The sequence below is a fragment of the Herpailurus yagouaroundi genome, unplaced genomic scaffold (genome assembly GCF_014898765.1).
Source record: "Herpailurus yagouaroundi ecotype Mexico unplaced genomic scaffold, PumYag 212, whole genome shotgun sequence".
NCBI classification, from domain to species: domain Eukaryota; kingdom Metazoa; phylum Chordata; class Mammalia; order Carnivora; family Felidae; genus Herpailurus; species Herpailurus yagouaroundi.
In genome coordinates this window covers 10,809-82,897 of record NW_024412443.1, presented here as the reverse complement: position 1 = coordinate 82,897, position 72,089 = coordinate 10,809, and the positions used below count along the sequence as shown (strand labels likewise).

The 72,089-nt window shown below is 40.2% G+C and overlaps 2 protein-coding genes across 3 annotated transcripts; one reads left to right on the top strand and one right to left on the bottom strand.

The window, feature by feature from the left end:
- The first annotated feature begins 806 nt into the window (after positions 1-806).
- Positions 807-3,977, top strand: LOC121016656 (uncharacterized). Its single transcript, XM_040454379.1, has 4 exons — positions 807-812; positions 1,020-1,442; positions 2,760-2,869; positions 3,791-3,977. Exons 1-4 carry the CDS (start codon positions 807-809, stop codon positions 3,888-3,890), a joined length of 639 nt encoding a protein of 212 aa, XP_040310313.1. The 3' UTR covers positions 3,891-3,977.
- Positions 3,978-18,542: 14,565 nt separating this feature from the next.
- Positions 18,543-45,151, bottom strand: LOC121016634 (nuclear envelope pore membrane protein POM 121-like). Of its 2 annotated transcripts, none has more exons than XM_040454333.1 (2): positions 43,785-45,151; positions 18,543-18,716 (listed from the first exon to the last, which is right to left on the bottom strand). In XM_040454333.1, exons 1-2 carry the CDS (start codon positions 44,919-44,921, stop codon positions 18,669-18,671), a joined length of 1,185 nt encoding a protein of 394 aa, XP_040310267.1. In that variant the 5' UTR covers positions 44,922-45,151; the 3' UTR covers positions 18,543-18,668. The 2 variants fall into 2 exon arrangements, with proteins under 2 accessions (XP_040310267.1, XP_040310266.1); XM_040454332.1 differs by having other exon boundaries at positions 43,705-45,144.
- Positions 45,152-72,089: the final 26,938 nt, after the last annotated feature.

Genomic DNA, 72,089 nt, shown 5'->3' with positions numbered 1-72,089 from the left:
CCTCCAGCTGCGAGTTGTTTACCCACCCACACCCACAAATAAAAAGAACAATTTGGGAAAGCAACCCTAAGCCTTGCCAGAGACCCAACCCTAGCCACTCCCAGCTATCTTCCCCTTCCCCCAGACTCACTCCCGCCACATGGCCAAAGGCGGGTGGGCCAGCACCCATCACTGCCCTGCTTGCCAAGGGACCAGGACCACAGTACCCAGAATCCTTTGAGCACAGGGATTGCCGCCGGCGCCGCGGAAAAGACAAAGCCACGCCTCCTGAACCACAGCCACTGGTGGCTCATCAGCTGTTTTCTCTAAACACGGCCGGCGTAGGCTCTCAGTGAAGCTCCGCCTCTTCTTGCCCCTTCTCGGCACAGACAACACTCCCCAGGGGCCCTTGCGGTCGCTTCCATCTGCCAGCCTTTGGGCGGACGTGTCCAGCGCGCCTGCGCAGGCGCCTTCTCCAACAAGGCGACGGATTTGGTTAAGTTTGTTCCAGGTTACCTCGGGGTGGGTCTTGAACCTCCCCATTAGCCCCATGGGCTGCCACGTTACTTCCGGAAACTGAGGTTGGAAAAGGTAAAGCTGCATCGTCGAGGTCAGCCATTACAAGGTAGACCCAAGCAGGACGAAGAGCCCACTCTTGGCGCGCGAAGTGTTTTTTCGAAGGACCCACTGTTGGTGCCATTCAACCCAGCTTCTGGGAGCGGGGACTCACTCTCCCTGAGAAGTGGACTATGCTGGTGCCCTCCGCCACCCTCCCCAATTCCGAAGCTGGAGACTGGTCCTCTCTTCAGTGCTTGGGAGGGTGATCCATGCAAGTACCCCACGTCTGCCTTCTCTCGGGGAAACCCGGATAATGGCCATAAGGGCCTCTGAGGGCCAGCTTCCCTGAAATAACTTCCTGTCGTGCCTATCTCGCAATAGGCCCTTTGCTGCCTCTTAGCCTGGAGGCAGGGTTATTGGTACTGGACAAAGAGAGCCCCTAAAGGGATAACCACCCGGAGTCGACTCAGAACGGCCTCTAGTCCCTGCAGTCTCTCAGCCAGTTATCCACTCTGATAATCCACCGGTCAGGGAATGAAGCGGGGCCTGAGCCCAGGCCCTCTGAGAGGAGACCCAACACTGCAGAATGGGGTGAGGTAGAATATGTAGGGAAGAGAGCCTGGGGACAGAGGCGAGAATGGGAGGAGTCTGGAGCCTGGAACGAGGGCAGGCAAGTCAGACCATCTGTGGTTCTAACCGTATTGCGTCCAGCATTAGCAGAATCCCAGCTATTTGATGCCCCCCATGATCTCCGCCATGCTGCCCATCTCAGAGCTCGCTGGCACCCCCCCCCCCCCCCGGCCCTTTCCAGCTCGCACACCTGGCGGCCTCGGACTCAGACCCAGGCAGGACCCCAGGGAGATTTCATTTCTTCCAGGACCAGTGCACAGCAGAGTGGAGCCGAGGTCGGGCAGCTGCGGGAAAGGGGGGATGGGGGTGTGATGGCTCCACTCAGATCCTGCTGCCCTCTTTCCATACTGAAGAGGTCCGAGTGCAGACCCCCAACCCTTTGGTTGCTCCTCATAACCTCCTGATAACAGAGCCTCATCTGCACCCTTGACTGGACCCACTTGAGGCCCTGTAGACAGAGCTCCTGGAGCGCTGCCCTGCACACGACCCCTGGGGGCGCCCCCCAGAGCTGGCGGGTGGGGTACTGGGGTTCTTTCCTGAGACTTGCCCTAGGTACTCTAGGGACTGTGAGCGGAAGGCGCGGACATGTCCCCTTTGCAGGCCCAGGGTCCCCGCCTGAGATGTAACTGACCAGAGATGTAACTGACCAGGTTGAAAAAACGACTTAAGAAACCAGAGTCTCCGCCTGTGGGTATTAATGCTGTTTACTTATTCTCTGTAAACCCTGCTTGGAACTTTTCAGTCCTGGCTCAGAAAGGCAGCTGGAGAGTGTACAACTGCAGGACATTGACAGGGGAACAGCGCCCCCTTGTGGTTAATGTTTGGTGACTTCGAAGATAATGAGAAAACCTCGCAAAATGGTGAAACTCGTAATTGTAGAATCACAGAAACAGCTGGGTTTATGAGTAGTGTAGGAACAAAATAGAACAATGGAACATTGTTTCTCCTACCAGACTGGGAAGTATTACAAAAATAGATAACACCCATCATAAATTGCCAGATGGGAGATTAAAAATGAGATGCTCTCCCTGGGAACCTTTTGGAACAAGGAATCAAAAAGCTTAGAAGTGCAACCACTTTGATCTAGCTATTCCTTTTTTAGGGATTAATCCTTAAATTTCTGACAAGCAGGAAAGGGGGTAGTAAAGGATTACACAGAATCATTGGTTATCATAGCAAAATTAAGAAAAACATGCAATTGTTTAAACGCATTAAATAAGATCCGTGTAATGGACCACTATGCAATTATTTAAAATGGTGCTGTGAGTATTTTGTCATTGAAACGGCTACAAACATTGAAATGGCTAAATTAACTGGAAACAGGGTTTAAAAGAATACATACAGTTTGTAACAGGCAAGGTCCTTCAGAGCAGATGATGGAGAGACCATGGGTAGGAGGGGAAGCAATTAGGGATAAACGTCTATGAAAGCAAGCAAGCAAAAGTGGGCTTGGGTAGAGGGAAAAGTCAAACCATAATGCAGGGCTAACAAAACCTCAGCCAGCTGACAGGGACTCCAGAACAAGCAGGATCCATCAGAGTTAGCTGGGTCAACACCAGGTGACCAGATCTTTATACCCATACCTCTCCCAGGCACAGGAAGGTGCTGCCAGGGAAGAGCCTGACCTCAGCAGGCATCTGCAGCCGAAGCCAACTGCTGAAACTCATAACCTGGGGCTGTCCACTAAACAAACTCCTCCCAGGTGAGTGACAAGTCCTCCTTGATAGGTAGTAGACATCTCTGCATGCACCACACCATATATCTTTGTATATATGATATATGTGTTTTCAGAAAATAAATGACACCTGTCTACACCCATGGGGAAAAAAATCTGAAGGAAAAAAACTGTTTTTGTAGAACAACTGCCAAAAAGTGAAGAGCCCTGGTGATGGTTAATTTCATGTGTCAATTCACCTGGCCATGGGGTGCCCAGATTAAACTTTGTTTCTGAATGTGTCTGGGAACATGTGTGTTTCTGGATTAGATTTACATTCGAATCAGCAGACTCAGTGAAGTAGATTGCCCTCCCCCATGTGGGTGGGCATCATAAAATCCCTTCAGGGCCTTGCTGGAGCAAAAAGCAGAGGAAGGAGGAATTCACCCCTTTTCTACCACATTGCTTGCGCTAAGGCATGTATCTTCTGCCCTCAGGGCTCCTGGTTCACAGACCTTCAGACCTAGACTGGAATCTGCACCATTGGCTTCCTTGGTTCTCAGGCCTTGAGAGTCCAACTAAATTACACCACCAGCTTTCCTGGGTCTCCAGTTTGCAGATGGCAGATCTTGGGATTCTGCAAACTCCATAATTAGGTAAGCATCTGACTCTTGATTTGGCTCAGGTCATAATCTCATGGTTTGTGAGTTTGAGCCCCAGGTCAGGCTCTACGCACTGACATCACGGACTCAGCTTGGGATTCTCTCTCTCTCCCTTTCTCTGCCTCTCCCCAACTCATGTTCTCTCTGTCTCTCTCAAAATAAACTAAAAAAACCCCACAAATTTGTTACCACACAATCTGGAGGTCAGCAGTCTTAGACTTGTCTTACAAAACTAAAATCAGTTGTCAGCAGGGCTGTGTTCCTTCTGAAAGATCTAAAGGAAAACCCATTCTGTTTCCTTTTCCAGCTTCAAGAGGCTATCTGAATTCCTCCACTCTTGGCTCCTTGCACCTTTGAAGCCCAACACCTGCATCACCCCAACATCTGCTTCCAGTGTCATCCAGTGACTTCTCCTTCTCTGACTCTGACCTCACTCTCCTGCCTCCCTCTTCCTCCTGTTGGGACTCTTTATATGTTTATTTATTGTTGAGAGAGAGTGTGTGCAAGCAGGGAAGGGGCAGAGGGAGAGAGGGAGACAGAGAATCCCAAGCAGACTCCACACTGTCAGCACAGAGCTGGATGCGGGACTCGAACCCACCAATGGCGAGATCATGACCTGAACCAAAATCAAGAGTCAGTCACTTAACTGACTGAGCCACCCAGGGGCCCCAGGACAAACCAAATTTTAAACACAAAAGCCATTTATTAACCATGTAATAAATTTTTAAACTCATAAAAAGCATGAGAGGCAAAAATATGATAACATGAGAAGAAAAGATAGACTGGGGAAAATGGGTATGTGTGTATGTCAGGTACGTGGATAATATCAATAATATACAGCATATGGATCTTTCAAATTGAAAACAAAAGAGAAAAGCAGTCAAAGCATCTGGGTATCCTATTCACAGAGGAGCTCAACAAAATAACAAGCACATATCTGAAAATGACTTTCCTACTAGTGGAGAAATGCAAGTTGAAATTAGGATAAAATGATGAGACATCACCTTACTTAGGCCTATCAAACTGATACAAAATGAAAAAGCATAAAGACCCATATGGCAAGTGGTGTGCAGTCAAGTGTACTCTCCCACATTGAAGGTGCAATTGTAAAATGGAAAGCAATCTGGAAATAGAAATTAACACTTAAAATATAGAAAATAACGTGCTCAACCATCACGCTCCTAGAAAGCTATTCCATAGTAGTCATAGGTAAGGAGTACACACAAGGATATTTCTTCAACACTGGCCACTGAGATGCCAAAGAATGGAAAGGGAGGGAGAGGGGAGGGAAAGAATACAGGTAGGATAGATATTATTTCTTCTTTAAATGAAACTACTTGAATCTGGAAATTTTGTGAAGATGTTTATAATTATAAATGTAATATCTTCAGTAGATTGTAGAACTATATGGACTTTTCTTTTTTCCCTTGTGTCAGTTTGGGGGGGGTTTGAAGTTGGTTGGTTTTTTTGTTTTGTTTTGTTTTGTTTTTTTTAAGAGAGCTCACAAGCATGGGAAAGGGACAGAGAGAGAAGGAGACCATCTCAAGTAGGCTCCACACCCAGATCAGAGCCCAGGGCTTGATCTCATATCCCTGAGATCATGACCTGAGCCAAAATCAAAAGTTGGATACACCCAGGCCTCCCTTGTCAGTTTTGATCTAGACAGCACCTTGGCGCATTTATTGATACATTCCAAGTAAGAGTTGTAATTTTATTGGTTTTTTTCTCTCTATCCTTCATCTCTATTTCTTTTAATTTCTACTTTAATCTTTATAATTTTGTTTCTTTTACTTGCTTGGCATTTAATTTGCCTTCTTTTGCTAACTTCCTAAGGTGGGAGCTTTGATCATTTCTTTTTTCCCAATATAAGCACTTTAAGTTATAATTTCCCTCAATGCTTTAACCACATTCCACAAATTTCAATATGTTATGTTTTCATTGGGTCTAAACTATTTTCTCATTTACCCTGTGATTTCTTCCTCAACCCATGGGTTATTTTCTAGTGAGTTTTGCAATTTCCAAATGTTCTTTGCTTTTCTTGGATTTTTTTGTAGGATTTCAATTGCTTGGAGTCTCTTAAGACTTGTTTATGGCCTGCCATATGGTCTGTATTACTGAATGACACATGTGCGCTTGAAAAAGTGTGTATTCTGCAGTCCTTGAAGATATTGTTGTAGAAGTGAATGTGAATTCAGGTAATGGATGCTGTCACTGTGACCTACCATATCCTTCATAGTTTTGTACCTTGTTCTACTGTTTAAAGTCTGCAATTATAATTGTGAATTTATTTCTCCCTTAATTTTTCAGGTTTTTATGTATTTTAAAGCTCTATGATTATATGTATATATATTTAAAACTGTTATATCTTCCTAATGAACTGACTCATTATTATGGAGAGTCCCTCTTTGTCTCTAGGAAAATTCTTGGCTATAAATCTACTTTGTTTTTTTTTTTTTTTTTTCAACGTTTATTTATTTTTGGGACAGAGAGAGACAGAGCATGAACGGGGGAGGGGCAGAGAGAGAGGGAGACACAGAATCGGAAACAGGCTCCAGGCTCCGAGCCATCAGCCCAAAGCCTGACGCGGGGCTCGAACTCACGGACCACGAGATCGTGACCTGGCTGAAGTCGGACGCTTAACCGACTGCGCCACCCAGGCGCCCCAAATCTACTTTGTTTTAACTACACCCTGACCTTTTTTCTCTCTCAGTGGGTCTCTGCCTCAGTTTCTATCTCTTTCATTCACTTTTCTTGCATTTTGTGTTTACACTTCGCAATTATAATAATTAAGAATTAATCAGAAATTAATGGGCACCTGGGTGGCTCAGTTCATTATTAAGCGTCCAGCTTTGGCTTCAGTCATGATCTCATGGTTCATGGGTTTGAGCCCCACGTTGGGCTCTCTGCTATCACCACAAAGCCGTCTTTGGATCCTCTGTCCACTTCCCTCTCTGCATCTCCTGCACTCGTGCTCGCTCTCTCTCTCTCTCTCTCTCTCTCAAAAATAATAAACATTTTCCAAAACCAGAGACTCCACTAAAAAGAACTATAGACCGATTTCCCTGATGAACATGGATGCAAAAATCCTCAACAAGATATTAGCCAACTGGATCCAACAATACATTAGAAAAATTATTCACCATGACCAAGTCTGATTTATACCTGGGATGCAGGGCTGGTTCAATATCTGAAATACAATCAATGTGATTCATCACATCAATAAAAGAAAGGACAGAACCACTTGATCCTCTCAATAGATGCAGAGAAAGCATTTAACAAAATACAGCATCCTTTCTTGATAAAAACTTTCAAGAAAGTAGGGATAGAAGGATCATACCTCAAGATCATAAAAGCGATGTATGAAAGACCCAACGCTAATATCATCCTCAATGGGGAAAAACTGAGAGCTTTCCCCTTAAGGTCAGGAACAAGACAGGGATGTCCACTCTTGCCACTGTTATTCAACATAGTATTGGAAGTCTTAGCCTCAGCAATCAGACAACACAAAAAAATAAAAGGCATCCAAATCGGCCAGAAGGAGGTCAAACTTTCACTCTTCACAGATGACATGATAATCAATATGATAAACCCAAAAGATTCCACCAAAAACTTGGGAATGCAAGCTGGTGAAGCCACTCTGGAAAACAGTATGGAGGTTCCTCAAAAAACTAAAAATAGAACTACCCTAGACCCAGCAATTGCACTACTGGGCATTTAGCTACGGGATACAGGTGTGCTGTTTCAAAGGGACACATGCACCCCAATGTTTATAGCAGCACTATCAACAATAGCCAAAGTATGGAAAGAGCCCAAATGTCCATTGATGGATGAATGGATAAAGAAAATGTGTGTGTTCTCAACAATAGCCAAATTATGGAAAGAGCCTAAATGTCCATCAACTGATGAATGGATAAAGAAATTGTGGTTTATATACACAATGGAGCACTACATGGCAATGAGAAAGAACGAAATATGGCCCTTTGTAGCAACGTGGATGGAACTGGAGAGTGTGATGCTAAGTGAAATAAGCCATACAGAGAAAGACAGATACCATATGGTTTCACTCTTAGGTGGATCCTGAGAAACTTAACAGAAACCCATGGAGGAGGGGAAGGAAAAAAAAAAAAGAGGTTAGAGTGGGAGAGAGCCAAAGCATAAGAGACTCTTAAAAACTGAGAACAGGGGCGCCTGGGTGGCGCAGTCGGTTGAGCGTCCGACTTCAGCCAGGTCACGATCTCGCGGTCCGTGAGTTCGAGCCCCGCGTCAGGCTCTGGGCGGATGGCTCAGAGCCTGGAGCCTGTTTCCGATTCTGTGTCTCCCTCTCTCTCTCTCTGCCCCTCCCCCGTTCATGCTCTGTCTCTCTCTGTCCCAAAAATAAATAAACGTTGAAAAGAAAATTAAAAAAAAAAAAACAAAAAACAGAACAAACTGAGGGTTGTTGGGGGGTGGGAGGGAGGGGAGGTTGGGTGATGGGTATTGAGGAGGACACCTTTTGGGATGAGCACTGGGTGTTGTATGGAAACCAATTTGACAATAAATTTCATATATTGAAAAATAAAATAAAATAAATTGTGTGTGTATATGTATATGCATATATATATGTATATGTGTATATGTATGTATATATGTATATGCATATATATGTATATATATGCACACCACATTTTATACACACACACACACACACACACACACACACACACACACAATGGACTATTACTTGGCAATCAAAAAGAATGAAATCTTGCCATTTACAACTACATGAATGGAACTGGAGGGTATTATGTTAAGTGAAATTAGTCAGAGAAAGACAAAAATCATATGACTTCCCTCATATGAGGACTTTAAGAGACAAAACAGATGAACATAAGGGAAGGGAAACAAAAGTAATATAAAACATAAAAACAAAAAATATATAAAAAAACAAAAAAACAAAAACAAAAAAATATAAAAACAGGGAGGGGGACAAAACAGAAGAAACTCATAAATATGGAGAACAAACTGAGGGTTACTGGAGGGATTGTGGAAGGGGGGATGGGCTAAATGGGTAAGGGGCATTAAGGAATCTACTCCTGACATCATTGTTTTACTATATGCTAACTAATTTGGATGTAAATTTTAATAAATAAAAAATGAAATTAAAAAAATAAAGTAAAATAAATGTTCACACTATAAATGCTATAAAAAAAAAAAAAGATTCCACCAAAAAACTGCTGGAACTGATCCAGGATATAAAATGCACAGAAATCGGTTGCATTCCTACACACCAACAATGAAGCAACAGAAAGAGAAATCAAGGAATCGATCCCATTGACAATTGCACCAAAAACCATAAAGTACCTAGGAATAAATCTAACCAAAGAGATGAAAACCTATATGCTGAAAAGTATAGAAAGTTTATGAAAGAAACTGAAGAAGACAAAAAAAATGGAAAAATATCCCGTGCTCCTGGATAGAAAGAACAAATACTGTTAAAATGTCGATATTACCCAAAGCAATCTACATATTCAATGCAATCCCTATCAAAATAACACCAGCATTCTTCACAGAGCTAGAACAAACAATCCTAAAATTTGTATGGAACCAGAAAAGACCCTGAATAGCCAAAGCAACCTTGAAAAAGAAAACCAAAGAAGGAGGCATCACAATCCCAGACTGCATGCTGTATTACAAAGCTGTAATTATCAAGACAGTATGGTACTGGCACAAGAACAGACACTCGGATCAATGGAAGAGAATAGAGAACCCAGAAATGGAGCCACAAATGTATGGCCAACTAATCTTTGACAAAGTGGGAAAGAATATCCAATGGAATAAAGACAGTCTCTTTAGCAACTGGTGCTGGGAAAACTGGACAGCAACCTGCAGAAAAATGAACCTGGACCACTTTCTTACACCATACACAAAAATAAACTCAAAATGGATGAAAGACCTCAATGTAAGACAGGAAGCATCAAAATCCTCGAGGAGAAAGCAGGCAAAAACCTCTTTGACCTTGGCCACAGCAACTTCTTAGTCAACACGTCTCCGGAAGCAAGGGAAACAAAAGCAAACATGAACTACTGGGACCTCATCAAAATAAGAAGCTTCTGCACAGCAAAGGAAACAATCAGCAAAACTAAAAGGCAACCAACAGAATGGGAGAAGATATTTGGAAACGACATATCAGATAAAGGGTTAGTGCCCAAAATCTATAAAGAACTTATCAAATTCAACACCCAAAAAACAAATAATCCAGTGAAGAGATGGGCAAAAGACCTGAATAGACACTTCTCCAAAGAAGACATCCAGAGGGCCAACCGACGCATGAAAAAATGCTCAACATCACTCATCATCAGGGAAATACAAATCAAAACCACAATGAGATCCCACCTCACACCTGTCAGAATGGCTAACATTAACAACACAGGCAACAACAGATGTTAGCGAGGATGCAGAGAGAAAGGATCTCTTTTGCACTGCTGGTGGGAATGCAAGCTGGTGCAGCCACTCTGGAAAACAAATGGAGGTTCCTCAAAAAATTAAATAGAACTACCCTAAATACTAGGTATTTATCCAAGGGATACAGGTATGTTGTTTCGAAGGGGCACATGCACCCCAATGTTTGTAGCAACACTATCAATGATAGCCAAAGTACGGAAAGAGCCCAGATGCCCCTCGATGGATGAACAGGTAAAGAAGATGTGGTATATATATACAATGGAGTATTACTCGGCAATCAAAAAGAATGAAATCTTGCCATTTGCAACTATGTGGATGGAGCTGGAGTGTATTATGCTAAGTGAAATTAGAGGAAGACAAATATCATATGACTTCACTCATATGAGGACTTTAAGATGCAGAACAGATGAACATAAGGGAAAGGAAGCAAAACATAAGAGACTTTTACATATGGAGAACAAACAGAGGGTTACTGGAAGAGTTGTGGGAGGAGGATGGGCTAAATGGGTAAAGGCATTAAGGAATCCACTCCTGAAATCATTGTTGTACTATATGCTAACAGATGTAAATTTAAAAAATAAAACAATAAAAATAAATAAAATTTAAAAAGTAATAAACATTAAAAAATCTAAAAATTATTTAAGAAGAGTGAGGCCCAATTGATGGGGTGTTGGGTTCTCTGGGAAAAAAAAGAATAAGAAATTAATAATCAGAGATTAACAAGCAAAACATTGTCAAGATAAAGTAGGGATTCCAAGTAAGCTCACAACCTGATCTCCCTCTTTGAGGCACAGCACAGAAAACCATTACTGACCCTTGGCTCCAGGGACATGCTGGAAGGAATAGGAAGTCAAAATGAGATCAACTGTATGTTCCAAAGCTGTGTCTTGGACAAGTCATGTACTCGTCATATAGTCTGGATTTCCCACTCTGCCATACAGGTACAACTGGGATATGCAAGGTTACCTTAAGACATGCATTTATTATTTTAGTGAGGAAATTTATCAGAAGGGAATTTATCTAAAAATCATATCCAGAGGCGCCTGGGTGGCGCAGTCGGTTAAGCGTCCGACTTCAGCCAGGTCACGATCTCACGGTCCGTGAGTTCGAGCCCCGCGTCGGGCTCTGGGCTGATGGCTCAGAGCCTGGAGCCTGTTTCCGATTCTGTGTCTCCCTCTCTCTCTGCCCCTCCCCCGTTCATGCTCTGTCTCTCTCTGTCCCAAAAATAAATAAACGTTGAAAAAAAAATTTTAAAAAAATTTTTTTAAAAATAAATAAATAAATAAAAATCATATCCATATCCATATTCATATCCATAGCAGTGTAAGATCTGGATATACCTGAGGGAATTTAGGAATATTTAGGAGACATAAATGTCAAAATTTATGATTTTGACATAAATCATAGATTCATAAGATTATTAGAATCATAAATCATTAGATTATATGTTCAAGGTGAAGAAAATGAGAGTCAAGAGGACTCCTAGATAGGGTGAAGTTGAGTGAAACAAAGAGAAAAGCAGCCAGGTACCTGATGAGGGGATGGTTGGATTTATAGCAGTATCTCAGCCAATAATTGGAGAAAGAATGATAGACTATCACTACTTTGCATTTACACATGAAAACTGAGATGTAAGCAATAATCACCAATGATCACCAACACCATAAAGAGAAAGACAACCAGATGGAAGCCACAACTCAAAAAACAAAATTGTCTTCGCAATCAAACCTCAGTCTGACCCAGCTTCTGCAGTCAGCCACATCTAAAGATGGCTTCCCTAAGGGAGCCAGTCCCTGGAGGGGTGAGGTTGGCAATGATGAGGCTGCTGCTATGATCCAGCCTCCCAAGGTGCCTGGTCCCTGTGCAAAAGCTACCTGACATGGGTGTCCCCCTAGGAACTCTGAGACTTTGGTCTCCCCTCCCCCCAGATATATAAGTTGGCCACCAGCAGAAACTGGGGGCATGCATGAGACAATGGTGCTCTAGCTCCATGCAGTCATTTCCAGGTAAGGAGGAATAGGCAGTGGCAGAAGCCTGAGCCTTCCTCTTCCCCTTGGGGCTCCCCTCATCCTGGCAATGCATGAGTCATCAGTTAGGCAGGAATCCATAGAGCAAAAATTATTACTCACCCTTTAGTGAGGCACCTGTAAGGTATCTGCCGGCATCAGTATTTTGTTCCAGGAGGTTAAATCCACTGAGAAGGTGGAGGATGGGAGGAGCCCTGGGGGGAGCAGGGTCCTCAGATACGTGAACCTTCAGGGACCAGGATAAGGCTCAAATCCCAGTCGGAGTCCTGGAACTGAATCTCCCGTTACAGGCCGGTCTGTCCCACTGAATACAGCTCCAGCAAGACTCAAGAGAGGCATTCCTTGTCTCCCAGGCAGTCCCTGGTCTGTAACCTTGAGTACCATCCCACCAGTGTGGATCCTGAATCCCTGCCCGGGGTAGAATGCTCATCTTCAGGAGGACCCTATCTCTGGACAAGGCCTTTGCTCCCTCCTTCCCCCACCCCAAGCAGAAGGTCTCTTGACTGCCCAGGATAAAGGGATCCACAGACATCTCAGGAAAGGCTGTTCAATGAGCTGGCATTCAAGCCCCCACAGAATACTACCAATAGCCATGAGCCCTCCTCCTGCTGCCTCAGTTTCCCTATTCACATAATGGGGTCCTCAATGTACTTTGGGTGTAAAAGTGAATGAGACAGAGCCCGTGTCCTCAAGGCAGTGGGAGAATGACTAGAATTCAAGTGCAATGGTAAGGATAAAGGTATAGGAGGGGACATGGCAGTTTCAGCTGGTAAGTTGAGTGGGGTCTATTGACTAGGCCCCACAGCAGATCCCAGATGGAGGTTTGGGGCCCCAAAGCCCAAGTGCAGCTGTGCAGGGCTTGGAGAGGAGCATCCATGGAAGCAAAGCAGGGTGTCAGGCTTGGGGAGAGGGCAGTGATAGCTCCTCCTGAAGTCCTGGAGACCTTGAGCCTCAGAGTCATCAGTCTGCCCCCTAAGGCTTGTGTGTCCCTGGTTTCCTCTCCTGGTAGGGTAACCAGGTAGGGGCCTTAGGGAGAGGCAGGACCAAGAGTAGGATCAGGGTCTCAGGGGAGGGAGGAGACCAGATGATCCACGTGAGAAAGTCTAGGAAGGGAAGTGTAAGAGGAAGAGTAAATAGAAGAGGTGAAAGGAGGGAGTAAGGGGAGGGGTGGGAGCTGTGTTCCTGCCCTCACTCAAGCTGGAGGTAGGAGCAAGCAGCCTGTGGGTAGGGTTGGATATGGGAGCCCCAGCTAAATATCCTCCTCCATCCAGGAAAAAAAAAAGTCATGAGTCCAGTTCTGGCTAGGAGACTGTCAACAGCATGTGTGCCTCTGTGAGACATCTCTGCCTAGCACCCTCGGCCCCCAAGTCTCTGCTTACAAAGGCTGCCTCCCACAGGCCTTGGGTTACAGAGAACCGGTCCTCTGTGAGCTAGCAGCAGTTCTGGATCTTCAGTTTCCTGGGATGGGAAAGCCCATCAAGCCTTCTGTGGTAGGCTAAATGATGTCCACATCCTGAATCCCAGAACCTGGGGATATATTCCCTTAAATGGCAAAAGGGCTTTGAAGAAGTGACCAAGTTAAAGATTTTGGAGATGGGGAGATTGTTCTGGATTATCGGGGCAGGCTGCATGCCCTAGTAAGAGGGAGGGAGGAGGAATCCATCAGAACTAAGACAGTGTGATGGTGGAAGCAGAGACTGAAGAGGTGTGATTTGGAGATGGAGAAAAGGGCCACAAGGCAAAGAATAGAATACAGACAGCTGCTAGAGGCTGGAAAGGGCAAGTAAATGGATTTTCACCTCAGACCTTCCAGAAGGAAGCAGCCCTGCAGCGCATTGACTTTAACACAGTAAAACTCCTAACCTCCAGTTAAAACTGTGAGAGAATGATGTGTGTTGTTTTAAGCCACTAAGCTTGTGGCACTTTGTTCCAGTGGCAACAGGAAACTCACACATTCAGCCCCCAACCCCAGGGGATAGTAGGCAGGCTGCTCTCAAGGTGCCTGGAGGCAGCGGCCTCTGATCTGCCCTAAACCTCCTTGTTGCTGTCAGCCAGGCTCTCATTGGGCCTGGGGAGCTCTCTTCTCTACACCCATACCCAGCAGAGCCCCAGACCTTGGCAAGTTAGCCAGGCCCTGCCTGCTGGTCTGCGGCTGCCTTGCCAGTGGGACCCCTGCTGAACTCGAAATGGTGAAGGGGACCAGAGATGAATTCAAGCTGCCCTGAAACCAGGATTCCCTGATTAATGTCTCTGTTTAAAGATGAGTAAGACAGTGTTCAGCTTCAAAACCTTAGAAACACCTTGGAATTTCCCCCTAGACAGCAGGAGGGAACATCTGTCCCACAGCACAGGACAGATCAATACATTAGAAGATTTGGCCTTCCATAGGAAAGTAAGACTGAAATGGAAGACCATGGACAGAGTGGGGGAGTGTTCCCAGGGATCTGAGCCATCCGCTCCAGGATCCCCCTCCAGGGTTGAATGTTTTCATGCTGGACAAGCAGAGCTGGATAAGAGTCTCCCTCAGGTCCACTGGAGTTTCCACTGCTCTGCTTCTCACTCTCTCTTCTGCCCTTAGAGCTAAGCCAAACCTCCTAGAACCCCCAGTGGGCACTAAATGGCCACCGTTCCCCCAAACCCCAACTCCTTCCTGTCCTTGACTTCCCTTCTCCCCAGAGAGTAGGATTCCAACCGGAAGAGGCTGGTCACTGAGACCGCCAAGCCCTCACCCAAAGACCCACCCACCGACCCACCGTTACCGACCCACCGTTACCGCAAAGAGGCACCTGTCACCCGAGCCCTTGTGTAGAGACGGGTGGCCCCGCCTTTATTTTTTCTCCTGCCCTCTTCATGCTGCCATCCTCCTTTTAGCCTCTTCTCCCCATTTTCTTCCCTAGAATTTCTCCACTTTTCTCCATTTTCACTATGCTTTTTAAATGAGTCTGCTCTGTGGTGTGTGGGTGTCTCAATCAGTTAAGTGTCTGACTTCCACTCATGATCTCAGGTCATGATCTCACGGTTTGTGAGTTCGAGCCCCCACCTCTGGGCTCTGTACTGTCAGCTCAGAGCCTGGAGCCTACTTTGGATTCTGTTGTCTCCCTCTCTTTCTGCCCCTCCCCTGCTGGAACTCTGTAATTCTCTCAAAAAAAAAAGAAAGAAAAAAAGTAAGATAAAATAAATGAGTCTGCTCTGTGCCTTAATGGAAGGAGCATTGCTGTCCGCAGACGACCCCTCTTAGGGTCCTTCTGGGAGCGCTCCCCCGGGTTGGGAACTCAGCTTTTGCCCAAGCACAGAAAGTCCCCCACTACAGTTGGGTCGGTTCGGTTAGCACAGAGGTGGCGCCCTGAGGGAGTGCCCCCAGGGGGCGGTGCATATGCAAATGATCTCGGAACCCGCTCTCCTGATTGGTCCTTCTCTGCGTCCTGCCCAGAGTCGCATTCTGCCCGGCAGCCAGCTTACTCCCGGCTGAGGCTGGGGATGCAACAGTACTTGACCCCAAGCCCCGACTCCCAACCTTCCGAGTCCTTCCAGACCCCGGAGAGGGGCGCCCTGCCAGCTCCCTTGCTTCCTTCTGCCTCTCTCCGATTCCTCTTTCCTGTATCCCTCTTTCGCCTTCTCTGAGTCCCCTTCCTTGCTTCCTTTGCCCCTGCGGGTTCTGGCCCCGGTTCTTAATTGCCAGATTCTTCCGTGTTGGGTTTTCTACCCATAATGAAACAGATATGCCCCCACTGTTTTAAGGTGCACGGAAGCTCACTCAGAGAAACGGCCGCTATCCGCAGCGCCCCCTGGCCTGATCAGGTCTGGCTCATTTAGGGACTCCAGAGGTCGGACCGCGAAGATAATAGGGTATATGTCCGTGAGCGCTGGGAATGGGCGCCCTGGCCTGAGTGGCACCAGGAGACCATCCCTCTCCCTTACTGTGTGATGAACCTACAGCCTCTCCTTGTCTGACGCTCTTCTAGGGCCTCATTCATTTCCAGGGGACGGCACACAGGGATCCTCTGAGAACTTTAGCATGGGTTGGAGTTTCCTTTGCTGATAGGGACCTCAGGAGGAGTTCCTCGGCGCCCCTAAACCTTTTTAGGTTTAGGAATGAAGGGGCGGCGACCTGTTCTCCCACCCACTTCTGGTCAATGGCTACTTCAAATGGAGAAAAGATGGAGGTGATAAATCCTATATCTGGTTGGTGATACAGGTCCTCTCACACATCACAAAAGGAAACATCTTTCAGTCAGTTTTGGAAAACAATTTGGCAATGTTCCATAGCATTAGAATATATCTACCCTTAGACACCATAATCTCATTCCTGGATATCTATTCTGAGGAAATAATCACTAAGTAAAGATCACATTCAAAGATGTTATTAAGCAAAAAATAATTTCCTGTACTCTTTAATAATGAGGAGGTAGGTTGCAGTTTATCTCCACCATGGACAAGGGCCTCAGAGTCACTCTTGGGGTTTATAGGATTAGGGCATGGGGATTAGGGTTCAGGTGAGGACCCTAATGTTAAGATTCGAGTTAGGGCCTTAAATTTAAGATCTTACGATTAGGGCTTAGGTTGGTACTTTAGGGTTAAGATGACTCTCGGGATTAGAGTCTTTATTATTATTATTATTATTATTATTATTATTGTTTTAATGTTTATTTATTTTGAGAGAGAGAGAGAGACAGAGCTCAAGCAGAGAAAGAGGGAGACACAGAATCCACAGCAGGCTCCAGGCTCCAGCTGTCAGCACAGAGCCAAATGCTGGGCTTGAATCCATGAACCATGAGATCATGACCTGAGCTGAAGTCGGACGCATGACCTGAGCTGAAGTCAGACACTTAACAAACTGACCCACCCAGGTGCCCCAGGATTAGGGTCTTAAAAGGAATGTGCTAGACCTCTATTAACTGATTCATGTAGATCTCTCAGATGTGTTCAGAAGAGGCAGAGAAGGCATACATTATAACCCCATTTTCATAAAACAAATGATGAACAACTTTTTCTGTGTGCCATTTATGTGTATACATTCATATAAGAATATTGTTAACATTGGATAAATGCAGAGAGGATGGGGGAAAAATAAGACTTTTTAAAGCTGCATTATAAAAGAAGGGTGTCTTTTTACTCCACTGACTTAACAGAGAAGTAACCATTGGTCCCCCAGCTTCCCTCTTCTTCCTGGTTCTTGTCCACATTTCCACACCCAGTCACTTGTCTGTGGACACCTTGATTTATAAGATGTGAAATACAAATGATATCCACATCCTTCAGGAAAGATCCAGGTCCTGCCACTCATGGCCACAACAGACAAAATAGAACACAACACAAAATGCAGCATCTCAGATAATAAACCTAAGGCTACTGGGAGAGGGTCTCACCTGCAGAAGCCAGATGTTGTGTTTTTTTCAGGAGACCATTCAGAAGTGGGAGCAGTGGGGACCCCTCTCTCAGGTCAGCCCTTGCCTCCTCCAGGAGTCCAGGTCTCCCAAGTTGTGATAGACGGTCCCCTTACATGTAAGCCATGTGGGATTTAGCATGTCCTCTGAATCATCCATTACATCTTGAGGCCCTGAGCTGAGGGCCTGCTTGTTGTGTATCTATTTGATCACTGCTGGAGGAAGGACCAGGAGTTCTGGCCACAGCAATTTTCCCAGTGCCCTGGTGCCACCATCCCCTGATGCTAGGCATCAGCAGTAGTCAACAAATGCCAGATTCCAACACTAACCAACAAGGGTCATATTGTACCTGTCTCATGTCTGTCATTCCACAGTGAATGACTCTAGCCCAAGATGTGCTGCTACAGGACCTCCTCCTCCTTAGTACCCTTGAAAGACACATGGGGGATATTTTCTCTACCTAACACTAGGCACTCCACTCAGCAGATCCGTCTCTGTCCCAATCTAGAAGAATCTAGCCCTCCTCTGGCACTGGCCTCACAGAACCCTCTGCTCTGGTGTTGGTAGCGCACCTTGCCTCAGCCTTCCCCTCCTCTTTTAGGACTTATTTCTGATTCAGGTCTTAGGCACCTCATTCTCTTTCATCTTGAAGTGTTGAAGCTCTTCCCTGTGGCTCTCACTATCCTAGAGCAGGAGATTAAATTGGATTCAGTAAAGCTAGCAATGGAGAAGATGAGTGACTGGTAGTGGTACAGTGGGATGGGAAGACAAGGGAAATTTGGGGGGGTTAGAGAGAGAAGGAAAAGGTTATGTGGAGGACACCAGACTGTCATCTGTCCAAAACCTGATCCCACATACTGAGCCTATGGAGAAGCCCATGGTGTTACTGAAGAGAGGTTTTATGATGCTCTGTACATAAATACAGATGCTTCCATGGCATGACACAGAGAGTAAATATGGGAGGAAGAAGTGGCGCTTTCCCCAGGCTCTACATGGAAGACAGCACCACTGTTGGAACCCTGGGGAATGAGGAGTCAAGAAGTATCTGGGCCATCACCTCAGCCAACACATGAGCATTCCCATGATAGCCAAGGGGAAATGAGAGGATTCTCTAAAAGGCTGTGGGCTCACAGATGTGGCCAGCAGAAGGGGAGGAAATCATAAGGGATAAAATGTACTGAATACAAGTATAAGTCAGATACCACAGTTAGAACTTTAGATGATTATCTTATTTAAGTATCAAAATGACACTACATGGAATGTAATATTGTACTACAAGTACAGAGTACAGTATATGTACTCAGATTTGAGGGTCAGCTCATATGCAGATGAGTCATGATGTCACTGTCCTCAAGTTTGCTCTGGATATTAGCTCCATCATCTGTAAAAGAGAAAAAAATAATAGTAACAACATAAATAATAAAAAAGGGTATTAGACACAAAGCACTTGACATAGAGGAGGACTTATATAAGCACTCTGTAACTCTCACTTATGATTATCCTTATTTTATCTGTAAGTAAACAGAGGATTAGTAACTTACCCAACACACATATGAGTCCACATTTGAATGACTGACGCTGACACAAGAACACAAAAGCTTATCCATGGGAATGTACTTGGCCAACAGACTCAAAACTTATAGTGTCTTCACATAATCATGCCCTAATATAAAGGTGGTAAGGGGATTTATGTATCAACCTAAAAACCTTATACCTATCTACATTATCTTTCAAAAGTAAGGGCTAAAAAAGTCATAGTAGATATAAAATAAGAGAACTTACTCCCATACAGCCTCACTTAAAGGAACTATTTAATAATAGTAACAGAAAGAACAAAAGTGAGCCCAGAGAACAGACTTAGAATACAGGAAAAAGGATCCCAGAAATGTATAATTATGTAATGTAATTAGTATCCTTACCCATTTAAAACACACATGTATAAAAATTGTTATTTTTTAATTAATTAGAACAGCTGATGGGTATTGGGACTGTGTTAGGATCCTTCAGAGGAGGATACAAATATGGAATAAATGAGACTTTTGTCGGCAAATTTACAGTCAAACTGATTTGGGTATGGAACTTCCACAGTGGCAGAGTGGGGTGGTCAGCAAAGCCTCTCCTCAAAAAGCAATGTTAGAGACACCAGAACCATAACAAGAGGGTATAAACTTACTACTGTTCCCTGTGTCTCCCCTCTAATGGAACACCTCAGAAATTATGCAGATAGCAATAAAAAAGACTCTGAAGACTGGCAAAATGAAAGTGGACTAACTAGGAACAGGAGGAATGACATATGACAAATTCCTTGTGTGTGGGTGTGTGTGTGTGTTAATTTCTCATATATCCAGGACTTGGTGCCAGAACCAAGAACCTAGGTTCTAGAACCTAGAACCACCAATGGGCATATACAAAACAACAACAACAACAACAACAACAACAACAAAATCCTGCTGTCTCTGGCCAAAGGACAAGAATAGAGAAGCCCAACAGAGACTGCATGGAGAGATTCAACCCTCACTCTACAACTGAGTCATCAGCAAACAGCAGCAGCAGCAGCAGCAGCAGCAGCAAAACCCTTTGTCTCTTTGCCCTTTAACAGTGGCATAAGAAGACCTCAAAGAAATGGCTACTGATACCCTATCTTCAACAGGAGGTAGCTCAGGGATACCAGGCAACCCAGTGAACACTCACTGTCCCCACAGAGAGTACTAGCAGAATTAAGAAGTCCCAGGAGCCCCAGAAGAATAAATCAGAACAGAATAACATTGCAAGTCTCTGGAATTAAACTGTCAAGCTCACAGAAATAGGTCAGAACATACAGGCTAACCTTAAACAGCAAAACTACTTGCTAAATAGAATATTGAAATAGGATAAAGAGTCTCTTAACAACATAACCAAAACATTGAGGATATAACAGAAAAATCATTCCTCATACCAAGAACCAGTGAAATCACAATTTGAATAAAAGAGTTTGCTGACACCAAAACCAGGATGAGTTAGATGATGGAATGTTAAATATTTTAAAGCAGTCATCATAAATATGCATCAATAGGGGCGCCTGGGTGGCGCAGTCGGTTAAGCGTCCGACTTCAGCCAGGTCACGATCTCGCGGTCCGGGAGTTCGAGCCCCGCGTCGGGCTCTGGGCTGATGGCTCAGAGCCTGGAGCCTGTTTCCGATTCTGTGTCTCCCTCTCTCTCTGCCCCTCGCCCGTTCATGCTCTCTCTCTGTCCCAAAAATAAATAAATGTTGAAAAAAATATTTAAACTATTAAAAAATAAATAAATAAATAAATATGCATCAATAATAAATTACAAATTCTTTCTTGAAACAAATAAAAAAAGACTAAAATTTTAAGCAACAAATTAGAAGTTATTTTTAAAAGAAAAAAATGGGGGGGGGGGAGAGAACCAAGAAGAATTTTTTAAATTTAAATTTTAGTTAACATACAGTGCAATATTGGTTTCAGGAGTAGAATTTAGTGATCCATCACTTACTTACATACAACAGACAGTGCTCATAACATGTGCACTCCTTAATACCCCTAACCCATCTAGTCCATCCCCCACCCACTTCCCTCCATCAACCCACAGTTTGGTCTGTGGTTTGTTTCTTGTGATTTGTTTCCTTCTCTTCTCTTCCTCCCTGCCACCATCTCATATGTTCATCTGTTTTGTTCCTTAAATTCTACATATGAGTGAAAACATATGGTATTTGTCTTTCTCTGATGGACTTATTTTGCTTAGCATAATACATTCTAGCTCCAACCATGTAATTACAAATGGCGAGATTTCATTCTTTTTGATAGTTGAGTAATATTCCATTGTGTGTGTACACACACACACCCCACTTCCTCTTTATTCATCAGTCAGTGGACATTAGGACTCTCTCCACAGTTTGGCTATTGTTTGTAATGCTGCCATAAACGTTGCCTGTACCCCCTTCAAATCCATATTTTTGTATCCTTTGGGTAAATTCTGACTAGTACAATTGCTGAATTGTAGGGCAGTTGTACTTTTGGTGTTTTGAGGAACCTCCATACAGTTCTCCAGAAAGGCTGCACCAGTTTGCATTCCCACCAACAGTGCCAGAGGGTTCCTGTTTCTCTGCATCCTTGCCAACAGCTGTTGTTTCTATGTTTTTTTTAATTTTTTTTCAACGTTTTTTATTTATTTTTGGGACAGAGAGAGACAGAGCATGAACGGGGGAGGGGCAGAGAGAGAGGGAGACACAGAATCGGAAACAGGCTCCAGGCTCCGAGCCATCAGCCCAGAGCCCGACGCGGGGCTCGAACTCACGGACCGCGAGATCGTGACCTGGCTGAAGTTGGACGCTTAACCGACTGCGCCACCCAGGCGCCCCTCTATGTTTTTAACTTTAGCCGTTCTTACAGGTGTGAGGTGGTATCTAATCATGGTTTTGATTTGTATTTCCCTGATAAGAAGTGATGTTGAGCATCTTTTCATGTGTCTGTTAGCCATCTGGATGCCTTCTTTTGAAAACTGTCCATGTCTTCTGCTCATTTCATAGCTGGGTTGTTTGGTTTTGAGTTTGATAAGTTCTTCATAGATTATGGATACTAACCCTTGATCAGATATGTCATTTGCAAATATCTTCTCCCATTCCATAGGCTGCCTTTTAGTTTTGTTTTTGATTTTTGTTTGCCTTTGATTTTTTCCTTCACTGTGCAGAGCTTTTTATTTTGATGAAATACCTATAGTTCATGTTTACTTTTGTTTCCCTTGCCTTTGGTGACATGTCTAGTAAGAGGTTGCTCCAGCCAAGGTCAAACATGTTGCTGCCTGTATTCTCCTTTAGGATTTTGATGGTTTCCTGTCTTACATTTAGGTCTTTCATCCATTTTGAATTTATTTTTATGTATGGTGTAAGAAAGTGGTCCAGATTCATTCTTCTGCATGTCATGGCATCCATTTTCCCAGAAACATTTGTTGAAGAGACCGTCTTTTTTCCATTGAAGAGTCTTTCCTCTTTTGTCAAAGATTAGTTGACTATATAGTTCTGGGTCCATTTCTGGGTTTTCTATTCTGTTCCATTGATTAATGTGTCTGTTTGGGGGCCAATACCATACTGTTTTCATCATTAGAGTTTTTTTAGTATAGCTTGAATTCCAGAATCATGATGCCTCCAGTTTTTTTTTTTCTTTTTCAGGATTATTTTGGCTATATGGGTCTTTTGTGGTTAAATACAAATTTTAGGATTGTTTGTTCTAGCTGTGCAAAATATGCTGTTGGTATCTTGGTAGGGATTGCATTAAATGTGTAGATTGCTTTGGGTAGTTTAGACATTTTAAAAATGTTTGTTCTTCCAATCCATGAGCATGGAATTTTTTCCATTTCTTTGTGTCTTCTTCAATTTCTTTCACAAGCATTCTATAATTTTCAGGTGTAGAGATCTTTTACATCTTTGGTTAGGTTTTTCTCTAGATGTCTTACAGTTTTGGGTGCAATTGTAAATGGGATTAATACCTTGATTTCTCTTTCTGTTGCTTCATTATTGGTATACATAAATGCACCAATTTCTGTACATTGATTTTATATCCTGCAACATTCCTGAATTCATGTATCAGTACCAGAAATTTTTTGATGGAGTCTTTCAGGTTTTCCATGTAGAGTACATGTCTGTACATGGACATAGTGAAATAGTGAAAGTTTTACTTCTTCTCTGCTGATTTGGATGCCTTTTATTTCTTTTTGTTTTCTGATTTCTGAGGCTAATAGTAATGATGAGAGTGGACGTCTTTGTCTCATTCCTCAGTATAGGGAAAAAGGCTTTCAGTTTTTCCCCATTGAGGATTATATTAGATGTGGATCTTTCATATATGGCTTTTATGATGTTGAGGTATGTTCCATCTATCCATGCTTTCTTGAGGGTTTTTATCAAGAAGGAATTCTGTATTTTGTCAAATTTTTTTTCTGTATCTATTGTCAGGACCATAGGATTCTTATCCTTTCTTTTATTAATGAGGTGTATCTTGATTGATATACAAATATTGAAGCAGCCCTGTAGCCCACTTGATCGTGGTGAATAATTCTTTTAATATACTGTTGAAATTGATTGGCCAGCATCTTGTTGAGAATTTTTACATCCGTGTTCATTAGGGATATTGGCCCATAACTCTCCACTTTAGTGGGATCTTTGTCTGGTTTTGGAATCAAGGCAATGCTGGTTTCATAGAATGAGTTTGAAAGTTTTACTTCCATTCTCTTCTTTTGGAACAGTTTGAGAACAATAGGTATTAACTCTACTTTAAATGTCTGGTGGAATGCCTCTGGGAAGCCATCTGGCCCAGGACTCTTGTTTGTTGGCAGATTTTTGATTACTGATTCAATTTATTTGCTGGTTATAGGTCTGTTCAAATTTTCTGTTTCTTCCTGTTTCAGTTTTGATAGTTTGTGAGTGTCTAGGAATCTGTACATTTCTTCCAGATTGCCCAATTTGTTAGCACATAATATTTCATAGTATTCTCTTATAATTGTTTGTATTTCTGTGGTATTGGTTGTGATCTGTCTTTTTTTACTCATTATTTTATCTATTTGTGTCCTTTTTATTTTCTTTTTTATATATCTGGCTAAGGGTTTATTAATTTTATCCTTTCAAAGAACTAGCTCTTAGTTTCATTGATATGTTCTACTCGAGGTTTTTTGTTTGTTTCTATATCATTTATTTCTGCTCTAATCTTCATTATTTCCCCTCTTCTGCTGTCTTTAGGCTTTATTTGCTTTTCCTTTTCTAGCTCCTTTAGGTGTAAGATTAGGTTGTATATTTGGGACCTTTCTTGCTTCTTGAGATAGGCCTGAATTGCAATGTACTTTCCTCTTAAGACTGTCTTTGCTTCATCCCAAAGGGTTTGGACTGTCGTGTTTTCATTTTCATTTGCTTCCATGTATTTATTTATTTCTTCTTTAATTTTCTGGTTAACCCATTCATTCTTTAGTAGGATGTTCTTTAACCTCCATGTATTTGAGGGCTTTCCAAATTTTTTCTCGTAGTTAACTTCAAGTTTCATAGTGTTGTGACCTGAAAATATGCATGGATGATCTTGATCTTTTTGTACTTGCTGAGTGCTGATTTGTGACCCAGTATATGATCTATTATGGAGAATGTTCCATTTGCACTTAAGAAGAATGTGTATTCTGCTGCTTTAGAATGAAATGTTCTGAATATATTTATTAAGTCCATCTGGTCCAGTGTGTTACTCAAAGCCATTATTTCCTTGTTGACTTTCTGCTTGGATGATCTGTCCATTGCTGTGAATGAGGTGTTGAAGTTCCCTACTATTATTGTGTTACTGTCAATAAGTTTCTTTGTGTTTGTTATTAATGATTTATATATTAGAGTGCTTTCAAGTTAGAGGCATAATTATTTATAATTCTTAAATCTTCTTGATAAATAGACCCCTTAATTATGATATATGCCCTTCTTCATCTCTTGATACAGTCTTTGTTTTAAAATCTAGTTTATCTGCTATAAATATGGCTACTCTGGCTTTTCTTTTTTTTTTTTTTTAATTTTTTTTTCAACATTTATTTATTTTTTGGGACAGAGAGAGACAGAGCATGAACGGGGGAGGGGCAGAGAGAGAGAGAGGGAGACACAGAATCGGAAACAGGCTCCAGGCTCTGAGCCATCAGCCCAGAGCCCGACGCGGGGCTCGAACTCACGGACCGCGAGATCGTGACCTGGCTGAAGTCGGACGCTCAACCGACTGCGCCACCCAGGCGCCCCTCTGGCTTTTCTTTTAATGTCCATTAGCATGATAGATGGTTCTCCATCCCCTCACTTTCCATCTGCAGGTGTCTTTAGGTCTAAAATGAGGCTCTTGTAGGCAGCATATAAATGGATCCTGTTTTTTTTTTTTTTTAACCCATTCTGATACCTTATGTCTTTTGATTGGAACATTTAGTCCATTTACACTCAGAGTGATAATTGAAAAATATGAACATTGTGTTGTCTGTAGAACTGGTGTTTCTGGTGATGTTCTCTGGTCCTTTCTAGTCATTGTTGCTTTTGGTCTTTTGTTTTGTTTTGTTTTTTCTCCACTGAAAGAGTCTCACTGTCTCACTTAAAATTTCTTGCAGGGCTGGATTACTGGTCATGAACTCCTTTAGTTTTGTTTGTCTGGGAAACTCTTTATCTCTCCTTCCATTCTGAATGACAGCCCTGCTGGATAAAGAATTCTTGGCTGCATGTTTTTCCCATTCGGCATGTTGAATATATCCTGCCATTCCCTTGTGGCCTGCCAAGTTTCTATAGACAGATCTGCTGTGAACCGATCTCTCTTGCCTTGTAGGTAAGGTTTTTTTCTTCTTGTTTTCATGATTATTTCCTTGTCTGTGTATTTGTGAATTTGACTATGATATTCCTTGGTAATCGTCAGCTTTTGTTGAACTTAAAGGGAGTTTTCTGTGCTTCTGGATTTTGATGTCTGTGTCCTCCCCAGATTAGGAAAGTTTTCAGCTATAATTTGCTCACATACACCTTCTGCCCCTTTTTGTGTCTCTTCATTTTCTGGGACTCCTATGATATAATTGTTTTCCTCTTAATAAGTCACTGAGTTCTCTCTATGTCTTGTATTGTGGGTCTTTTGCCTTGTTTCCCACTCTTTTCAGCTTCATTATTTTCCATAATTTTATCTTCTGTGTCACTGATTTATTACTCTGCTTCATCCATCCTTGCCATCATGGCATCCATTGGAGATTGAATCTCAATTATACCATTTTTAATTTCAGCATGACTAGATTTTAGTTCTTCTATCTCTGCAGAAAGGGATTCTCTAGCATCTTCTATGGTTTTTTTTCAAGCCCAGCTAGTATCCTTGTAATCATGGTTTTAAATTCTAGTTCAGAGATCTTACTTATATCTGTATTGATTAAATCCCTGGCTGTGAGTTCTACTGCCTGTTCTTTCTTTCTTTTTTTAAAATTTTTTACCATTTTATTTAATTTATTTTTTAAATTTACATCCAAGTTAGTTAGCATATAGTGCAACAATGATTTCAGAAGTGTATTCCTTGATGCCCTTTACCCATTTAGCCCATCCCCCCTCCCACAACCCCTCCAGTAACCCTCAGTTTGTTCTCTTATGCTTTGTCCCCCTCCGTTTTTATATTATTTTTGCTTCCCTTCCATTATGTTTATCTGTTCTGCATCTTAAAGTCCTCATATGAGTGAAGTCTTATGATATTTGTCTTTCTCTGAATGACTAATTTCTCTTAGAATAATACCCTCCAGTTCCATCCATGTAGTTGTAAATGGCAAGATTTCATTCTTTTTGATTGCTGAGTAATACTCCTTTGTATATATATACCACATCTTCTTTATCCATTCATCCATTGAGGGGCATTTGGGCTCTTTCCATACTTTGGCTATTGTGGATAGTGCTACTATAAACATTGGGGTGCATGTGCCCCTTCAAAACAACATACCTGTATCCCTTGGATAAATACCTAGTAGTGTAATTGCTGGGCCATAGGGTAGTTCTATTTTTAATTTTTTTGAGGAACCTCCATACTGTTTTCCAGAGTGGCTGCACCAGCTTGCATTCCCACCAGCAGTGCAAAAGAGATCCTCTCTCTCTGCATCCTCGCCAACATCTATTGTTGCCTGAGTTGTTAATGTTAGCCATTCTGACAGGTGTGAGGTGGCATCTCACTGTGGTTTTGATTTGTATTTCCCTGATGATGAGTGATGTTGAGCATTTGTTCATGCGTCGGTTGGCCCTCTGGATGTCTTCTTTGGAGAAGTGTCTATTCATGTCTTTTGCCCATCTCTTCACTGGATTATTTGTTTTTTGGGTGTTGAGTTTGATAAGTTCTTTATAGATTTTGGACACTAATCCTTTATCTGATATGTAGCTTGCAAATATCTTCTCCCATTCTGTTGGTTGCCTTTTCATTTTGCTGATTGTTTCCTTTGCTGTGCAGAAGCTTCTTATTTTGATGAGGTCCCAGTAGTTCATGTTTGCTTTTGTTTCCCTTGCTTCCGGAGACGTCTTGACTAAGAAGTTGCTATGGCCAAGGTCAAAGAGGCTTTTGCCTGCTTTCTCCTCGAGGATTTTGATGCTTCCTGTCTTACATTGAGGTCTTTCATCCATTTTGAGTTTATTTTTGTGTATGGTGTAAGAAAGTGGTCCAGGTTCATTTTTCTGCAGGTTGCTGTCCAGTTTTCCCAGCACCAGTTGCTGAAGAGACTGTCTTTATTCCATTGGATATTCTTTCCTGCTTTGTCAAGGATTAGTTGGCCGTACGTTTGTGGGTCCATTTCTGGGTTCTCTATTCTGTTCCATTGATCTTAATGTCTGTTCTTGTGCCAGTACCATACTGTGTTGATGATTACAGCTTTGTAACACAACTTGAAGTCTACTGTTCTTTATTTTGGGATGAATTTCTCCATCTTGTTATTTTGTCCAGAAAAGAAAAGAAGAAGAAAAAAAAATGAAGAAATAAAAAGAAAAACAAGCAAACAAAAAACGCCTAGATCCTGTATGTGTTTTGGTCTACTTGCTAAAGAAATTTAGATCCAAAAATAAAATAAAATATAAGAAAATAAAATAGGGGTGCCTGAGTGGTTCAGTAGGTTAAGCATCCTACTCTTGGTTTCAGCTCAGGTCATGATCTCACAGTTTTTTAGTTTGAGCCCCGCATCGAGCTCCATGCTGACAGTGCGGGGCCTGCTTGCGATTGTCACTCTCCCTCTCTTTCTCTGCCCCTCCCCTGTTCACACTCTGTCTTTGTCTCAAAATAAATAAACTTCAAAAATAAATAAACTTCAAAATATATATATATATATGCATATATATAACAAAATATAATAAAAGACAAGAAACAATAAAATTAAAAGAATATGTATATATATAAAATGTATAAATAAAAATAATAGTAAAAAAAGGAATTTAAAAAACAAGAAAATAAATGAAAAATAATAAAATAAAGAATAACGGTAAAACTGAAGTTAGATCGTATTTTCCCTAGAGCTGAAACTTTGCAACACTACGATCTGTAGACTTGGTGCAAGGGAGTTGTTTGTGCTGGTCTTTGCTGGAAGGTCCTGCATCACTGACTCTCAGGCTGACGTGTGTCATGGAAACACTTCCAGGATGCAGGGGGTGGGGCTTGATGTAAGAGACTTCAGCCTCCGCTAGATGGCGCTGTGCTTCCCTCTGAAGCCTGTTGTTGCTGGGATTGGGGAGTAGATGGAAGATGGCATCACTTCACCCTTTAATCCCATGGGAGGGGAACTCACCTCTGTTCAGGTGGCCCTTACAGAAAAGCGTCCTAGGCTTTTGTCAAATCCCTGTCCTTAACCTGTCTGTACCTGGCAGTTGGCACACCCAGCACCACAGTTCTCCTGTGTTTTATCTCTGGCTGGTGACTGTGATTCATAACCCCAAATCTTAAAGGGCCAGGCCTGGAGCAGACCTGCTCTCTTCCTCTGCCCTTCACTGGCCTGTCCCAGAAAAGTAGTCACATGGCACACTCACAGTGTCTGGAATATATTGTGGCACACAGCGTAAAGCTGTGATCAGGTTATTTGCAGTCTCTGTGTGCCTCTGTTCCAGAAAAGCAGTCACACAAGGCAAGCCAAGTGGCTGGAGTCTACTGCAGTGAACAGCAAAAAGCTGCAACCAGTATGTCTACCATCTGCAGGTGCTACCATAGCAACTCCCTGCTATTGAATGGCCACTCAATGGCTCCCAACAGGACTATTGTCCTTGAAGAGACAAAACCAAAAACAAACAAACAAAAGCCCTCTTCCAAATATACACCGGGAAAGGAAGCAATATCTCTTAGTGCGACCCAGGGGATCCACACACTATGGGGTCTTGTGTGAATCCTACAAGTCATTCCTTCCCCACCACTCTCTCCCTCTCTTCCTGACCACTCTCCATGAAAAAGTTTCCCTTCCTGCTGTGGTACTGAGGCTTTCCTCTCCCCCAATTAATAGCTCTGAACCTCACATCTGCCATGTTCTCCCACTCCAATTGTACAGATTATTTTCTTAATCCTTCGATTGATTTCCTAGTTGTTAAAAATAATTTGATGATGATCTAGCTGTGTTGGAAGGACAAGGCAAGCTCAGCATAACCCCCACTATTCTGCCATTTTAACTTCTCCAAAACCTTAAGTGGAAATTATACAACTGAAATAAAATAACTAACGTTTAAAAACTTGCTAGAGAGACTCAATAGTAAGTGAAGATGACAGAGGACAGAATCAATGAAAACAAATGAGTAGAATTTACCCAATCTGAGTAAAGAGAACACAGTACACCAAAAAAAGGAAGGAAGAGTGTGTGAAAGATCCTCGGGAACTTAAAAGACTAAAGAAAAAGGAGGTCTAGCATTCATAGAATTTATATTATCAGAGCCCCAGAAGAAGGAGAGGACAACGTGTGGAAATAAACATGTATTGGAAGAAATAACGGCTGAAAGTCCCAAATTTGGCAAAAGACATAATTCTACAGATTCAAGAAGCTGAACAATTCCCAAAAAGGATAACAAGAAAAGAAAAATCCATGCCGAGACACAGCAAAACTAAACTTCTGAAAACTAACAAGGAAACAATTTTATTTGTTCTTTTAGTGTTTATTTATTTTGAGAGAGAGTGAGCATGAGCAGGGGAGGGGCAGAGAGAGGGAGAGGGAGGAAGGTATGGAGGGAGGGAGGGAGGGGGAGAGAGAGAGAGAGAGAAAGGGAGGGGGGGGAGAGAGAGAGAGAGAGAGAGAGAGAGAGAGAGAGAGAGAGAATCCTCAGCAGGCTCCATGCTCACAGTCCAACTTGGGGCTTGATGCAGGGCTTGATTTCACCACTTCGAGATCATGACCTGAACTGAAATCTAGTCGGATGCTAAACTGGCTAAGCCCCGCAGGTGCCCCAAAAAGGGAAACAACTTTAAAACAGCCAGAAAGAAGCAAGATATTGCATTGAAGAGAGCACCAATTTGAATGACAACAGATTTCTCATCTAAAACAATGGAGGCTAAAAAGAAAAGACACATCTTTCAGGCATTGAAAGCAGAGAACTGTCAATTTTGAATCCCATGTCCTTCCTTCAAGAGTGAATAAGAAATAATGATATCCTAAAACAAGGAAAACTAAGAGACTTTATTGCTAACAGACCTAGTCTTAAATATAAATACCGGCTACAGGAAGATCTCCAAATAGAAAGAAAATGATAAAACTGGAAGTAAATATAACACACAATACTTCAGTTCATGAGTTTTTTAATCATATTTTATGGTTGAAGCAGAAGTTATAACACCATCTGATGTGGTACTTAAAGTATATAGTGGAAATAATTATATTTTTTAAAGTGGAAGGGTAAAGGTAGGTAAAGTTTCTACATTTCACGTGAAGTGATAAGACATCAACACCAGTAGGCTGTGATTACATATATGTATGATTATAACTGGAACAACTACTATGAAAACTACACAAAAAGTAATATGCTGGAGAACACTATAAATCAGTCAAAATGGAACTCTAAAAATGTTCAGCCAACTTACAGGATAGAAGGAAAAAGTAGCAGAAGAACGATAAATATAGGAAACAGACAACAAATAATAAAAGGACAGAACCATGCCCGAATATACCAATAGTTACTTTAAATGTCTGTGGTCTGAATACACAAATTGAAAGACAGAGTTTGGCAGACCTAAATGTAGTTTGCCTGCAAAAACTCACCTCAAACATAATGACATACCTATGCTGGAAAGGAAAAGGACAAAGCATGCAAACATTATTTTTTTAATCAGAAAGGGATATATTAACATCAGATAAAGTAGACTTTGGTGCAAAGAAAGTAAGTAGGGATAAATAGGGACATTACATAACAACAAAAGGACCTATCCACCAAGAAGATACAGCAATTCTAAAGGTGTATGTACCAAACAATAAAGCTTCAAAATACATGAAGCATGGGGCGCCTGGGTGGCTCAGTCGGTTAAGCATCTGACTTGGACTCAGGTTGAGTTCAAGCCCTGCATCAGACTCTGTACTGACAGCTCAGAGCCTGGAGCCTACTTCGAATTCTGTGTCTCCCTCTCGCACTCTGTCACTCTCTCAAAATAAATAAACATTTAAAATTTTTTTAAAAAAAAAACAAACTACATGAAGCAAAAAACTGAAAGAACCAAAAGAATAGACAAATTCACAAGTATAGTTGGGGGTTTCAGTCCTCATTTATCAATTGATAAAATTAAACAGAAAATCAGCAAAATAGAAGAATTCAGCAATGCTATAAAGAAAAAGAACTTGATGGACATTTGTAAAATACTCCAAAAATAGTAAAATACACATTCTTTTCTGACATCCATAGAACAATTATCAAGATAACACTTAAGGAGGACCATAAAATAAACCTTAACAAATTTAAAAGAGTAGAAATCATAGAGAAGGTTCTCTGACCATACTAGCATAAAGCTAGAAATAAATTACAGAAAGTGAACAAAAAAACCTTCAAATATTTGGAAATTAGATGATATACTTCTAAATAATTCATGAGTCAAAGAGAAAGTCCCACAGGAAAAATATATATATATAATGTATTGAATGTAAATGAAAGCACAACTTATCAAAATTTGTGGGATGTAGCCAAAGCAGTGCTGAGAGAGGTACTTATAGCGACAAATGTTTACTTTAGAAAACAGAATTCACTAAGTACCTGGGTGGCTCAGTCAGTTGGGCGTTTGACTTTGGCTCAGGTCATAATCTCACCATTCATGGGTTTGAGCCCCGCATCAGGCTCTGTGTTGACAGCTCACAGCCTGGAGCCTGCTTTGGATTCTGTGTCTCCCTCTCTCTTTGACCCTCCCCTGCTCACACTCTGTCTCTCTGTCTCTCTCTCTCTTAAAAACAAACATTAAAAAAAAACAGAACTCGGGGCGCCTGGGTGGCGCAGTCGGTTAAGCGTCCGACTTCAGCCAGGTCACGTTCTCGCGGTCCGTGAGTTCGAGCCCCGCGTCAGGCTCTGGGCTGATGGCTCAGAGCCTGCCTGTTTCCGATTCTGTGTCTCCCTCTCTCTCTGCCCCTCCCCCGTTCATGCTCTGTCTCTCTCTGTCCCAAAAATAATAAAAATAAATAAAAAAAATAAAAAAAAACAGAACTCAATAGAACTCATTAATCTAAGTTACTACCTCCAGAAATTAGAAAAAAATAAAAATAAATACCAAGAAAGCAGAAGGAAAGAATTATTAAAGACAAAAGCAGCAGCGAATGAAATTGAAACAGGAAAATAGAGAAAATTAAGCAAAACCCCACTTTTCTGAAAAAATAAAATCAACAAACTATAGAGAAGAGATGGTTAGTAGAGGGGAAGTGGGTGGGGAGATGGGTGAAATTGGTAAAGGGGATTAAGAGTATACACCTTGATGAGCACTGAGTAGTATATAGAATTGTTGAATCGCTATACTGTACACCTGAAACAAATGTAACATTGTATGTTAACTACATTAGAATTAAAACTTAAAAACATTTAAAAACCCAACAAACAAACAAATAAGCAAGCAAAAAAAAACCCTATAAATGAATTCAGAGAGATTTAACATGTTTATTATGTTGAGATTTTTGGTCCTTTCACGTGGTAGGTCTCTCCAAGAATTTAGATCATCTTTTATTTCTTCCATTTGCATTTTTTATTTTTATCTCACAGATCCTGTGCATATCTTGTTTGATTTATACCTCAGTATTTCGTTTTCTCTGAAGAAATTGTAAGTGTGTCATTGTGGCTTTGATTTTAGTTTCTACCTATTCACCATTAGTATATAGAAATGAAATTCATTTTTGTGTATTGATCTTGTATCCTGAGAGCAGGTCAAGCTCAATAATTTGCTTCAGGAGGATTTATTTTGTAGATTTTCCTGGGATTTTCTATACAGACCATCATGCCATTTGGAAATGGAGTTTTATTTTTTTCCTTTTCAGTGAATATCTCTTATATTGCAAATATCTTCTCCCATTCCGTAGGTTGTCTTTTAGTTTTGTTGTTTCCTTTGCTGTGCAGAAACTTCTTTATTTTGATGTAATACCAATATTTTATTTTTGCTTTTATTTCCTTTGCTTCAAGAGATTTATCCAGAAAGATGTCACTATGGCTGATGTCAGAGAAATTACTGCCTGTGCTCTCATCTGGGATCTTTATGATTTCCGGTCTCACATTTAAATTCTTAATCTATTCTGAGTTTATTTTTGTGTATGATGTAAAAAAAAAAAAAAGTGGTTCAATTTCATTCTTTTGGATGTAGCTGTCCAGTTTTCCAAACACCTTTTGTTAAAGAGAATGTCTTTTTCCCATTGAATAGTCTTATCTCCTTTGTTGAAGATTAATTGACCATATAATTACAGGTTTATTTCTGGGCTTAATATTCTGTTCCATTGATCTGTGTTTCTATTTTTGTGCCAGTACCATACTGTTTTGATTACTGTAGCTTTGTAATATAACTTGAAGTGTGGAATTGTGATGCTTCCTGTTTTCTTTTTTCTTTTTCTTTTTTTTCAAAGATTGCTTTAGTATTTGGGGTCTTTTGTGGTTCCATACAAGTTTTAGGATTGTTTGTTCTAGTTCTGTGAAAAATGCCATTTGTATTTTGATAGGGGTTGCATTAAATGTGTAGATTGCTTTGGGTAGTATAGACATTTTAATAATATTGGTTCTTCCAATTCATGAGCATGGAATTACTTTCCATTTCTTTGTGTCATCTTCAATTTCAATTTCACCCCTTTGGTTAAATTTATTCCTAAGTATCTTATTACTTTTAGTGCTACTGTAAATGGGATTGCTTTCTTAATTTCTCTTCTGCTGCTTCATTATTGGCATATAGAAATGCAGTGGATTTCTGTACATTAATTTTGTATCCTGTGACCTTGATTAATTCATTTATCAGTTCTAGTAGATTTTGGAGTTTTCTGTATATATAGTATCAGGTCATCTGCAAATAGTGAAAGTTTTACTTCATCTTTACCAATTTGGACACCTTTTATTCCTTTCTCTTGTCTGATTGCTGTGGTTAGGACTTCTAGTACTACGCTGGATAACTGGTGAGAGTGGATAGCCCCATCTTGTTCCTGACCATGGAGGAAAAGCTCTCAATTTTTCACCTTTGTCTATGGTGTTAGCTATGGGTTTTTCATAAAAGGCCTTTATTATGTTGAGGTATGTTCCCTCTAAATACTTTGTTGAGGGTTTTGTCATGAGTGTATCTTACACTTTTTCAAATGCTTTTTCTGCAGTTATGGAAGTGATCGTATGGTTTTTGTCCTTTCTCTTATTAATGTGATGTATTACATTGATGGATTTGAAAATATTAAAACACACTAGCATCCCAGAAATAAATCCCACTTAATCATGGTGAATTTTTAAAAATATATTGTTGGGTTCAGTTTAATATAATTTTGAGGATTTTTACATTTATGTTCATTAGAGATATTGGCCTGTGGTTCTCTTTTTGTGTGGTATCTTTATCTGGTTTTGGAATCAGGGTAATGTTGGCCTCATAGAATGAATTTGGAAGTGATCTTTCCTCTTCTATATTTTGGAAAGGATTACCTTGCTGGTAATCTGTCTAATCAGATTTTCTATTTCTTCCTGCCTCAGTTCTGGTAGTTTATATCTTTCTACAAATTTATCTATTTCTTCTATGTTGTCCAGTTTGTTGGCATATATTTTTTCATAAAATTTTCTTAAAATCCTTTGTATTTCTGTGGTGTTGGTTGTTATTTCTCCTCTTTAATTTCTGGGTTTTTTTATTTGAGTCCTCTCTCTCTCTCTCTCTCTCTGCCTCCCTCCCTCCTTCCCTTTCTCTTTTGATGAGTCTGGGTAGAAGCTATTAATTTTGTTGATCTTTTCAGAGAACAAGCTGTTGGTTTCATTGATTATTTATGCTCTAATCTTTATGACTTCCCTTTTGCTGGCTTTAGGCTTTGTTTGTTGTTCTTTTATAGTTCCATTAGGTGTAAATTTAGATTTTTTATTTGACATTTGTCTTGCTTCTTGAGGTAGGCCTGTATTGCTATTAATTTCCCTCTTAGAACCACTTTTGCTGTATCCCAAGGGTTTTGGACTACTATGTTTTCATTTTCATTTGTCTGCATGTATTTTTTGATTTCCTCTTTCATTTCTTCACTGAACTATTCATTGTTTAGTAGCATGTTATTTAAACTCCAAATATTTGTGCTCTTTCCAGAATTTTTTTTGTGGTTGATTTCTAATTTCATTGCATTGTGGTCAGAAAAGATGCATGGTATAATTTGATCTTTTTGAAATTGTTGAGACTTGTTTGGTGACTAATATGTCATCTATTCTGGAGAATGTTTTGTGTGCTGGTGAAAAGAATGTGTATTGTGCTGTTCTGGATGAAATGCTCTGAATATATCTATTAAATCCGTATGGTCTACTGTGTCATTCAAAGCCACCATTTCTTGGTTGATTTTCTGTCTGAATGATCTGTCCATCAATGTAAGTGGGGTATCCCCTATTATTATTGTGTTACTATCAGTTAGGTCCCTTATATTTGTCATTAACCATTTTATGTGTTTGGGTGCTGACATGTTGGGTGCATACATACTTACAATTGTTATGCCTTCTCTTTGGATTGTCTCCTTAATGATTATATAGTGTCCTTCTTTATCTCTTGTTACTGTCTTTGTTTTAAAGTCAATTTTTTCTCATATAAGTATTGCTACCCCTGCTTTTCTTTTCACATCCATTTGCATGATAAATGCTTCTGCATCCCTTCACTTTCAATATGCATGTGTTGTTAGGGTCTTACATGAGTCTCTTGTAGGCAACATATAGATGGCTCTTTTTTTATCCAGTCTATCACCCTATGTCTCTTGATTGGAGCATTTAGTACATTTACATTAAAAACAATTATAATAGGTATGTACTTGTTGCCATCTTGTTATTTGTTTTGTGTTTCTTTTTGTGGATTTTCTCTGTTCCTTTCTTTCCATGCTATCTTCTCTCACCGTAAGTTTGCTGTCTTTAGTGACATACCTGGATGACTTTCTCTTCATTTTTTGTATATCTACTACTGGTTTTTGATTTGTGGTTACCATTAAGTGTGTATAACATCTTCTGCATACAGCAGCCTATCTTAAGTTGATGGTCACTTAAGTTTGAATCCATTCTTTACTCTTCTCCCCATGTTTTAGGTATATGGTGTCATAGTTTATGTCCTTTTATTTTGTGAGTCCCTTGACTGATATCCTTATTTTTACTCCTTTTATACTTCTTATTTTTCTAATTCTTACTTATGGCCTTTCCTTTATACTCAGAGTCCCCTTTAACATCCCTTTGCTGAGGGTTTTATCAAGAATGGATGCTGTACTTTGTCAAATGCTTTTAACATATGTTTGCATCTATTGAGAGGATCATATGGTTCTTATCCTTTCATTTATTAATGTGGTATATCACATTGATTGATTTGTGAATATTGAACCAAACTTACAGCCAAGGAATAAGTCTCAGTTGATTGTGGTGAATGATTCCTTTAATGTACTGTTGGATTTAATGTGTAGTAACTTGTTATGAGTTTTTGCATCCGTGTTCATCATGAATATTGGCCTATAATTCTCTTTTTTAGTGGGGTCTTTGGTTTTGGAATCAAGGTAATTATGGCCTTGTAGAATGAGTTTGGAAGTTTTCCTGCCATTTCTATTTTTTAGAACAGTTTCAGAAGAATACATTTTAAGTCTTTTTTTAAATGTTTCATAGAAGTCCCTTAGGAAGCCATCCGGCTCTGTAATTTTTTTTGTTAGGAGATTTTTGATTTCTGATTCAATTTCTTTGCTGGTTATCAGTCTGTTCAAATTTTGTTTCTTTCTGTTTCAGTTTTGGTGGTTTATATGTTCATAGGAATTTATCCACTTCTTCCAGATTGCCCAATTTGATGACATAGAATTTTTCATAATATTCTCTTATAATTGTATTTCTGTTGGTTATGATTTCTCCTCTCTCATTAATGGTTTAATTATTTGGGTCCTTTCTCTTTTCTTTTTGATAAAGCTGGGGTTACCAATTTTATTAAGTCAAGGAACCAGCTCCTAGTCTCATTGACCTGTTCTACTTGTTTTATTATTATTATTATTATTATTATTATTATTATTATTATTATCTTCTATATCATTTATTTTCAGCAAGGATCTGAGGGATTCTCAGATCACACCACCTGCTCCCAGCCCTCTCCCTGCCTTCTCCACTGGATCACTGTAGTGCCTGCCAGATTCAACACCAGCCAGGGTGTGGACCTCTAGAACTCCAGTCTTTGAGCTCTGCTAGTTGTAAAAACTCAAATAATCAGTCCCTCTCCTTTTCCCAGTAAATAGCCTCGGAGAAGTGTTTTCTTTGTGCAATCTCCTTTGTGCTGCTCTCTCTCCTCTGTGATCAGGGCTCCCTCTCCTCTGCAGCACCTGAGATCCTTTTGTTCCTCAAATCACATCTCTGCACCTCCTGTCTTCCATGATGTAGTCTCTTCTCTCCCACTAATTGTGCAGACTGCTCTCTCAGTCCTCAGATCTATTTGTTGGGTGTTCAGAATGATTTGATACTCATTTAGCTGTGTTCGAGGGACAAGATAAGCATAGGGTCCTCCTACTACTCCATCATCTTAGCTCTTATCATGAAGAAACTGATTTAAAAGGCATAAGTTTACAAAATAATAATTATCAACCTGGGCTTATAACATATAAAGATGCAATAGTCTCTCAGAGAGGAAAAATAATATATCTATGTTGGAGCAAAGTTTACATTATTTACTGGAAATAAATTAGTATTAATCAATTAATTCATATTAATCTGAGATATACTTCCTTTACATTTTATTTTGATATAATTTTATGTTTGCCAGCAAATCTGGGGGGAAGGTACAGGGAGTTTGTATGTACCCTTTAGTCAATTTCCCCCAATCACAATACCTGTATAACCATAGAACAACATAAAAACAAGAAAAATTACATTGGTACAATCTACAAAGTTTACTCATTTTTCATTATTTTACATGTATTTATGTGTGTGTATTTATATGCAATTCAATTACAATGTCTATGCAGATTTGTGTAACCACCACAATCAATATGCAGAACTAATCTATCACCAAAAACCTCCCTTGTGACATCTCTTCATAGCCATATATATCCACCCCATGCCTAACCCTTGTCAACTACTAATCTATTCTCTATTTCCATACTTTTATTATTTCAAGAATGTTACATAAATGGAATCATATGCTATGTAACCTTTGGAGACTGACTTTATTCACTCATCATAATTCTCTTGAGGTCCATCTAAATTGTGTATATCAATAGTTCATTTTTTTTAACATTTATTTATTTTTGAGAGACAGAGTGATCAGGGAGGGGCGGAGAGAAAGGGGAGACACTTAACTGACTGAGCCACCCAGGTGTTCCTCGTTTATTTTTATTGCTGAATAGTATTTCATAGAATGATGTACATAGTTGTTTAACCATTCACCCATTGAAGGACTTTTGGGTAGTTTACAGTTTTGAGATATCAGGTATAAGGCTGCTATAAACATTGGTGAACATGTTTTCTCATGGAAATAAGTTTTCATTTCTTTGTGATAAATGGCCATGAGTACAACTGCTCAGTAAAATGTAAGTCCACTTTTGGTTTTCAAAGGAACTGCCAAACTGTTTTCTAGAGTGGCTGTATCATTTTGCATTTTGACTATCAATGTATGAATGACCTAGCATCTTCACAGCACTTGAAATCATCACTACTTATTTTAGCCATTCTCAGAGGCATGTAGTAATAGCTCATTGTGGTTTTAATTTGCATTTCCCTACCAGCTAATGGTGTTAAATATCTTTTGATGTATTTATTTGTCATCTGCATGTAAGGAGGTAGATATTTGAAAATTTAAGATGCATATTGTAATTCTTAGAGAAACCACTATGAAAATAACTCAAAAATAGTAAAAATAAAGGGGGAAGAGAGGAGTTTAAAATTATACACTAAAAAAAAATCTATTTAGCACAAAGGTAGTAAAGGAGCAACAGAGAAGCAAAAAACAAAAAACAAAAACCACACACGAGACAAATAGAAAATAAGTAGCAAAATGGAAAAAGTAAACCCAACCATGGCAATAATTACAATAAATGTGAATAGATTCAAAAGTACAAATAAAAGAACAGAGACTGGATTTTAAATAGCAAGACCCATTATATGCTGGGCTATAAGAGATACAGCTTAGATCCAAGTATAAAAACAAATTCAAATTAAAAGAATGGAAAAATATATTAATCGTAAACAGTATCCATAAGAGCTGGATTAACTGTAACAATATTTGGCAAAGCTAACTTTAAGTCTAAAAATATTACAAAAGAGAAAGAAGGACATTTCATAATGATAAAATGATCAATAATCAGGAAGCTATCACAATTTAAAACTTATGTGCAGCTAACAACAGAGCTCCAACATCCACACAGCCAAAACTTACAGAATTGAAATGTAAAACAGACAATAAGACAATTATAGTTGAGTATTTTAAGCCTCCATTTTCAATAGCTGACAGAAAAATTAGACAGGAAATCAGCAAGAATAAAAAGACATTTTTTTTTAACGTTTATTTTTGAGAGATAGAGACAGAGCGTGAGGGGGAGAGGGACAGAGGGACAGAGAGGGAGACAGAATTGGAAGCAGGCTCCAGGCTCTGAGCTGTCAGCACAGAGACTCCAGGCTCTCAGTTGTCAGCACAGAGACGACACGGGGCTCGAACTCACAAACCATGAGCTGAAGTCAGACGCTCAACCGACTGAGCCACCCAGCCTCCCCTAAAAGACTTATTTTTAAGTTTTGGACAACACTATCCAACAACTCATCTTGACATTGATTGAACACTCTGCCCCCAAACAGTAGAATATACCTTTTTTTAAATACCTATGGAACATTTTCCAAAATAGAGCATATGGTTGGCCATAAAAAATGCCCCAACAAATTTAAAAGGATTGAAATCATTAAATGTAGGTTTAAGATCACAGTGGAATAAAATTATAAATCAAAACCAGAAAGAAATGTGCAAAAATCCCCAAATATTTAGAAATTAAAGAACATACTTCTAAACTTAGGGTAAAAGAAAAAAATCATAATAGAAATTAGAACATATATTGAACTGAATGTCATCCAAACATAGTTTCAACATTATTCTAATGCCATTAAAAAGGCGAATTTATAGCTTAAAATGCCTAAATTACAGAAGAGAAAGGTCAAATCCCTAATCTTCCACCTTAAGAAACTTCTAAGAGAAGAGCAAACTAAACCCAAAGGAAGCAGAAAGAATTAAATAATAAAGATTAGAACCTAAATTAACAACAAAAATAGAAAACAGCAATAAAAACCACAAAAAATCAACACAATTAACAACGTTTAGACACACTGACCAAAAAGAAAGCAAGAATGAGAATGGGAGACATTTAGGTGGAGATACAGAATAAAGTCACTAAGAAAATTAGACATTGAAGAGAGGGTATCATTTTCTACCTTACAAATATTAAGATTATAAGGAAATACAATGGACAATTTTATGCCAACACATTAGACAACTTACATGAAATGGGCAGATTCCCAGAAAGACACCAGTTACTGAAACTGATTCAAGAAGAATTAGAAAACCTTAGTAGGCCTACAGCAAGATATTGAATTAGTAATTTTTAAATCTTCCCATAGAAACCCAGGCCCAGATGGCTCCATTGGTAAAGCCTCCCAAACATTTCAAGAAGAAATTATACCAATCCTTCTACAAATTCTTCCAGATATATAGGAGGGAACCCTTCCAGCTCATTCTATGTGAGCAATATTACTCTGATATCAAAGCCAGACAAAAAGAGCACAAGAAAATAAAATTTCAGACCAATATCTCTCATGGATACTCAAACACAGAATACTCAGACACAGAAGTACTCAACAAAATATAAGCAAACTGCACACCAAAAAGAGTGAGATTCACTGTTTGCAAATTAAAATCAACTAGATTGTTAGACTGTTAGGAGAACCCGAAATGGAATGCAGACTGTGAGAAATGAATCTAAGTGTGATACAAATGAATCACATAACCTCACTTGAAGCTGAAAGGAGCTGAACCAAGTGATTCTTAAAAGCAGTGTTTTGGGGGCACCTGGGTGGATCAGTCGGTTAAGTGTCTGACTTCAGCTCAGGTCGCGATCTCATGGTTGGTGGGTTTGAGCCCCGCATGCTGACAGGTATGAGCCGGAACCTGCTTCAGATTCTGTGTCTCCCCCTCTCTCTCTGCCCCTTCCCTGCTCACACTCTGTCTCTCCCTCAAAAATAAGTAATAAAAAAACATTAAAAATTTTTTATAAAACAGCACAATAATAATTGCTGTAGGCAAGATCCACTGATGATGCAAAGTTCAAGGACAAACAGAATTTTTTGGTAGCATCAAAGTATGATTTCCCCCCTCAAATATTTATTACACAGGGAAAAATAACTATCCAATGGAGAACTCTGGTATACATCACCTTAACCAGGTGATCAAGGCTAATATTTCCCATAGGAAGATATATGGATATTATGTACCCTTGAGGTGACGTGCTGAGAAGGGTACATCACCTAAGATTTTTCTTCAAAATCCTAACCTCAATGTTCTTATGAGAAAAAAGAGAAATCCAGATTGAGGGAAATTCTACAAAATACCTAACCAGTACTCTTCAGACACATCAAGGTCACACAAGATATTAAGACAGAGAGATGGTCAGTTGGGAGGAGACTCAGGAGACATGACAACTAAATCAAATTTGAGATTCTGGACTGATACTGGGACAGAAAGAAAACTTTACTAGAAAAACTAGGAAAATCCAATTAAAGTCTGAAGTTTAGCTAATAGCATCATATCAGTGTCAGTTTCCTGGTTTCAACCATTGTTCTGTAAGATATTAACATTAGGAGAAGCTCAGTGAAGACTAGATGGGGATTCTCTGTAACTTTGTAACTGTCCTGTAAGTCTACAGTTGCATCCAATTTAAAAATTTTAAAAAAGACTAAGTTGTCACAGCCATTTCATAACATACAGTAGGCATGATCAAGCCCAGAGTGATGTCGGGTGAGCCTGTGAGACACAAAAGAGGGAAAAGGCTGGTGCATGGGTTGCCACCTCATGGTCTCAAATACAAAAATCAGGAGTCAGTGTCTAAAGCATAAAGTGGTGCTGCTTTGCCATCAGCTGAGCCACAGAAAACCTGACACAGTTAAGACAAGCTACTTGTACAAGTCAATTTTTCCTCCATTATGTTCAAAGAGAAAAGACATGGAATATTTGGCATAACAAAAAATCACATATGTATTCAATATGTATTATTATATGATACATATTGTATATTTTGTATATATTACACATATTATATACATTTTATATGTACAGGAATTATTACATATGTCACCTATTATATATATCACCTATATATACATATATTACATATGTATATAATGTATGCATATATTTTATATTAATTGTATGTTCTATTATTATGTATAATAATTATACATTATACATTATACATATGTAGTATGTTATATATACATATTATACATATGCATTACATATATATTATGTACATTACAGATAGTAAATTATGTAATATATATAATACATTTAACAATACACATAATACATATTATATACATATATATTATATATGACTATATAAAACATATATAACATATAAATATATATGACTATATATGTGTGTGACATACATAACTTTGTTCATTTATTGAATGTTTATGTGGTACCGAGTGTTCATATGTAGAAAGAGAAAGACTGAAGGCTGTCTTGCCTGCTCCTGCCTGGAGAAAAACTGGTCCAAATCTTGTTCTTCGGTTGCAGGGATCACTGGGTGGGCCGGCCTAACAAGCTCCAGCCACCCAATTTCTAGGGTCACATCAGGCAGAAAGACAATGGGAATGAAACATTGTCTCTATGGAGACAGCTAACCTACTTGATGGGGGTAGTTGGCCCACAGGCACAGTGCCCTGGGCATAGCAGAACTTTGATGGTTTCCTACAATGCTCCTCCCAAGAACCAGTGAGGCCCTGCACAAAGTACTGGGGAATAAACCCTGGTGGACCAGGGAAAGGAGGACCCCTTTCTTACAGCCAAGCCAAGTAAGGCAAAGGTTTAGAGAGAACCAAGAAAAACAGCCCATGGAGGTGCCCCTCCATCCAACTATGGGAAGGCCACTGGGCCTGGGGAGTTCTGCATCTGCCAGAAGTCTTCTGCTGTGAATTAGTGCTGGGAGCTGGAGGAGGGAGTGCCTGCCACAGGCGGGTATGGACAAACAGGAAAGCTGAGGGGCGCTACAGTTGGAGATGGCCTCAGTCTTACCCTTCCAAGGCCTTGTTGATCCACTGGATCGAAGCTCTCTTCTCTAAGTCAAGGTCTTCAGCAGTGACTCGATAACCCACCTGGGGTGGTGGGAGCAGGATCAGTGAGTCATGTCGCCTAGAGGACAACAGCAGAGGAATCTTGCGCTTCTGGGGCCTGGAGCTGTCAGGTAGAGGTGAGCGATCCCTCAAACTTTGCTTCTGCCCAGAAGGTGCATCTGCAACATTTTCATGCTTGATCTTCCTTTGTGGTTCTACTGAGGCTGAAGAGCTAGAATGATAGCTTTCCTCACTGGCTTTCTTTGCGGCCACTTGGGGTTGGTATGAGGCTGGGCCTCGGATCCCAGCTGTGCCTGGGAAGCTCCTCGGCAGCGGTGGGAACCCTCGAGTGGAGCTGTAAGAACTGGTGATGGCATTGCGTTTGCTGCATGAGCTCAAAAAGCAGGTGTGGGATTTCCTAATCAGGCTGTCTTCTAAGCTGGTAGAACAGAAGTCTCTCTTCAGAGGCCCCGGCCTGGGCACAAAGGAAGAGAGGACTCCGTTGACCATCAGGCGTCTAAATGCTGACTGCATGCTCCCACTGCACTCGGCATCCCCTCTCAGATCATCCTGCCTCTTGGGGACTGCGTGCCCTTCTCCAGGCTTTGCCAGCTCTTCCCTGCTCTCAACCAGGGAGGTCAGGTCTTTCTCTTCTTTGGCTTTCGCTTGACCATTCTCTTCGAGGGCCCTCATCAAGGTCTCCCTTACACAAGGATTTGGGAGGTGATTAGACAGCGAAGACCACATACAGAGGACTGTCTCCTTCAGAGCCAAACCCAGCGTCAGCTTGCCCTTAGCAGATGCCATCTTCAGGATCACTGAAGTGCAGAACATCTTGGACCTGCAGGCAGACAGCACAGGCTTCAGATGGAGGGTGTGGGGCACTGAGGAAAAGACCCCCAGAAATAAACACCGGGCCTGCTGGATTGGATATTGCCGCAGATGGACTATGGCAAACCGCCGACGGTACCGACGACGACGGGGTGAAGCCACAAGATTCTCGCATGACGGCCTGCGAGTTAGGTCCAGGGTGGGGGCCGCCGAGTGAACCCGGCAAGTCGGAGGAACACTGCGGGCTGGGTGCGCGGGCCCGAGGCTCTCAAGCGTCTCAGGCGGGTCCCCGCCTAGCAGAGAAGGGGACAGCGGCCGAGGGCGGGGCCGGCTCAGGTAACTGCCCATGAGGAGCACTTCTGCAAGGTCGGGTCCTTCAAACGAAGTCAGTGGCTCAGGTTTCCGTTAGCTGCCAAAGGGGCCAGGCAAAGCGCACACTGTTGGGTGTGCCGCCTATGACGCGTCCTTGGAACGTGTGAGCAAAGAAAGGGGCGCGCGAGTACTGCACGAGGGATGGGCGCGCGCACCCAGGTCGCTTCCCAACCCCTACTTCTCATCGAAGGCACGAAATAGACCAGCTCATTGCGGGCACAGCCGCCCTTCATCAGCCAGGCCCCAGTTCCTTTGGGGGTGGGGAAGGTGCAACACCATGGTTCCCAGAACCCAGGAACGGCTCCAGGCTCAGGAGTGCTCCCTCCAATCCGGAGATTCAGAGTCAACACCGGGGTCTACCTGTGCTTACTCTAGCCCCCCATACCCAGAGGTCAAACCACTCAGAATCTGTGGTGCCTAGATCCTAAGGGATGGTACAACCACCTGAGTGTTCAGGAGGCGGGAGGACCCCAGAAGGGAACTGGCTAGGCGTGGGACACCAGAGTGGAGTCCCTAACCTACCCTCTTCCCTTTCCCTAGAACCTGACTTTCCAGCTACTCCTTCTTGTCTCTCCTTCCCCTTTCCTGGGAAGTAAGGATTCTAGACACATTTTATAAAATCAGAACTTGTAGGGGCACCTGACTGGCTCAGGTCATGATCTCACAGTTCCTGGGTTCAAGCCCCACCACTGGCTTTGTGCTAACAGCTCAGAGCCTAGAGCCTGCTTCGGATTCTGTCTCCCTCTCTCTGCTGCTCCCTCGCTCATGCTCTGTCTCTCAAAAATAAATAGACGTTAAAAAATTTTTTTGTTATGGGACACCTGGGTGGCTCAGTCGGTTGAGCCTCCGACTTCGGCTCAGGTCATGATCTCACAGTTTGTGGGTTGGAGTCCCACATCAGGCTCTGTGCTGACCGCTTGCTCAGAGCCTGGAGCCTGCTTCACATTCTGTGTCTCCTTCTCTCTCTGCTCCTCCCTCGCTCACACTTTGTCTCACTCTGTTTCTCAAAAATAAATAAATGTAAAAAAATTTTTTTTTAATTTTTTGTTAAAAAAAAAAAATCAGAGGCACCCGGTTGGCTCAGTTGGTTAAGCATCCGACCTCACCTCAGGTCATGATCTCCATTCTCACCATTGTTGGTTGGTGATGTCCACTCTCACCATTGTTGTTTAACATAGTGTTGGAAGTCCTAGCATCAGCAATCAGACAACAAAATGAAGTAAAAGGCATTAAATAGGCAAAGAAGAAGTCAAACTTTCACTTTTCACAGACGACATGATACTCTACATGGAAAACCCAAAAGACTCCTAGAACCGATATATGAATTCAGCAAAGTTGCAGGGTACAAAATCAATGTACAGAAATTGGTTGCATTTTTATACACCAATAATGAAGCAACAGAAAAGGAAATCAAGGAATTGATCCCATTTACAATTGCACCAAAAACCATAAAATACCTAGCAATAAACCTAACCAAAGAGGTGAAAAATCTATACACCGAAGACTATAGAAAGCTTATGAAGGAAATTGAAGAAGATACAAAGAAATAGCAAAACATTCCATGCTCATGGATTGGAAGAATAAATATTGTTAAAATGTCAGTACTATCCAAGGCAATCTACACAGTGCAATAACAATCAAAATTACACCAGCATTCTCTCAAAGCTAGAACAAACAATCCTAAAATTTGTATGGAACCACAAAAGACCCTGAATAGCTAAGGAATATTGAAGAAGAAAACCAAAGTGGGAGGTATCACAATCCCAGACTTTAGCCTGTACTACAAAGCTGTAACCATCAAGACATTATGGTATTGGCACAAAAAACAGACACATAAACCAATGGAATAGAATACAGAACATAGAATTAGACCCACAAATGTATGGCCAACTAATTTTTGACAAAACAGGAAAGAGCATCCAATGGAAAAAAGACAGTCTTTTTAGCAAATGGTGCTGGGAGAACATGCAGAAGAATGAAACTAGACCACCTTCTTACACCATACACAAAAATAAACTCAAAATGGATGACAGACCTAAATTTGAGAAGGAAACCATCAAAGCCCTAGAGGAGAAAGCAGGCAAAAACCTCTTCGACCTCAGCAGCAGCAATTTCTTACTCAACACATCTCCAAACGCAAGGGAATTAAAAGCAAAAAAAAAATGAACTATTGGGATCTCATCAACATAAAAATCTTCTGCACTACAAAGGAAACAATCAACAAAACTAAAAGGCAACAGATGGAATGGGAAAAGATATTTGCAAATGACATACCGGATAAAGGGCTAGTGTCCAAAATCAAAAAAAAACTTACCAAACTGAACACCCAAAAAAACAAATAATCCAGTGAAGAAATGGGCAGAAGACATGAATAGACACTTTTCCAAAGAAGACATCCAGATGGCCAACAGACACATGAAAAGATGCTTAACGTCACTCATCATCAGGGAAATACAAATCAAAACCACACTGAGATACCACCTCACACCAGTCAGAGTGGCTAAAATGAACAAATCAGGAAACTACAGATGCTGGTGAGGATGTGGAGAAATGGGAACCCTCTTGCACTGTTGATGGGAATGCAAACTGGTGCAGCCGCTCTGGAAAACAGTGCGGAGGTTCCTCAAAAAATTAAAAATAGAGCTACCCTATGATCCAGCACTAGCACTGCTAGGAATTTACCCAAGGGATATAGGAGTGCCGATGCATAGGGGCACTTGTACCCCAATGTTTATAGCAGCACTTTCAACAATAGCCAAATGATAGAAAGAGGCTAAATGTCCATCAACTGATGAATGGATAAAGATGTGGTTTATATATTCAATGGAATACTACTTGGCAATGAGAATGAAATCATGCCATTTACAGCAATGTGGATGGAACTCGAAGGTATTATGTTGAATGAAATAAATCACTCAGAGAAAGACGGATATCGTATGTTTTCACTCATATGTAGATCTTGAGAAACTGAACAGAAGACCATGGGAGAAGGGAAGGGGAAAAAAATAGAGACAAACAGGGAGGGAGGGAGACAAACCACAAGAAACTATTAAATACAGATAACAAACTGAGAGTGGATGGAAGGTGGGAGGGAGGGGGAAATGGGTGATGGGCATTGAGGAGGGCACTTGCTGGGATGAGCACTGGGTGTCGTATATAAGCCAATTTGACAATAAATTATATTCATAAAAAATAATGCCGCATTGCATATTTCAAAGTCATTAAGAAACTAAGTCTTAAAAGTTCTTACCACAAGAGAAAAATTCTGTAACTGAATGGTGAGGTGTTGATTAGACTTGCTGTGGTGATCATTTTGCAATATATCCAAATATCCAATCATTATGTTATACACCTGAAATAAAATGTTGTCTGTCCATCATATCTCAATAAAAAAGAATACATTGGATTAAAAAAATCAGAACTTAGAGGTAGCAACTTGATATCATTTTGGACACCTAAGAGCAACATTATCTGGGCCTAAAATTTGATCCCTGTTTTCAAGGTCAGGCTTTTCTTCACCCTAATCTTTGTTTTCTGCACCTTAACAGATCCTGTAGGCCTTTGTGTCTTTCTTTTCGAATAAGTCTGAGTCTATGGGATAAGAAACATGACCTGGCAATGCGAGGTGGAACTCAGAAGTCAGCTCCCTTACAAACACTCTGACTGAAGTTAATACAAAGAAGCGGGGGTAATTATTAGAACATCAAAAATTTTTAAATAGTCTAAGTATTCCAAAGTATTCCAAAGTGTGCACCATCAAACTAATGTTCGATGGTGCACACTTTGGAATACTTAGACTATTTAAAAATTTTTGATGTTCTAATAATTACCCCCGCTTCTTTGTTGTTGGTTTTTAAATCTTTTACCTGCATTTCGATTATTATCACTTAGTGAATGACCCAAGTCCTTTTATTAGACCAAGTAGTTTTTCAAAGTAGTTGTGACAATCTGTACTCCTCTCAGCAAACAGAAGGAAATATGATTCTATATAACCTATATCTAAAAGGATGTACATTAATGAGATATACAAACGGTTTCTAAAACCCAGGAGTTGGACCTTCATTCTTATGCAAAAAAATGTTGACAATATTGACTTTTCAACCTCCCAGTGTTTCATCAGCCTCTTATGCTTCAACGCCCTTTTTAAAATAAAAAAAGAGGAAAAACTCATGATACTACAATATGAATGAAATTATCCTAGCTGTTTAAAGGTAGCCCTCTACTCTGTTAAAGAAATAAATCTTGGGGTACCTGGGTGGCTCAGTCAGTTGAGGTCTGACTTCAGCTCAGGTCAGGATTTCACAGTTTATGGGTTCAAGCCTCACTTCGGGCTCTGTGTGGACAGCTCAGAGCCTGGAGCCTGCTTCAGATTCTCTCTCTCTCTCTCTCTCTCTCTCTCTCTCTCCCCCACTCACCACCCCCCCCCGCTTGCATTCTGTCTCTCTCTGTCTCTCAGAAATAAATAAATTTTTTAAAAAAGTTTTAAAAGAAAGGAATCTTAATTGTAGACACAATAAAGTAAAACATAATCATATTTCTGTGATCCAACAAATACCATGTTGAATAATTCTTTTCAACCATTAATTTTTAAACAGCTTTATTGAAACATAATGTACACACCATACAATTTACTGATATTAAGATTACACTTCAAGAATTTTTAGTATCTTTACAAAGTATGTAACTTTCACCAAAATCTAAGTTTATAACATTTCTGTTAACCCAAAAAGAAAACTTGTGCCTGTTTGCAATCACTCCCCATTCTTACTCCCAGACCCAGGCAACCACTGTCTCTGTAAATTTGCTTTTTCTAGACATTTCATATAAACAAACTCTTACAATATGTGTTCTCTTGTGTTGAGTTTCTTTCACTCAGCATAATATTTTTGAGGGCCATCTATGTAGTAACATGTATTAATACTTTATTACTGTTTTTTTGGCTTAAACAGAAACTTATTTGCTCATAATGCTGAGATCAACTTGTTGGCAGAGTGGATTTCTTCTGAGGCCTCTCTCCTTGGCTTGTAGATGACTGTCTCCTCCCTGTGTGCTTACATGGTCTTTCTTTCTTTTTTTCTTTATTTAATTTTTGATTTTTTTCATGTCTATTTATTTTTGAGAGAGAGAGACAGAATGTGAATGAGGGAGGGGCAGAGAGAGGGGAGGACACAGAATCCAAAGCAGGCTCCAGACTTTGAGCTGTCAGCACAAAGTCCAAAGCAGGGCTTGAACTCACAAACCATGAGATCATGACCTTGAGCCAAAGTCGGAAACTTAACTGAATGAGTCAGCAGGTGCCCCTCACATGTTGTTTCTTTTGTGTATGTGTGTGTCCTAGCCTCTTCTTCTTATAAGAACAAGTCATGTCAGATTAGAACCCACCCCAGTGACCTCATTTAACCTTAATTACCACTTTGAAAACTCTATCTCCAAGTACATTCACATTCTGAGGTACTCAGGGCCTCAAAGTGTGAATTGTACAAAGACACAATTTAACCCATAGCACTCTATCCTTTGGTTCTCCAAAATTCATGTCCACCAATGCAAAATACATTTGCCTTATCACAACAACCACAAAAGTCTTAACCTATCCCAGCATCAACTTTAAGTCCAAAATACCACCTGAATAGCATCTAAATCAGGTATGGGTGAGATTAGAGGTACGGTTCATCTTAAGGCAAAATTCTTCTCTAGTATTGAAACAGTGAAAACAAACAAGTTATCTGTTTACAAAATGCAACGGTAAGACAGACATAAGATAGACATTTTCATTCCCAAAAAAAAAAAAAAAAAGAAAAGAAATTGGAAGGAAGAAGGGTAACAGGTCCTAAGCAAGCCCAAAACCTAGCGGGACAAATTCCATTAGATTTGTAAGTTTTTCATATATTTAGTTTATTTTATCAACATCAGCTCTAGAATTCACATCTTTGCTTCTTCAGCCTGAAATACTTCTACAGAACTCATTTATCAACGTGAATATATGCAGCTAATCTCAAGATGCTTTTGTGGGAAATTCCACCAGATTTTAAGGCGAGAGAATAATCCTCTTTGGCTTAAATGTTCTGTCCTCCAGACAAGCCAAGGTAGTGGCCCTGCTCCCTCAGCCCTGAGCTGCAGCCCCAAACCCTCTAGAATGAAGGAGACAGTCTTGCTGCCTAGGCATTTGCCCTCTAAACCCATGGGGGCAGTGGCAGCCCTGCTGACCTCTGAGCTCCTTTTGGGGTCATTTTTCCGTGTTACTGAAGGATGATGCATGTTCACATCCAGAGAGCTATGCCATTCCATTTCCTGCCTGTGGAATTCCAGAAGTTTGATGGGCTTTCTTCATTTCATCCCACCTCTGGCCCTCCTCAATCCAAGCTACAGTGCTTCTACTGAGATGGTTGATTGAATCCACATGTTCCACACCCACAATCTCTGTAATGGAGGTTGTTCAGCCACACATGGTGTTCTCTATGAGCACAGCTTCTCATTTTTTGCAATATAGATAAACAATTTTTCGAATCTTCACATTCTGGCTCCTTTTTGCTTGACAATTCCTTTTTCAATGATTTCTCTCCTCTCACATTTCACTATAAGCAGTCAGGAGAATGCAAGCCATGCTTTCAACATTTTTCTTGGAAATATCCTCAACCAAATATCCAAGTTCAACACTTACAAGTTCTACTTTTCACAACACATGGAAACATAGTTTGGCCAAGTTCAGGATTGTTCAAGTTCCAGTTTGCAATAACATATTCCTCATATTCATCTGAGATTTCACGAGGAGAACTTTTAAAGTTCGTATTTCTCCAGAGAGGGGAGAGGAGCTGGAAATGTAGTTAATAATTTATCATGGCTAGGTAAAGAAAACTCCATAAAATCCCTATAGTAAGGGTGTGGAGAGCTTTGAGGTCAGTGAACACAACCATATACCAGGAGGGTGATGTGATCCAACTCTGTGAGGACAGAAGCTTCTGCTCTCAGGACCCTTCCAGATCTAGCCCAATGTATCTCCTTACCTGGCAGTTCATCCATGTCCTTTATTATATCCTTTATTATATAATAAACCAGTAAACATAAGTGTTTCACTGAGTTCTGTGAGCTGTTCTAGCAAATAATCAAATCAAAGAGGAAGGGGGTGATGGGAACCTCTGATCTATAGCCAACTTGGACAGAAGTTGTGGGTAACCTAGGGACTTACTACTTGCAGTTAGCATCTAAAGTGGGGGCAGTGTTGTGGGACTGAGCCCTTAACCTGTGGGATCTGACTCTATCTCCAGGTAGATAGTGTCAGAGTGGAATTAAATGGTAGGAAACCCAGCTTGTGTCACAGAATTGCTTGGTGTTGGGAAATCCCACACACATCAGGTGTCAGAAATGTGACTGTGGTAGCCATGTGAGAGTAATGGAGAAACACACAGAAGGAAGAGTGAGGATTTTTCCTACATACAAGGTTTCAAAGGTTTGCTCTTGTGTTTTTGTTTTTTGTATCTAGAAATTGTGTAGCTTTAGCTCTTACATTTAGGTATATGATATATTTTAAATTAACTTTTGTGTGTTATGTGAAGTAATTGTCCAAAGTCATCTTTTTGCATGTGGCTATACAGATGTACTAGCATTATTTATAATTTTTTAATGCTTATTTATTTTTGAGAGAGAGAGAGACAGAGTGTGAGCAGGGAAGGGCTAGAGAGGGAGGGTGACACAGAATCCGAAGCAATCTCCAGGTTCTGAACTGTCAGTACAGAGCCCAATTCGGGGCTCGAACTCACGAACCATGAGATCATGTCCTGAGCTGAAGTCGGACACTTAAGTGACTGAGCCACCCAGATGTCCTGCATTATTTATTGAAAAGACTATCCTTTACCCCCACTGAATTGTGTTGACACCTTTGTTCAAAATCAATTAATCATAAATGTAAGAGTTTATTTCTGAGCCTCTCAATTCTATTCCACAGGCCTGTATCTCTTTTCTTATGCCACTATCAAACTGTCTGATTACTGTATCTTTGTAACAAGTTTTAAACTTGGGAAGTATAAAAGACCCTGAATAGCCAAAGCAATCTTGAGAAAGAAAAACAAAAGTGGAGGCATCACAATTCCAGATTTCAAGTTATATTACAAAGTGGTAGTAATTAAAACAATGGTAGCAGCACAAAAATAAACACATAGATCAGTGGAATAGAACAGAAAACCCAGAAACAAACCCACTATTATATGGACAATTAGTCTTTAACAAAGCAGGAAAGAATATCCAATGGGAAAAAGACAGTCTCTTCAACAAATGGTGCTAGGAAAACTGGACAGCAACATGCAAAAAAAAAAAAAAAAAAAAAAAAGAAAAGAAAGAAAGAAACTGGGCCACTTTTTTACACCATACACAAAAACAAACTGAAAATGAATTAAAGACTTATATGTGAGACCTGAAACCATAAAAATCCTTGAAGAGAGCACAGGCAGTAATCTCTCTGACATTGGCCATAGCAACATTTTTCTAGATATATCTCCTGAGGCAAGGGAAATAAAAGCAAAAATAAACTATTAGAACTACATCAATAAAAAATTTCTTCACAGCTAAGTAGATAATCAATAAAACTAAAAGACAATGGGGTGCCTGGGTGGCTCAGTCGGTTGAGCTTCCAACTTTGGCTCAGGTCATGATCTCACAGTTCGTGAGTTCGAGCCCCACATCAGGCTCTGTACTGACAGTTCGGAGCCTGGAGCCTGCTTCTGATTCTGTGTCTCCCTCTCTCTGCCTCTCCCCCACTTGCACTCTGTCTTTCTCTCCTTCAAAAATAAATAAACATTAAAAAAAATTAAAACTAAAAGACAACCTACTGAATGGAAGAAGATATTTGAAAATGACATATCCAATAAGAGGCTAGTATCCAAAACAAATAACGAATTGATACAACTCAACACTCAAAAAAACCAAATAATCCAATTAAAATGGGCAGATGACATGAACAGACATTTCTCCAAAGAGGACATCCAGATGGCCAAAAGACCCATGAAAAGATGCTCAACATCACTCATCATCAGGGAAATGCAAATGTAAACTACAATGACATATCACCTCACACCTGTCAAAATGGCTAATGTCAAAAACACAAGAAACAACAAGTGTTGGCAAGGATGTGGAGAAAAAAGGAACCCCCTCGCTTTTGTTGGTGGGTATGCAAATTGGTGCAACCATTGTGGAAAACAGTAAGGAGGTTCCTCAAAAAAAATTAAAAATAGAACTTAACCTACGATCTAGGATTTGCACTATTGGATATTTACCCAAAAAGTGTAAAAACACTAATTCAAAAAGATACATGCACCCCTACGTTTATACCAGCATTATTTACAACAGCCAAATTATGGAAGCAGCCCAAGTGTCCATAGATGAGTGCATAAAGAAGATGTGGTATATATACACCATGCAACATTATTCAGCCATCAAAAAGAATGAAATCTTGCCATTTGCAACAACATGGATAGAGCTAGAGAGCATCATGCTAAGCAAAATAAGTCAAAGAAAGACAAATACCATGTGATTTCACTCATATATGGAATTTAAGAAACAAAACAGATGAACATATGGGAGTGGGGGAAGAAAAAAGAGAAGGGGAAGCAAACCATAACAGACTCTTTTTTTTTTTAATTTTTTTTTCAACGTTTATTTATTTTTGGGACAGAGAGAGACAGAGCATGAACAGGGGAGGGGCAGAGAGAGAGGGAGACACAGAATCGGAAACAGGCTCCAGGCTCCGAGCCATCAGCCCAGAGCCTGACGCGGGGCTCGAACTCCCGGACCAGGAGATCGTGACCTGGCTGAAGTCGGACGCTCAACCGACTGCGCCACCCAGGCGCCCAAGGCTCTTAAAGATAGAGAACTGTGGGTTGATGGAGGGAGGTGGGTGGGGGATGGGCTAGATGGGTGATGGGTACTTTTTTCAGTTTATTTATTTATTTTTGAGAGAGAGAAAGAGCATGTGGTGGGGGTGGCATTGACAGAGAGAGAGGGAGAGAGAGAATCCCAGGCAGGAGTGCAGAGCCCAGTGCAGGGCTCAAACTCATGAACCATAAGATAATGAGTTGTACACTTAACTGACTAGGCCACCCAGATGCCCCAGGTGATGGGTAGTGAAGAGGGTACCTGTTGGAGCGCCTGTGGCTCAGTCTGACTTTGGCTGTAGTCATGATCTCACAGTTTGTGGGTTGGACCCCCGAGTTGGGTTCCTGCTTTGGATTGTGTCTCCCTCTCTCTCTGCCACTCTCCTGCTCGCTCTCTCTCTCGCTCGCTCTCTCTCTCTCAAAAGTAAATAAGCATTTTTAAAAAAAAGGGTACCTGTTATGATGAGCACTGGGTGTTATATGTAAGTTATGAATCACTGAATTCTACTCCTGAAACCAATATTGCACCGTATGTTAACTAATGAATTTAAATAAAAATTTGAAAAGAAAAAAAAATCTATAGCTTCATCTCTACCTCCCGCTTTGTACTATTATCGATATAGATAATATATATGTTCCTTTATATGCTAAGAAGCAACAATACAATTTTATAATTATTGTCTTACGCACTTATTTTTAAATAACATAAGAGAAAAAAAGAGAAAATATATAATTATACTGTTTTATAATTATCTACATAATTGCTTTTATTGATATTTTTTCTTTCTTCATTTACTGTCTGGTGTTGCTTATTTTCACATTGAAAAAAAAACTTGCTAAACTATTTCTGGTAATGCAGGTCTGCTAACAGTTAATTTCTTCATTTTTGTTTATCTGGGAATGCCTTTATTTCATCTTCATTTTTGAAAAATATTTTTGCTCAGTATAAGATTCTTAGCTGAGAGGTTTCATCACACTGAATATATTATCACACACATGTGTCCTCTGTTGTTTCTGAGGAGTTAGCTTTATCTTGTTGCTTTCAAAACTCTCTCACTATCTTTAGCTTTCAACAATTTGACGATGAGGGGACCATGTGGATGACTGAATATATCCAACATGGGGTTCATTGAACTTCTTGGATGTATGGATTATTTTTCATCAAATATTTTGGGACATTTTTGGCCAATATTACTTGAGGGTTTTTTTGTTTTGTTTTGTTTTTCTGTCCTTCAATCTTTTTCTTCTCCTGGTACTCCCATTATGTTTAGTTGTGTCTCACAAGACTCTGAGGCTCTTTTTCTTTTTCTTCATTGTTTTAACTTTTGTTTTTCAGATCGCATAATCTCTATTCCTCTGTCTTTAAGGTATTGATTCTTTTTCCTGCCAGCTCAAATCTAGAGCACCTCTAGAAATTTTCCATACCAGTCATTTTATTTTTAATTACAGAATTTTCAATTGTTTTTTAAAATTTTTTTTCAACGTTTTTATTTATTTTTGGGACAGAGAGAGACAGAGCATGAACGGGGGAGGGGCAGAGAGAGAGGGAGACACAGAATCAGAAACAGGCTCCAGGCTCTGAGCCATCAGCCCAGAGCCTGACGCGGGGCTCGAACTCACGGACCGCGAGATCGTGACCTGGCTGAAGTCGGACGCTTAACCGACTGCACCACCCAGGCGCCCCTCAATTGTTTTTTTTAATAATCTTTACCTCTTTAATGATAGTCTCCATCTGATGGATTATTGTCATAATTTTCTTTAATTGTTTAAATATGGTTTTCTTTAGTTCTTTGGACATATTTATACTAACAGCTTTGAAATATGTTTACTAATTTCAACATCTGGGCCCTCTAAAGACAATTTCTATTACCTAACTTTTTTCCTATTATAAGTCACATGTTCCTGTTTCTTTGTATAGATTTTTTTTGTATAGATTGTATAGATTTTTTTGAATACTGGAAACTGTAAATATCATATTGAAGTAATTCTGAATTTTGGTCCCCTAGGGAATGTTGTTTTTACTCTTTTTTGTTTTTTTCAGTGACTTTCCTTTAAACTCAGCTTTCCCTGTAGTGTGCAGCCTCTGGTGTGACTGCTTAATAGTGTCACACTTAATAGTGAAAGACTAAATGCTATCCTCTATAATCAGAAACAAGGCAAGGATATCTCCTTACACAAGTTATATTCAACATTGCATTAAAGGCTCTAGAAAGTATAATAACTCAAGATAAAGATTTCTATTTAGATTTTAAAAGAAGTAAAACTCTTTATTCGCAGATGACATAATCTTTTACGTAGAAATTCCAGTGGAATCTACCAAAAACTACTAGAAATAAGTGACTTTAGCAATGTTGCACCATACCAAATCAATAAACAAAAATCAATTATATTTCTATGGACTCACAAAGACCGTTGGAATTCAAAATATAAAAATCAACAAAAATGATAAAACAGATGAAATAAAATAAATAAAAAACACTGGAATTGAAATTAAGAAATCAAGAAACAGACTCTTAACTACAGAGAACAAACTGATGGTTACCAGAGGGGAAGTGGGGGGCGATAGGTGAAATAGGTGATAGGGAGTAAGAAATGTGCTTGTTGTGATGAGCACTTAGTGTTGTATGGAAGTGTTGAATCACTGTATTGTACACCTGAAACTAATGTTACACCATAAGTTAACTAATTGGAATTTAAATACAAACTTTTAAAAAATTAAATTAAATAAACTTTTTAAACTTGCAAATAAGTCTGATAATAAATACATATGACCCGCACACTGAAAACTACAAAACATTGCTAAGAGAAATAAATAATTAAGAAAGAAAGAAAGAAAGAAAGAAAGAAAGAAAGAAAGAGAGAAAGAAAGCCTCTCAGTTGATTGACCTGAAGATGAAATATTGTTAAGGTATCAATTCTTCCCCAAATGGTCTATAGATCTAATGCAATCTAAATTTAAATTTCAACAGGCTTTTTTTTTTTTTTAATAGAAAATGATGACCTGTTTCATATGGAGATGCAAAAGACTTAGGAGAGCCAAAATACATTTGAAAAAGATGAACAAAATTGGAAGACTTGCACTATCTGATTTCAGGACTTTTTAAAAAACCATAGGATTCAAGGCAGTTTGTCATTGATATAAAAATACACAAATAGATCAATGAAGTCCAAAAACATACCCACACATATATGATCAATTAATTTTTAAAAATCAGTCATTTTTTATAAAAAAAAAACACCTTCAAAGTTGTATTAGAAGAAATAGATAAAAATCAAGTACAGGGAGAGGAATATTAAATAATCACAGTTACCAAGATGTAAATACATTTTTAAATGCAACCAAACCAAATGAAATTGAAATCTAAATCCTCAAAGGATGTTTTTTAACACAATGATTCTAAAATTCCTTTAAAAAAATGTACTGGAAGCAGATAGCAAAAGACCACCCAGATAAGAGCAGATATTACAGCATATTATAAAACAACAAACCTTAAAGCTTTTGACACTAGTACAAAAGTAGAAATATAGAGTACAGTAACAGAGTGGAAAACCAAAAAAAAAAAAAAAAGAAAGATGATGATATATGTGTATTTTTTTTTGTACAGTAAGCTTATTTAAAAAGGAAGTAGGTATAGAGTAGTGGGAAGTGTTGTGGTAAATATATAACAATTCAGCAAAAATAGTTATGTTAACTCTACAATTTATATGCCAAATGAACCCCAGATATATTCATTAACTAAATATTTCAAATGAGGTCATAAAAGAATTATATCCTGGGGAAAATAATAGAAAATACAACAAGTATTTATTAGTTCTGAGTCAGATTTTAGAACTAGTAAAGAGGGGTGCCTGGGTGGCTCAGTCGGTTGAACATCTGACTTCAGCTCAGGTCATGATCTCACAGTTAGCGAGTTTGAGACCGGGGTTGGGCTCTGTGCTGACAGCTTGGAGCCTGGAGCTTGCTTCGGATTCTGTGTCTCCCTCTCTCCCTGCCCCTCCCCTGCTCACACTGTGTCTCTCTGTCTGTCTCAAAGGTAAATAAACATTAAAAGAAAACAAAGAATGGGTGAAAATATTTGGGAATCATATATGTTGACAAAGTTCTAGTATCCAAAATATATAAAAGACCCCTTTGAGTCAATAACAAAAAGACAAAATATTCAATTTAAAAAAATGGACAAGGGAGGTGAAATAGACATTTTCCCAAAAAAGATATACAAATGACCAACAAGCCTATGAAAAGATGCTCGATGTGATTAGTCATTTGGGAAATGCAAGTCAAAACCACAATAAAATACCACTGCACACCCACTAGGATGGCCATAATCAACGAAACAAAAAATGTGAAGTGTTGGCCAACACATGGAGAAATTGTAGCCCTCATACATTATTAGCAGGAATGTAAAATGGCACAGCTGCTATGGGAAGCAGTTTGATGGTGCCTTAACAAATTAAGTTAGAATTACCATAGACCCAGCAATTCCACTCCTAAGCATGTGCCCAAAAGAATTGAAAATAGGCCCTCAAACATATACATGTACACATATGTTCATAGCAGCATTATTCACAGTAGACAAAAGGTGAACACACCCTCAAAGGCCATCAACAGATGAATGGATAAATATTCAGTCTATCCATACAATAAAATACAATTCAGTCACAAAAAGGAATGAAGTTCTGATATGTGCTACAAAATGGATGAACCTCAAAAGCAATGCTAAGTGAAAGAAGCCAGACACAAAAGTCCACAGACTGAATGGTTCTATTTCTATGAATATCTAGAACAAGCAAATTACAGAGACCCAAAGCAGATTTGTGGTTGCCAGACGATGAGGAGAGGGGGAATCAGGATGCCTGCTTTATAAAGAAAGCATCTCCTTTTGGGGAGATGAAAATGTTATAGAACTCGATATTGGTGATGGTTGCACGACATTATAAAGTACTAAGTCCCACTAAATGGTACGCTTCAAAATGATTAAAATAGTGAATTTTGTTATGTGAATTCTACCTCAACAAAAAGGAATGAATTATGGATACAATAACTTAGATGAATCTCAAAAGCCTTATGCTATGTAAAAGAAGCCACTTCTAAGGCCTACCTACCTCTTGCATGATTGCATTGTACAGTATTCTGAAAAAGGCAAATTACATTAGTGGTTGCCAGGTGTTGGGGCTGCAGGACAGCATAAAGGAATTTGGGCAAATGATAAAATTGTGTATGATGATTAGGGTAGTTGATACACCCATCTAAGCATTAGATGAAATTTACAAAACTGCATATCACAAAATTTTATTGTAACTAAATTTTAGAATAAAGCTTTAAATGGGTACAGTATTAATGGTGTCTTTTATTTTCTGGGTTCTGGTGTTTTGACATCTGGAGTCATGGGGACGCCAGAGGGGCTCCCCCTCCCAGGGTCAGCCAATTCCCAGAGACAGTGAACAACTCCCAGGAGAGAGAGTGCATCTTTCATATGCGAACCACATAACCCAGAGACCACCCCCAACCACCTCCTTTATTGGCTTTCACACTCTGCCACCTGCTCTAATCTCATCCAGAGCCCCCTAAAATTATTCAAACTAGTCAATCCTAAATCTGCTGACCCTATGCTTCCCTCTGTGACCCCTTAGTGTGGCAGCATGTACCCTCTTCCTGGGATCTTTTCAATGGCAATGACTACATCATCTGTTGGCCTAGCCAGACCTATATAATAATAAAACCTATATTCAAAAAAAATTTTGGAATCACCAAGACACTTCCAAAAAAGCCTAAAGGGATGTGATTTGCTATATCAGACATCAGGATTTATTCCTGATTATTCCTGATTATGCCATAATGATGAGGATGGTTTGGCACAGATATAGATGAATAGACCAATAGAATAGAGCAGAGAGCCCAGAAACAGACCTAGCTCATATGCAACTTTCAAACAGGTCCTAGCTTGACAGTTGTGAGGGTCTGAGGAGGCAACTCAATTTCCGTATTTTAAGTATTTTGCATTTTTTGCAAAGAAGTAAGTCTTAATTTCATGAGTAAAAGATTCATTTCGTCATGGGTCTTCTGTGGTTTTCTTCATATATAAAGGGAAGCTTGGCTTGTTTCACCAGCTGCTTTACAAGGGCTGAGCCCCTATCACTGAAAGGATGCAAGCCAAAGCAGAGGTCCCATGCAGAGGGTACTGTGCAAGGTCAGAGGACAAGCTATCACCTCTCACGGCCCTTCCAACTTAAAGTTCCCACTGAGTAGCCCTGAGAGGTCATTCATACATGTGTCTCCAAGAGCTCCTTATACAGGCCTAATGGGTCCCTCTTGCATAAGCAAGTAAGTAGAAAATCCACAGATAATGGAGGTGTGTGGAGATCTGGCATACCAGGCAGTGCTCCTCACCTCTGTGGCCCTTCCTGATTGCATGATGCATCCCCAAAGAGATGGCCTCTACTTGGGACCATAGGTGGCAGGGGCATGTCCAAACTAGCGACAGAGTAATGCTATGGGGCAAGTCAGTTTCCAATAAGAAAAGTGAAGATGAATATAGTACCTACCTCACAGAGTTGTGGTGAGACCAATAGATTACAAAGGAGCAAGGAGCTCCTACTCATTCACCCCTATATCCTGAGATCCTGTCACATAGTAGGAGTGCAAGGTGTCACTACTGAATGAATAAGCAAATAAATAAATGCATGGAGTACTTACCATGGGGGCTGGCCAGTCAGCACTCAGTAAAATATAACTGGATTGGTCACCTATCTTAAAGAGGGGTTTTCTTCTCTAGGCACAAGCACCCAAGCACCGGTGGAAAGGGGAAAGATGGACCCTCTTGACTCACATTGTCTACACAGCTCTTCTTCAAAGTAGTGCAGCTCGTCTCTCCCTAAGTATGCTCTTCTCCATAGGTGTAAATTATGTGAATTTGAAATTGCATGCTAAAAATCATTCATAAGTCCTCTCTTTGTGCACGGTTTTTAAAAATAATGTGAATCCTTCTAAATTAAAAAAAATATTGGGGCAGTGACTTTTTTCTTATGTTTCTGGATTTTTTTATGTTTCTGGACTTTTTGGGTTAAGTTTTTATTTAAATTCCAGTTAGCTATCACACGGTGTAATATTAGTTTCAGGAGTACAATGTAGTGATTCAACACTTCCATATATTATCCTGTGTTCGTCATAATTGCATTCCTTAAATTCCACATATGAGTGAAATCATAAGGTATTTGTCTTTCTATGACTGACTTATTTCACTTAGCATAATACGTTCCATGCACATCATTGTGAATGGCAGTGATTTTCTTCATTTTTAATAGTTATTTATTTTAATATAACTTATTGTCAAACCGGCTAACATACAGTGTGTAAAGTGTGCTTTTGGTTTTTGGGGTAGATTCCCGTGGTTCATTGCTTACATACAACACCCAGTGCTCATCCCAAGTGCCCTCCTCAATGCCCATCACCCATTTTCCCCTCTCCCCCACCCCCCCCATCAAACCTCAGTTTTTTCTCTGTATTTAAGAGTCTCTTATGGTTTGCCTCCCTCTCTATAACTATTTTTTACCCCTTCCCTTCCCCTGTGGTCTTCTGTTGAGTTTCTCAAGATCCAGTGATTTTTATAGGTAAGCAGTTTTAGGTTCATGGCCACACAGCACAATATAGCCACACGGTGGCGCCCTTTAGGAAGTAACCAAATGTTTGCTTCAGTTGCTTAGGATCTTGAAACCCAGGCTGCAATATCCCCACATCTCACCTGCAAGTGGTCTCTGACTATGCTTGCTTGCTTGCTTGCTTGCTTGCTTGCTTGCTTTCTCCCTCTCTCTCCCTCCCTTTCTTTTCTTTCTTTCCTTCCTTCCTTCTTCCTTCCTTTTCCCTCTTTCTTTTCTTTTTCTTTCTCCCTCTCCCTCCCTTTCTTTTGTTTCTTTCCTTCCTTCTTCCTTCCTTTTCCCTCTTTCTTTCTTTCTTTCTTTCTTTTTCTTTCTTTCTACAATGTGACTATACTATTTTAAAATTCTTGGGGCGCCTGGGTGGCGCAGTCGGTTAAGCGTCCGACTTCAGCCAGGTCACGATCTCGCGGTCCGTGAGTTCCAGCCCCGCGTCGGGCTCTGGGCTGATGGCTCAGAGCCTGGAGCCTGCTTCCGATTCTGTGTCTTCCTCTCTCTCTGCCCCTCCCCCGTTCATGCTCTGTCTCTCTCTGTCCCAAAAATAAATAAACTTGAAAAAAAATAAAATAAAATAAAATTCTTATCATACTGTAAGCTGTGTTTCCCAGAAGTACCACAGTAGTGTACCACATTCATTAGGTGGCAACATTAGTGCCAGAGCTGAGAAACACAAATAAGAATCAGTGCTTGAAATTACATGTGCTACAATGTTATGAAGCCAATGAAACTTCTACTACAGTATGACATGCTATAATGCCAGAGAGTCTGTGAGGTAAAAGAGACAATGTGGAGAAGAGAAAATACAGAAAAATTAACCTTGATAAATATATGGTTTCAACTATGCAGGGCCTTTAGAAAACTGGAACCATTCAAAAAGACTGTGTTCCTAAGTTGCCCTCCACCAGAGACAGATGGAAGAAATCAAATCCTGTTCTCCACAATAGCCCATTAGGTATTTGAGTACCAGTATTATCCCCATGTAGGCCAATCTCAGGGGTAAACGAAATCACAATTGTGCCCTGTGCAGTGGGAGGGAATGAGGATGAGCAGGTAGGGTGGCCTGTAGGGTGGGGTCAGGGCTGCTGGTGTGTGTAGGGGGAGGGGCTCCACCTGGGCATCTTCCTCTTCCTCCATTCAGGTGGGCCCTGAAGAGTGGAACAGCAGCACCCTGACCATGAGGCAGTGTCTCAATTGGCAGGTCCTGAGATCTATTCATCCTTCCCACCTGTGTCCCCATCTGCCTTCCTTTCTCTCACTTAAAGGGACAATGTTTGCTCTGTCATTTGTACTTTTTTTCAGTTAATTATATCTCAAGGGCATCTCCCCAAGTTAGTGCATATAAAGCAAGCACCACCTTTTTTTTTTTTTAATTTTTTTTTCAACGTTTATTTATTTTTGGGACAGAGAGAGACAGAGCATGAACGGGGGAGGGGCAGAGAGAGAGGGAGACACAGAATCAGAAACAGGCTCCAGGCTCTGAGCCTGACGCGGGGCTCGAACTCACGGACCGCGAGATCATGACCTGGCTGAAGTTGGACGCTCAACCGACTGCGCCACCCAGGCGCCCCACAAGCACCACCTTTTAATGGCTATCTGGGATTTCACGATGTGAAGCTAAATTAACTTACTTAACCAAATCCCTTCTTGAGCTTTTTTCTGTCTCACAAATGTGGAAGTTTTGACATGGACACATTGTAACTCAGAGGCACATAAACGCATGGCTCTTTATCCATAATTGAATGAAGTTACTACTGGACAACATCCTCTGTTTCCACAGATTCTGTAAACACACTTGTGCCTACATGTCCCTTTAGTCATTTCTGAATTGAATCTCAGTTCCTCTCAAGCTAACTCAGGCTCCTTTGGGTAAATGCTTGGCATGTCAAGGTTCCCCCAATTCTCCATCAGCTCCCCTCATCCCTGAGGGTGATCTAAGTTTGGGGAGGTTGTAGAGGCTCCCCAGAGTTCACTCTCCACTCTTCAACAGCTCTGGGCAGAGTTAGGGTCTCCCCTGTATGTAATCACTGCCATGCGGCTGGCTGGCCTGGTGCCATTACCTCCTGTCGTGACCCTGGCTCCTCCAGGCCACACCTGCTACAGGGTCTTATAGAAACCAATTCCAGGACCTCTCTTCAACATTCCTGGCATGCACTGCATGGGGCCTTCCCTGGAGGATGCCTTGGGCCTGTCACTCGGGGCATCTCCCTCAGCCTTTTCTTGTCTACTCTCCACAGGACCAACAGCAGTGTGCTGGACATGGGCTTATCTTTGGTGCTCATGTTATTTCCAGGCAACCTCCAGAATATGGCACTGCCTCTGTGCCCTGAAGTAGCCCCCAACCATCATCTCAAGACCACTTTCCTGGGCCAAGGCCCAATTACTGGGGATACCACATACCCCTGAGAATCCAGGCCTCATCAGACTTGGGTCCCTACACTTTTCCTGTCTACCTATGATACACATTTCTCTCCTTGGAAAAATGGTTCTTATATCATAGCTACTTCCCTATTTTGTGCCTTCATTTTTTAAATTCTGTGGTCTGAGTCTTCTATTCTTGGCCTTTCTGGAGTTCAACCCAAAATTTCATTCTAACACTTGGAAATCACAAGCCGACTAGTTTTCAGGTGGTTTCTCTACTCTGAGCTTGATTATTTTTTTAAGTTTTTATTTTCATTCCAGTTAGTTAATATACAGTGTAATGTTAGTTTGGGGTGTACAATATAGTGATTCAACACTTCCATACATCACCCTATGCTCATCCCAAGTACACTCCTTAATCCCCATCACCTATTTAATCCATTCCCCCACCCATCTCTCCTCTGGTGACCATCAGTTTGTTCTCTATAGTGAAGAGTCTGTTTCTTGGTTTGTCTGTCCTTTTTTTCCCCTATGATCTTTTGTTTTGTTTCTTTAATCCCACATGAGTGAAACTATATGGTATTTGTCTTTCTCTGACTGACTTATTTCACTTAGTGTAAGACTTTCTAGCTCCATCCACCATGTAGCAAATGGCAAGACTTCATTCTTTTTTATGGCTGAATAATATTCCATTGTATATATATGCCACCTCTTCTTTATTTATCTGTCAATCGACACTTTGGATGCTTCCATAATTTGTCTATTGTAGACAATGCTTCTATAAACGTAGGGGTGCATGTATCCCTTTGAATTAGTGTTTTTGTATTCCCTAGGTAAATACCCACAGTAGTGCAATTGCTGGATTGTAGCCTGGTTTTATCTTTAACTTTTGGGGGAACCTCCATACTGTTTTTGTAGAGTAGCTACACCAATTTGCATTCCCACCTGCATTCTGACAGGTGTGAGGTGGTATCTCGTAGTGGTTTTGATTTGTATTTCCCTGATGATGAGTGATGGTGAACATCTTTTCATATGTCTGTTAGCCATCTGTATGTCTTCTTTGGAGAATGTTTTTTCATGTCTTCTGCCCACTTTTCATTGGACAATTTGGTTTTGGGGTGTTGAGTTTTATAAGTTCTTTATATATTTTAGATACAAACCCTGAATCGAATATGCCATTTGCAAATATCTTCTCCCAGTCTGCAGGTTGACTTTTACTTCTGTTGGTTGTTTCCTTTGTTGTGAAGAAGCTTTTTATTTTGATAAAGTCCCAACAGTTTATTTTTTGCTTTTGTTTCTCTTGCCTCAGGAGACATATCTAGAAAGAAGATATAGCTGATGTCAAAGAAGTTACTACCTGTGTTCTCCTCTAGGATTTTGATGGTTTCCCATCCCACATTTAGGTCTTTCATCCATTTTTAATTTATTGTTGTGTATGGTGTAAGAAAGTACTCTAAGTTTCATTCTTTGTATGCATTTGTCCAGTTTTCCCAGCACCACTTATTGAAAAGACTTTTTCCACTGGATATTCTTTCCTGCTTTGTTAAAGATTAATTGACCACACAGTTGTCGGTTCACTTCTGGGTTTTCAATTCTATTCCATTGACTATGTGTCTATTTTTGTGCCAGTACCATACTATCTTGAGGACTAGAGTTTTGTAATATAACTTAAAGTCTAGAAATGTGACATCTCCAGCTTTGCTTTTCTTTTTCAAGACTGCTTTGGCTATGCAAGGTTTTTTTACGGTTCCATACAAATTTTATAATTGTTTGTTCTAGTCTGTGAAAAATTCTGGTAGTATTTTGATAGGGATTGCATTAAATCTATAGATTGCTTTGGGTAGTATAGACATTTTAACAATGTTTGTTCTAATCCATGAGCATGGAATATTCCATTTCTTTGTGTCATCTTCAATTTCTTTCATAAGTGTCCTATAGTTTTCAGAATACAGGTCTTTTACCTCTTTGGTTAGATTCATTCCTAGGTATCTTGTGGTTATGGATGCAAGTGTAAGTGGGCTCCATTCCGTGATTTCTTTTTCTGCTGCTTCATTATTGGTGTATAGAAATGCAACAGATTTATGTACATTGATTTTACATCCTGCAGCTTTGCTGAATTCATGTATTAGTTCTAGAAATTTTTTGGTGGAGTTTTGTGGGTTTTCTACATAGAGTATCATGTCATCTGCAAATAGTAAAAGTTTGACTTCTTCCTTGCTAATTTAGATGTCTTTTATTTCTTTTTATTGTCTGATTGCTGAGGCTAGGACTTCAAGTACTATGTTGAATAGAATTGGTGAGAATGGACATCCTCATTTATTCTTCACCTTAGGGAAAAAGCTTTCAGTTTCTTCCCATTAAGGATGATATTAGCTGTGGGTTTTTTCATAGATGGTCTTTATTATGTTGAGTTATGTTCCCTCTAACCCTTTGTTGAGGGTTTTTATCATGAATGAATGTTGTACTTGTCAAATGCTTTTTATGCATCTATTAAAATGATCATGTGGTTCTTATCCTTTCTTTTATTAATATGATGTATCACATTGATTGATTTGGAAAATGGAACCACCCTTACAATTCAGGAATCAATCCCAATTGATCATGGCAAATGATTTTTTTTTATGTATTGTTGGATACAGTTTGCTAGTATTTTGTTGAGGATACATGTATCTACATTTATCAGAGATATTGGCCTGTAGTTCTCTTTTTTAGTGGTATCTGTATCCAGTTTTGGTATCAGGATAATGTTGGCCTCATAGAATGAATTTGGAAGTTTTCCTTCCATTTCAATTTTTTTGGAATAGTTTGAGGAGAATAGGTATTAACTCTTCTTTAGATGTTTGACAGAATTTGCCTGTGAAGCTATCTGGACTTGGACTTTATTGTTGGGAGATTTTTGATTACTGACTCAATTTCTTTACTGGTTATTGGTCTGTTCAAGTTTTCTATTTCTGCCTGTTTCGGTTTTGGTAGTTTATATGTTTCTAGGAATTTATTCATTTCTTCCAGGTTGTCCATTTTTATGACATATAGTTTTTCATAAATATTCTCTTATAATTGTTTGCATTTATATGGTGTTAGTTATTTCTCCTCTCTCATTTGTGAATTTATTTGGGTCCTTTCTCTTTTCTTATGGTAAGTATGGTTAGAGGTTTATCAATTTGATTAATTTTTTCAGAGAACCAGATTCTGGTATCATTGATCTGTTCTATTATTTTTTAGTTTCTGTATCATTTATTTCTGCTATAATCTATATTGTTATTTCTTTCCTTCTGCTGGTTTTAGGTTTTATTTGTTCTTCTTTTCCTAGCTCCTTTAGGTATCAGGTTAGTTGTTTATTTGAGATTTTTCTCTCTTCTTGAGGTAGACCTGTATTGCTATGAACTTTCCTCTTCGAACCACTTTGTTGCATCCCAAAGATTTTGGACTACCGTGCTTTCATTTTCATTTGTTTCCATGTATTTTTTAATTTCCTCTTTTATTTCCTGGTTGACTCACTCATTGTTTAGTAGCATGTTATTTAACCTCCATGCATTTGTGGTCCTTCCAGATTTTTTGTGTCTGACTTCCAATTTCATATCATTGTGGTGAGAAAAGATGCATGGTATGACTTCAATCTTCTTAAATTTTTTGAGGCTTCTTTTGTGGGTTAATCTGTGATCTATTCTGGAGAACATTCTTTTAAAAAAATTTAATGTTTATTTTTGAGAGAGAGAGAGTGAGCGGGAGAAGGGCAGAGAGAGAGGTAGAGACAGAATCTGAAGCAGGCTCTGAGCTGTTAGCACAGAGCCAGACACAGGGCTTGAACCCATGACCCATGAGATCATGACGCAGGCCAAAGTCAGCTGCTTAACTGACTGAGGCACCCAGGCACCCCTACTCTGGAGAATGTTCTGCGTGCACTTGAAAAGAATGTGTATTCTGCTGTTTTAGGATGAAATGTTCTGAATATATCTGTTAAGTCCATCTGGTCCAGTGTCATTCAAAATCATTGTTTCCTTCTTGATTTTCTGTTTAGATTATCTGTCCATTGATGCAAATGGGGTGTTAAAGTCTCCTACTATTATTGTATTATTATTCATTAGTTCCTTTATGTTTGTTATTAACTATTTCATGTATTTGGGTTCCTTATGTTGGGTGCATAAATATTTACAATTGTTATTTTTTTCTTTTTGGATTGTCCCCTTTATTATTATATAGTGTCCTCCTTTGTCTCTTGTTACAGTCTTTGTTTTAAAGTCTATTTTGTCTCACATGCTGCCACTCAAGCTTTCTTTTAACATCCATATGCGTGATCTATGTTTCTCCATCATTTTCAATCTGCAGGTGTCTTTAGGTTTGAAGTGAGTCTCTTATAGGCAGCATATAGACAGGTCTTGTGGTTTTTTTAATCCATTTTGTTACCCCATGTCTTTTGATTGAAGCATTTAGTCTATTTACAAAGTATTTACCAATAGATATGTGTTTATTGCCATTTTATTACTTGTTTTGTGGCTATTTTTGAAGATTTTCTCTGATCCTTTCTTTCTCTCTTTCACATTTTGCTAATTTTCTTTACTGATATATCTGGAATTCTTTCCCTTTATTCTTTTTATATCTACTAGCGGTTTTTGATATACGGTTACCATTAGGTTTGTATATAACCTCTTCTGCACATAGCAGTCTATATCAAGTTGAATGGTCATTTAAATTTGAACCCATTCTTTTCTCCTCCCCCCCCCCCCCACATTTTAGGTATATGTTATTATACTTCATATCCTTTTTTGTGAGTTCCTTGACCTATTTTTTTACAGAAATGTTAGTTTTTACTGTTTTTGTGTTTCCTGCCTTTATACTGTCACTTTTGTTCTCTCTTTCCACTCAAACAGTCCCTTTTAATATTTCTTGCAGGGCTAGTTTAGTGGATATGGACTCCTTTAGTTTTTGTTTGTCTAGGTAAATCTTTATCTTTTCTTCTATTCTGAATGGTAGGCTTGCTAAATAAAGTATTCTTGGCTGCAGATTTTTCCTATTCAGCATGTCGAATATACCATGCCACTCCTTTCTGGCTTGCAAAGTTTCTGTTCAAAAATCTCCTGCTAGCCTTATGGGTTTTTCCTTGTAAGTTGCTGACTACTTTTTCTGTTTTTACAGATTTTTTTCTTTATATTTTGCAAATTTAATTACAATATGTCTTGTTGTGGGTCTGCTTCTCTTGATTTTGATGGCATTCTCTGTGCCTCCTGGAACTTGATGTCCGCTTCCTTCCCCAGATTAGGGAAGTTTTCAGATAGAATTTCTTCAAATAAATTTTCTACTCCCTTTTCTCTCTCTTCTTCTTCTGAGACTGCTATAATACAACTGTTATTACATTTAATGGAGTCACTGAGTTTCCTAAATCTAATCTTGTTTTGTGTAATTCTTTTTTCTCTTTTTTTTTCAGCTTGATTACTTTCCATTACTCTGTCTTTTAGGTCATTAATTCGTTCTTCTACTTATTCCAGCCTGTTGTTCAATCCATGAATCATGTTTCTCATTTCATTTATTGAGCTTTATTTCTGCTATGTTATTCCTTATTTCTTGTGTTAAGGGTCTCACTCATGTTTTTCAGTCTTTTCTCAAGTGCAGTGAGTATCCCTATTATTATTATTGCTTTAAATTCTCTATCAGTCATGTTATTTATGTCTGTGTCACTTAGATCTCTGGCTATGTCCTTGTCCTATTCTTTCATCTGAGATAAATTTCTCTGTCTCTTCATTTTGTCTGCCTCTCTGTGCTAGGAAAGTAAGCTATATTGGGGCACCTGGGTGGCTCAGTCAGTTAAGCATCCAACTCTTGAGATCAGCTCAGGTCATGATCTCATGGTTTGTGAGTTCAAGTCCTGCATCGGGCTCTTCACTGACAGTGTGGAGCCTGCTTGGGATTCTCTCTCCCTCTCTCTCTGCCCCTCCCCAGCTTTCTCATTCTCTCTCTCCCTCAAATAAATAAGTACACTTAAAAAATATTTAATAAAGTCAGCTATGTTTTCTGCTCTCAGAGTAGTGACTTTAATGCAGATGAGGTCCTGGAGTGCCCTGCAGTGCAGTGTCCCCTGTTCACCAGAACCTGGCACTTCAGGAGAGTAATCTATTTGTGTTGCTTATGCCCTGTTGTTGTGTCTGTCACTTTTCCTTTCAGTGCAGCCATCTGCACTGAATCTCTGCCTGTTGTGGGCTATGCCTGCTCTCTGTGATATTAGTGGGACCCATGCAAGCCAAGTCTGAGGGGGTGTGTGCACTAGGGAACATGCGTGCAGAGTGGCAGTGTTTAACAAAGTTTGTGTTGGGCCACTAGTCTTATGCCAGATCCCCTGAAGCACTGCAGTGGCTGGGGGCTACATGCCAGAGTGGTTGGGGACACAAGTCTGGGTGTGGTGGGGCAGCTGGGTGCTGTGTGCAGTTGCCACTGTACGCCTAAGTGGGTGCAGCTTACGACAGTGGCTGAGGGCATGGTAGTTGGGCACTGTGTTATGGCTGGGCAGGGTGCACATGCAGCTTTAATAAAATTTGCCCTGAGCCCTGGGCTGAGACAAGTGCCTGTGCAACCCCACCTCCTGCAGGTGGTTCTGTGTTTGTGCTGGAGGTCAGGGAAGGAAAATGGCACCTGTCAGCTATTTCATTTTCAGAGAAGTCCCCCCAACATGCTGAAAAATCAGTATGAACAGACCTGTCCTAGTTTGCCCTGGCATTATGTACACTGTTGTTTTTATGTTGCCTCTCCACACAGGCTGCTATCTCTTTAAGGGCAGCGACCCAGCTGTCACTCACCCTCCCCCACCCACGAGTGCTCAGTTGTCTGACTTTCAAAGCTCCAGGCTTTGGGTGTCCCACTGGTTTTACAAACTCACAGAATTCAGCCCCTCTGGTATTAAAGGCCAAACATTATGGGGATTAGTCTTCCCCATATGAGCTCCTGGGTGTAAGGGCCCTTTTCTCTGCCCTCTTCACACATGCAGCTCCCTCTCTGATGTCGGCAGCCTCCCTTTGCCTCTCAGACATTCCTCTAACCTTTCTCTTTTTTTAGTAGGCTTCCTGTCCAACATAGGACTTGAACTCATGACCTTGAGATCAAGAATCATATGCTGTACCAACTGAGCCAACCAGGTACCCTTGATCTTCCTAACCTTTCACCTGCACTTCTCCTCTATATTTAGTTATGGAGTTTGTTCTGCCAGTCTTTGGATCACTCTCTGGCTTATTGACTTGGGTGTGGATGATATCTAGTTGTAAACATGGGACAGGTTGAGCTTAGCGTTCTC

Coding starts and splice junctions, on each gene's coding strand:
- LOC121016656 (XM_040454379.1), top strand. Junction 1,443..2,759: donor CACAGCAGAGTGGAGCCGAG/GTCGGGCAGCTG, acceptor TACCTCTCCCAG/GCACAGGAAGGTGCTGCCAG. Junction 2,870..3,790: donor ACTAAACAAACTCCTCCCAG/GTGAGTGACAAG, acceptor TTCCTTTTCCAG/CTTCAAGAGGCTATCTGAAT.
- LOC121016634 (XM_040454332.1), bottom strand. CDS start 44,921: ATGGGCAGTTACCTGAGCCGGCCCCGCCCTCGGCCGCTGTCCCCTTCT.